This window comes from Pelobates fuscus, chromosome 5 (genome assembly GCF_036172605.1).
Source record: "Pelobates fuscus isolate aPelFus1 chromosome 5, aPelFus1.pri, whole genome shotgun sequence".
Lineage (NCBI taxonomy): Eukaryota > Metazoa > Chordata > Amphibia > Anura > Pelobatidae > Pelobates > Pelobates fuscus.
In genome coordinates, this window is record NC_086321.1 from 191,809,092 (window position 1) to 191,881,180 (window position 72,089).

Below are 72,089 nucleotides of genomic sequence, written 5' to 3' on the forward strand. Positions count from 1 at the left end.
TAAGAACATAAGCGCAATAGAAAATCTTTCTTGCATGAATTTATTAACCCTTGCAATGTTATATAATCACCATCTCCCATTTATCTTATTGCCTGCTTAGCTTTACATAACCTCACTTCGCCACTTTCCTAATCCAGGATGATCTCTGATCAGTAAGCAAGGCAAAACCTGATTACCCTCACATTTCTATTCTTCATGGTAGGGGCATATTTTGGCAGCAGTAACATTGGCATTGGATAGTTAAAATGGGTAACTAGGTGAGCCATGTAATTCTAGTTATGCTTATGTATCACTGTAATTCCTTAGAAGATATTTGCTTTGTCACTAATTGTGAAAATGATGCATACTATACTTTTCTTTAGAAAATACATTTGGCAAATAAATCCTCCCAATTTGAGATGGAGTGATAATGGATGCTTTAGTTGCACCATACATACATGTTATGGGGATGAAGCTGTACAATGACTTGTGCCAGTTGTGTGTGTATGGCAATGCAGTAGTTAATGTTTCCTCTAATGGAGACAAACAGATCTGTCATTTACCCTGCTTGTCAAATAGCACTGTAGATATAATAATCAAATAAACTACACACAGACACAGATAATACATTTTAAAAGAAATTAGAAGCGTTGCTATCCCATTTCATGCCCCGAACCTGGCAACAGGTGTAGTGAGATGCACACTAACAAGGGAGCATTTCAAGCGATAAGATAGTAATGTTACCTAGAATGTTGGTTAGTTTCGTACATGGTTCTAACCAATTCTTACTCTTTCTGATGACAGCATATTAACAATAGCACAAGCAGGTGTCTATCTTCCTGATTACCCAGTGCCGGAGTGGTTCCCCATACCCAGGAGCCCTGAACAACTACCTCGTTTGCTCCATCAAATAAGTGGTCTCTGCAATTAATTTAATTCTGTAGTACTAAATCTGGAAGAAAAAAAAAATTAAAACGACTTTACTCAGTGCCCTGTGTGAATAGAGTCCCCCCACCTTGCTGAGTAAGCCACCAATTCACCATTTATGCACACAGTGACAAACCTCTTTCATTGAGGCGCTCTCTAACGGGATTTTATTAAGTTGTCAGCCACCATTTATTACATTTATTATCTTTATCCAGGGCGTTTTAACCTATCCAAAGGTACATGCATTGAATATTAAATCAGCACATGGTATAGCTGTATAGCCCTCACTGGGATAGGACTCCCTCTAGAAAGGGGGGTAATGATTGCACAATATTAGACAACAAATGCATCCACAATGAAAAGTGCGATTTACAGTATAAGATAAACTCACCCAGTCCTGGGCTCCAAGGGTTAATTGGAGGGGCGTCCAGGGATCCCCCCAGCTGCCACCTCCCTGCACCCTCTGTGTCATCCACTGTGTGAGCCTTGGTGGGCAGTGTGTCCTGCTGTGTGTGGAGGTTCCCTCTCACCGTGTCTGGCACCTGCTCAGGGTCCCTCTCTCTCTCTGACAGATGCTGAGTCCCATCTGGCTCAGACCCTCCCCGTCCTTTTAAATCTCCCCCACTAGACACACACCATGGGCTGGGGACTGGGCAGACCCTCCCTCTCATGACGTTATACATGTAAATGAGCCTGTGATGTCACTGGGATTCCCTTCTTGTACATCACGTGGTTGGCATGGAGTCTGTGCAGCCCCCCATTCCCACTCATTGCCTGATACGCAGGTGGTATTATCTGGCAGCTTTCCCAATTCCTGGAGACCAGACTTTACCTCATAACACTAAAATATCGGCTGGAGCCCATCACAGCAGGCACTGCTAAAGCCATGTCATGCACTGTGCAGCCTGGCACAGTCAGAAACACAAAGGGCAGCAATCACCATGGAAACTAATGGAATAAGCTGATTGTGGCAATTTTAGAACTTTCCCCCATAGTTACTCTGTATGCATGAACAGCAAATCTCTATCTCCCTCACTAATATTTCTGTTCCAGCCTGCCATACATCCCAACATTTCAAATGGACAAAGAGGGGCACTTTGGTTTTATAGGGGGCAGGGGTGGGGCTGTTCTGAGAAATTCTATGATTAACTAATAAAAATGTGTACAATAAAATGTAATTCACAACTAGAACCAGGGCTGCCATCAGAAATTTTGGGGCCCCTGACAAAGCACAAGGTCTGGGCCCCCCCTCCCCCGCCCCCTCCCTCCCGGGCCCGCCCACGCCCTACCTAGTCTGCTGACAATGATGCGGGACTGAATGTGGTGTGTATAGTGGAAGTGAATTAGAATGTGTGTAATGGATGTAGTGTTTGTGTGTATTAGATACTGTTTGTGCAGTGAATGCAGAGTGTGTGTTTGTGTAGCGGATGCAGTGTGTATAGTGAACGCAGAGTGTGTTTGAGTAGTGGATGTAGTGTGTGTACAGTGATGTAGTGTGTGTTTGTGTAGTGGATGTAGTGTTTGTATGTACTAGATGAAATGTGTTTAGTGGATGCAGTGTATGTAGTGTGTGTATTAGACGCAGTGTCTGTGTATAGTGAATGCAGAGTGTTTCAATTTGTGGTGGATGTAGTGTGTGTACTGTGAATACAGGATGTTTGTGTAGTGGATGCTGTGTGTACAGTTAATGCAGAGTGTGTGTCAGTATAGTGAATCCAGAGTGTGTGCATAGTTTAGTGAATGCAGAGTGTGTGTTAGTGTGTAATGAATGCAGAGTGTGTGTTAGTGTGTAGTGAATGCAGTGTGTCAGTGTAATGAATGTAGTGTGTGTGTTAGTGCAGTGAATGCAGAGTGTGTGTAAATGTGTAGTGAATGCAGAGTGTGTTAATGTGTAGTGAATGCAGAGTGTGTTAATGTGTAGTGAATGCAGAGTGTGTGTTAATGTGTAGGGAATGCAGAGTGTGTGTTAATGTGTAGGGAATGCAGAGTGTGTGTTAATGTGTAGGGAATGCAGAGTGTGTGTTAATGTGTAGGGAATGCAGAGTGTGTGTTAATGTGTAGTGAATGCAGAGGGTGTGTTAGTGTGTAGCGGATGCAGAGTGTGTGTTAGTGTAGTGAATGCAGAGTGTTAATGTGTAGTGAATGCAGAGAGTGTTTGAGTAGTGGATGTAGTGTGTGTACAGTGATGTAGTGTGTGTTTGTGTAGTGAATGTAGTGTTTGTATGTACTAGATGAAATGTGTTTAGTGGATGCAGTGTCTGTAGTGGATGTAGTGTGTGTATTAGACGCAGTGTCTGTGTATAGTGAATGCAGAGTGTTTCAATTTGTGGTGGATGTAGTGTGTGTACTGTGAATACAGGATGTTTGTGTAGTGGATGCTGTGTGTACAGTTAATGCAGAGTGTGTGTCAGTGTAGTGAATGCAGAGTGTGTGCATAGTTTAGTGAATGCAGAGTGTGTGTTAGTGTGTAATAAATGCAGAGTGTGTGTTAGGGTGTAGTGAATGCAGAGTGTGTCATTGTAATGAATGTAGTGTGTGTGTAAATTTGTAGTGAATGCAGTGTGTGTTAATGTGTAGTGAATGCAGAGAGTGTGTTAATGTGTAGTGAATGCAGAGAGTGTGTTAATGCGTAGTGAATGCAGAGAGTGTGTTAGTGTAGTGAATGCAGAAAGTGTGTTAGTGTAGTGAATGCAGAGTGTGTTAATGTGTAGTGAATACAGAGAGTGTGTTAGTGTGTAGCGGATGCAGAGTGTTAATGTGTAGTGAATGCAGAGAGTGTGTTAGTGTGTAGCGGATGCAGAGTGTGTGTTAGTGTAGTGAATGCAGAGTGTGTTAATGTGTAGCGAATGCAGAGAGTGTGTTAGTGTAGTGAATGCAGAAAGTGTGTTAGTGTAGTGAATGCAGAGAGTGTGTTAATGTGTAGTGAATGCAGAGAGTGTGTTAGTGTGTAGCGGATGCAGAGTTTGTGTTAGTGTAGTGAATGCAGAGAGTGTGTTAGTGTGTAGCGGATGCAGAGTGTGTGTGTTAGTGTAGCGGATGCAGAGTGTGTGTGTTAGTGTAGTGAATGCAGAGTGTTAATGTGTAGTGAATGCAGAGAGTGTGTTAGTGTGTAGCGGATGCAGAGTGTGTGTTAGTGTAGTGAATACAGAGTGTGTTAATGTGTAGCGAATGCAGAGTGTGTGTCAGTATAGTGGATGCAGTGAATGTGTTAGTGTGTAGTGTATGCAGAGTGCATGTTGTATTAGTGAATGCAGTGTGTGTATTGTATTAGTGTATGCAGTGTGTTTGTTGTGTTAGTGTATGCAGTATGTATGTTGTGTTAGTGTATGCAGTATGTATGTTGTGTTAGTGTATGCAGTGTGTGTGTTAGTGTATGCAGTGTGTGTTGTATTAGTGTATGCAGTGTGTGTTGTGTCAGTGTATGCAGAGTGTGTTGTGTCAGTGTATGCAGAGTGTGTTGTGTTGGTGTATGCAGAGTGTGTTGGTGTATGCATAGTGTGTTGTGTTGGTGTATGCATAGTGTGTTGTGTTGGTGTATGCATAGTGTGTTGTGTCAGTGTATGCAGAGTGTGTGTTGTGTTAGTGCATGCAGTGTGTGTTGTGTTAGTGCATGCAGTGTGTGTTGTGTTAGTCTATGCAGAATGTGTTGTGTCAGTGTATGCAGAGTGTGTGTGTTGTGTTAGTGTATGTAGTGTGTGTTGTGTTATTGTATATAGTGTGTGTGTGTGTGTTGTGTCAGTGTATGCAGTGTGTGTGCTGTGTCAGTGTATGTAGTGTGTGTGTGTGTGTGTGTGTGTTGTGTCAGTGTATGCAGTGTGTGTGTGTGTTGTGTCAGTGTATGCAATGTGTGTGTGTGTGTGTGTGTGTGTTGTGTCAGTGTATGCAATGTGTGTGTGTTGTGTCAGTGTATGTAGTGTATGTGTGCTGTGTCAGTGTATGTAGTGTGTGTGTGTGTGTTGTGTCAGTGTATGCAGTGTGTGTGCTGTGTCAGTGTATGTAGTGTGTGTGTGTGTGTGTTGTCAGTGTATGTAGTGTGTGTGTGTGTGTTGTGTCAGTGTATGCAGTGTGTGTGTGTGTTGTGTCAGTGTATGCAATGTGTGTGTGTGTGTGTTGTGTCAGTGTATGCAATGTGTGTGTGTTGTGTCAGTGTATGTAGTGTGTGTGTGCTGTGTCAGTGTATGTAGTGTGTGTGTGTGTGTGTTGTGTCAGTGTATGCAGTGTGTGTGCTGTGTCAGTGTATGTAGTGTGTGTGTATGTGTTGTCAGTGTATGCAGTGTGTGTGTGTGTGTTGTGTCAGTGTATGCAGTGTGTGTGTGTGTGTGTGTGTTGTGTCAGTGTATGCAGTGTGTGTGTGTGTGTGTGTGTTGTGTCAGTGTATGCAGTGTGTGTGTGTTGTGTCAGTGTATGCAGTGTGTGTGTGTTGTGTCAGTGTATGCAGTGTGTGTGTGTGTGTTGTGTCAGTGTATGCATGTGTGTGTTGTGTCAGTGTATGCAGTGTGTGTGTGTTGTGTCAGTGTATGCAATGTGTGTGTGTGTGTGTTGTGTCAGTGTATGCAATGTGTGTGTGTTGTGTCAGTGTATGTAGTGTGTGTGTGCTGTGTCAGTGTATGTAGTGTGTGTGTGTGTGTTGTGTCAGTGTATGCAGTGTGTGTGCTGTGTCAGTGTATGTAGTGTGTGTGTTGTCAGTGTATGTAGTGTGTGTGTGTGTGTTGTGTCAGTGTATGCAGTGTGTGTGTGTGTTGTGTCAGTGTATGCAATGTGTGTGTGTGTGTGTTGTGTCAGTGTATGCAATGTGTGTGTTGTGTCAGTGTATGTAGTGTGTGTGCTGTGTCAGTGTATGTAGTGTGTGTGTGTGTGTTGTGTCAGTGTATGCAGTGTGTGTGTTGTGTCAGTGTATGTAGTGTGTGTGTATGTGTTGTCAGTGTATGCAGTGTGTGTGTGTGTGTTGTGTCAGTGTATGCAGTGTGTGTGTGTGTGTGTGTGTTGTGTCAGTGTATGCAGTGTGTGTGTGTGTGTGTGTTGTGTCAGTGTATGCAGTGTGTGTGTGTTGTGTCAGTGTATGCAGTGTGTGTGTGTTGTGTCAGTGTATGCAGTGTGTGTGTGTGTGTGTGTTGTGTCAGTGTATGCATGTGTGTGTTGTGTCAGTGTATGCAGTGTGTGTGTGTTGTGTCAGTGTATGCAGTGTGTGTGTGTGTGTGTTGTGTCAGTGTATGCAGTGTGTGTGTGTTGTGTCAGTGTATGCAGTATGTGTGTGTGTTGTGTCAGTGTGTGTGTGTGTGTGTTGTGTCAGTGTATGCAGTGTGTGTGTGTGTTGTGTCAGTGTATGCAGTGTGTGTGTGTGTGTGTTGTGTCAGTGTATGCAGTGTGTGTGTGTGTGTGTGTGTGTTGTGTCAGTGTATGCAGTGTGTGTGTGTGTGTGTGTGTTGTGTCAGTGTATGCAGTGTGTGTGTGTGTTGTGTCAGTGTATGCAGTGTGTGTGTGTGTTGTGTCAGTGTATGCAGTGTGTGTGTGTTGTGTCAGTGTATGCAGTGTGTGTGTGTGTGTTGTATCAGTGTATGCAGTGTGTGTGTGTGTGTGTTGTGTCAGTGTATGCAGTGTGTGTGTGTGTGTGTGTTGTGTCAGTGTATGCAGTGTGTGTGTGTGTAAATGTGCTGGGGTGTGGGGGAGGGGGGGGGCATTTTAACATTAAAAAAAAAAAAAAAAAAATTAAATTGTTTCTCCCCCCTCCCTGCTTACCTGTGTCTAGGGAGGGGGGAGATTCCATCCCTGGTGGTCCGGTGGCATGGTGGGGCCCCCCGGCTTCCCAGTTACCGCAGAGGGGGCCCAGGCAGCACACAGCCTCTTCTCTTCTCTCCTCCAATAACTCTCGCGAGACCCGCGGAGCGTTGCCATGGCAACCGGGTCTCGCGAGAGTTATTAGCAGAAACGAGAAGAAGAGAAGCTGTGTGCTGCCTGGGCCCCCTCTGCGGTAACTGGGAAGCCGGGGGCCCGGGGCTGCACACATAGATAGCGATATTCGCTATCTATGTGTGCAGAGAGGGAAAGTGGGGCCCGGGACTGCCAGAGCAGTCCGGGCCCCCCAGGGCCGCCGGGCCCGTGACAACTGTCACGGTTGTCACCCCCTGATGGCGGCCCTGACTAGAACAATGTATCTTATTTACACAGACTGATTTCTAAACACATTTACTGTGAGTATTATTAATGTTGAGCTCTGTTATACACTCAGACACATCAACAATATGAAGCTTAGGATAGACAAGAGGGACAAAGGGATTTGGGCTCAAAATAGGAACTAACCGTCCTAAATAGAGACATATGAGAAGTATGGTAATTTAATTCATATTTTTTCGTCCCTTACCCGCCCTCCACCCCCACAAGTGAACTGTTACCTCAGTGCCCTCCCATCAATCCTGCTCCTCCTGACCTGTTCCTTCCTGCCAGCAGATGTCCCTTTGGTTTTGTTCAATTTTGTATGTATACACTACCAGTATGGGACCAACTTCGGCATCCCTGGCCTCACAGGTCAGCCAAAATAGTCCCCCCCCCCCACCGTCTCACAATGAGAACAAATGAAACATAGAGTATTCCTGGTTCAGTACATGCTCACAGGTGTTGCTAGGATGTCAGCGGGCGACACATACTACATAGTGGGGTGCTGAGAATAGATCATGTGGTGCAGTCCCCATGGACCCCTTTCACCCCATCTCCCCCATCTCTCCCAAATCCTGAGAGCTCCAGCCTTGGTTGCAAGCAACATCGACTGCGGCAGGATAAATGGTACACATCGTGGGGCCCTGGAGTGCAGACAACAACACCATCGTATTGAAAAGGGACCAGTGTGACAATGTCCCAGTGGCTCCCCACAACCCCCTCCCAATACACAGATGCCCCAAACTTGACGTCATGAGGGTCCGGCCTGGTAGGAGGAAATGACACCGCATGAGAGCCCAGGATAGGGACAATCTCCCATGCGTTGTAATCCCATGTGTCAGGAGTGGGCCTGGGTGCTAATCGGAGTTTAAAGCGGGATCAGTCGGGGGGGAGCACGGCAGAGTGCGCTGACTGGTGTAAGCTAAACTGGTGGGGCAGTCCCATGGGGTCCCCTGGTGCTCCTCCCCTTGTGTCCCCGGGTGTATGCTCGATATCTTGTCATGCAGCGAACTAGAGTCTCCGGTACCTCCGGTTGCTGGGCAGTTTAAGAGCCAGGAGGTTTGGGGTGCGGTGTGGCGAGCGGAACTCGAGCGAGCGGGCACGTAGTAGTTATCAGGAGGCCCCAGTTCTGTGAGTCGTTGAAGAGGGGGTCTCGCCGGGGAGCCCCATCACCGGCGGCAGCATGTCTGCGGTGGTTCCGGACGTGCATCTAAGGGTCCCAGCGGACCTGTGCCCATTAATTGTTGTACCTTGCCTGGAGGCAAAAGGGAAACCCCCACTTGAAGAGGATCTGCTTGTCCCGGAGAGCCTGGGTGATGGGTCGCCCCATAGGCGAGAGATCGTTATCACATCTAAATCTTGGAAGTGCCAGGATGGACGTGATCTCACCTTTCTCATTATCTTCTCCTTGAGCTGGTAGGAGTGGAGGCAACAAATCAAACCTCGTGGAGCTCCATCGAGTATACGTTGTCGAAGAGCTCTATGTGCCCTATCAAATTGAATTTGGTCTGGGCCTTCTTCTCCAAGTATCAGGCTGAAGAGTGTCGTGAGGAGGCCTTCTGCATCTTCCTCGCCCTGGGGTTCAGGTACACTGCGCACTCTAATGTTGGAGCGCCTGCTTCTATTGTCTAGGTCCTCGGTCTGTTGCCTGAGGGCCAGGAGCATAGCGCCCTGCCGGGCGAGTGCCGTATCAGTAGCTCTGGTTTGAGCGGTGGAGGCTTGGATTTGGGCCTTTAGTGCCTGAATGCAGGTTTCTTGGATCGCGCCGTCTGAGTGGAGTGCCGTCACTGTGGTAGCGACGGAGACGCGCAGCGTCATTGTTAGAACCTGGAGGTCTTGCTTTGTGACCATCGAGACTCCGGAGATCTGCGCTTATGTCCGCTAGTGTCGGGCCCCCCGTGTCTGAGGCCACAGAGGAGGCCGGGGAGCAAGGCGCTATCTTGGTGCCATGTGCAGCCACGCGATACCGGGGTCTGGATGAAGCTGTCCAACGGGCCAGTGCCACCACTCGTCTGGCCGCTCCTGGTGGTTTGGGGCATTTCAGTACAGCCCATTTGGTGAGGTTTGTGCTGAGTCGAAATGCTAATTGTTGCTATGTGGCTCGAAGCTCCTCAGTTAGGCAGCCATCACGGTCAAGGCTCAGACCACCGGTAATCCAATATTTGCAATCCAAGCTGCCACCCCTTTACATTTCACCAACATTCCTTTCAACCATTATTTCCTGCATTGCACTTTTTTCCATCACTATACTGATTTTAACTCTCCCCCTGCCAATTTTTTTTTTTTTTAATTCTTTATAACATAACATTCGTAGGTGCCACTTCCATGTGGTCAAATAATAACAGTTAAACATCTGGTATGGCATTCAGTATATTTGCACATGTTGTTGAGGTGGTGGTCTGTGTGGTTATAACGGGGTGACCTATGTGTTCGTATTATACCTCCATGTCGTGTGTGGTTCTATTGGGAGCTCGGGGTGAAGCTTTTCTGTGGTCGTTTGTTGTATTTGTTTGGGTTATGTCATGGAGGTGCTGCTCCATTATGTTGTCCTATGTTACAACTGTGTAAGCTGCCTGTCCGAGGAGCAAGTAATGGGTCGTGCTGCGTTGGCTATGGTAGTGTGGGGTTGTCGGTTGCCATGTGAGGCATGTCGAGTGCTACGGGAGTCTATAAGTCATGTGGTATCCTGTTTGTGCCCCTGTGGTTTCTACCCCTGTACCCTGGGGCGTTAGGGTGGGGGATGCGGTGATGCGTGTACATTTAGAGATTGCTTTTTATGCCTGATATGTATGTCGGGGTTCTAGGGCATTTAAGGTTATGCCGCCTCTCTCGTGCGTTTGTGTGAGTAGGGTGTACCAGCAGGTGTGATACTTCACTATACGTTTGACATATCAATAAATGAGAAAAAAAAGTAGAAAAATCATGCGTATCAACATTACTAAAAAGGCGACTTTGTAGGGCCCATTAGTCCCGGCAACAGCTGTATGTTCCTCTCTCTCTTTTCTTTTTTCTTTCTTTCCCCTTGGGGGGACATGTGGTTGTTAGTGTCCCTGCAGGTGGTGGGGTCCGTATTCCTTCTTGGTTCTGGTATGGTTGCTTCGGATTGGGAGCGAGGTGTTCCTAGTGCATGGGTTCCATTTGTGGGTAGGCCCAGCGTTGTTAGCAGTGCTGGTGCATCTGTCGGGGCTGTGGCTTTATAGGATTGTCCGTCCTTCGTGACCCACAGGGTGTTTGGGGTTGCCCATCTATAGATTAGGTTTTCCGCTTGTAATGTTCTTGTGAGAGGTTGCATGCTATTTCGCCACAGCAGGGTGGCCCTGCTTAAGTCCTGAAAAAAGGATATATGGCCGTTTTAATGCTGCTGTTAGTCCTAGTTTGTCGGCTACTGTTTGGCATCTGAGGATTATGTCTCTTGGTGCTGTGGCTGGGGCCCTGGGGGATTTGGCTATTCTATATACCCCATCAAACGTAAAGTACTTAGCTTGTTTCGCAGGCAGGAGAGATGCCACCAGCCGTCTCACGTAGTGCGGCAGTTCCTCCAGGGGGATGGTTTCTGGGACTCCCCTTATCTTTATATTTTTTCTCCTGCTTCTGTCATCTAGGGTGCTCTCTTGTCTGTTGGTATCAAGTTGGGCCTTTTGTAGCTGGTGTACTTTGTCGCTTAGTGCCTGGAATTCCTGTTTCAGGGCTAGTACATCCGCTTCTGTGGCTTGGGTGCGCACTGTGACAGCTTGTACCTCTGTGGTTAGTGTTGCTAGATCAGCTTCCCACATTTTCTTGAGGTTAGATTGGAGGCTTATAAGCATCTCCTGTATGTCCTGTTTTGTGGCAGGGGTCATGAGTCCTGGTATGCTGGCTGTTTCGTGGGTGGCCTGGTGTGGACTCTGGGGTAAGTACTCACTTTCAGACTGTTGGGGTGTCGGGTCTCTCGTGGGAGAGGGCTCCCATGAGTCTCGTGATGGCGCTGAGGCCGTCCACATCTGGCCTATGTTGCGCTGCGTTTTTGCGGCGGTCGCGGGTGGTTTTGGGGATTTTCTCCCCATTTCCTTGCTCGTCTCGTAGGGTGGCAGCGGGTCTATTAGGTCCGGGTTCCCCCAGAGATAGTGTTTCCCTGCGGTTGCGTGCGTCCGGCCGGCCGCGCGGTAGGCCCCAAAGCCCCGGTTGCGTTTTTTCTTGTCAAAAAGAAAGGCATCGGCTGCTTCCAGACGGTGCCCTGAATGCAGCACTGGTGTCTGGTAAGTCGTGGCTAGCGAGATGTCAGCGATATTTGGCTTTGTCGAATGGTGCACACAGGAGCTGTAGGAAATGGCGATCGCTCCTGTGTGCTGCTTGACTCCGCCCCCTCCCCCTGCCAATTTTAACACATTTTATTTGCACAAATCTCTTTTTTCATTTTCCAGTGCACATTTATCCACACCTGATATTGTCTCTGTGAGATCCTTTAATCTCTCTTTCACTAATATAATTTCTCCACACTATCTCCCCTTTAGTTCCTTAATTATTAATATTATTATTGGTATTTATATAGCGCCAGTTTATTCCGCAGCGCTTTACAATAAGAGGGGAATTTACCAAATGAGACAATAACAAAATGTAACAGAAACAATAGGTAGTTGAGGACCTTGCTCACATGAGCTTACAGTCTAGTGGAGGTGACATATATAAACACAATAGGAAGGTTTTTGAGAGAGACAGCAAATAGACATGGTGGGAAAGTAGCAGAACTGGAGGTGAGAGTGGAGAGAGCGGTAGAGCGGTGAATCAGTGAAGAAATGTAAGAGGGGCTAGAGTTGGTAAGAGCTTATTAGGTAAGGGTTAGTATTTTAAATTGACACCTGTAGGGTACAGGAAGCCACTGTAAGGATCGACAGAGGGGTGAGGTGTGAGAGGAGCGACAGGAGAGAAAGATCAGCCTGGCAGCAGCATTCATCACAGATTGTAGGGGGGCAGTAGGTTATCTCCCCTCTCCATCTTCCACCTCTGTTTCCAATTCTGTACCTCCCCGATAAGCCCTCTATCACTCCTCTCTTTCCTAACTCCTCTCTCCTCCCTCTATCCCACCTCTCCATCTTCCACCTCTGTTCCCAATTCGGTGTCTCCCCCAATAAGCCCTTCACTCTTCATTTTCCTATCTCCAGTCTCCTGCTTCTTTCTTCTCCACCTTCTGTTTCCCTTCTCCACCCTCTATCCCCCTTGTCCATTTCCGTTCTCCTCTCTCCATCATCTATCTCTCCTCCCAGTTCTGTGTCCCCATCATACACCTCTATCTTTCCTCTTCTGTCTCCTCTTTCCATCCTCAATCTTTCTTCTCCACCTTCTGTTTCCTTTCTTCACCCTCTCCATGCTCTATATTCTTTCTCCCCTCTCCATGTTATATCTCTCCAACTCCCTATACATGCTCCATTACCTTCTAACTCCCCCTAGCCATTTGCTGTCTCTCCAGAAGGGTCACCTCAGTAAAGCATAGTAAGTACATAGTAAGTACATATATTATTATTTTTATTTTATTGAGTGCTCTCGCCATTTTCTTGTTTAACTTGACACTGGTATCTATTTAGTGATTATTGTGGCTCCACTAAGGTGATTGTATCACCATCACTCTTTTAGGAATTTCTCACTATTATATTGTATTTTACATATACATACTGCCACCCAGCTACACATAACCACACTACACATACACTTCTGTATACACACTACTATGCACACCCGCATTGTTAAACACACACTGGAACCCACAACTAAACTACACTACACACACACGCATTGCTACCCACACATGTACATACTACTGCACATGCTCCTACCCACTGTTTCACACACTACTGTTACAAACACTCACCCCTACACACATACACAGACAAGCACACTCACACGGACATACTGCTACCCCCACTCTTGCTGCTACCCACACTATTGCACACATGTACACACTACTAGACATTCTCCTACACACACTGTTACAAACACATGCCTCTACAGACATATACATGCACACAGGATCACACACACGGACACACTGCTACAAACAGACATTAAAATACACACAGAGACGTGCATCCACTCACACAGACACATACAATGTATAGGTTTGTGTGCATATACAACATTTTCTTAAAATATTTCAAATAAGATATTTCTTTTAGTTTGGAAGGGGGCGACGGATGGAAAGAGCTTTGAAAATTCTCTAACTACAGGTGCTTGGGATGTAAATCCAGCCCTGCATCCGTTGGAATATGCATTTAGTGCCTGCTCTCTTTCCCAGTTTCTTTAGTCCAATGGGTTATTTTTTAACTTGTACTTTGGACCCAGGTTGTTAGAATTTCATGGTACGCTCATCAGTGTCTCAGTCATTTTCATGGTAACATCTGCGCACAAGGGGGGGATTTCCTTCTTTAGCTAACACATTTTCCTGCTCTTTCACACGTTTTCATTGTAACATCTTGCATTGCATCTCTCAGATTTATTCTGCTTTCCAGGGCTCGTGATCATTTATCCTGTATCTCATTAATTCCCCTTTCTTCCACCATACTGAGCACTTAAATAAGAAAGTGACATTTAAAATGATCTGCTTCACTCAGAGGGTATCATCCCCTACTAAGCCTACGGAATTCATTAGGTAAGATGATGAAGTATGAAGGTTGTTTTCTGAAGTAAAATGTAGAGTAAAATTATTAAAGCACTGGCACAGAAGTCACAACATATTAATTATCTGCTTAAAAATATACTACTAGCCATACAAGACACAAAACCATCAGAAGCCCAGCATTTCCCAATGTCTGTCTGTCTATCTCTGTCTGCTTGCCATAAAATATTGATTTTCCATTTGTCCTGTGGGCCAAGGCAACCTATAATCAAAAGATGGATGATCTTACAAGATTATTTTTCATTCTGTTGGATTAACCTGCAAAGCTCCGGGTAATCGGTCTCAAAAGGTAAGAAAATTCTCCTTCCAAAAATGATGTTTTTTGGATTATCACTGCTAGATCACTGACTGACAGATAATGTAGCACAGCAGACTATCTATCTTCCTTCACATAAACAACATCCCCATAGACTTCATGGGCAGTCCAGACAATTGCTGCTGTGGGAGCTGTAATGCTGAAGCCTGATTCACTTGACTCATGTTGCTGTGTACTATCAGCATGCAGTGACTCAGGCAGCTTATTGAATGCCACATGTAATTGCACAAATTTTCAGTATGCATAATACACAACGATTAGGCCAGATTTGCACAGCTACAGCCCATGACTATTGTCACCGAAGAGTAGCATGTGATTTCCTATTAATCTCCATGTTATAACATGTTTAATAGTATTATTATTGTAATTATATATTCATATTCATGCATATATATTATACTGTGTTTTACAATGGGAGGGATGTAAGTAATTGGAGCCAAGAGAACTTTAACTTGCATTAATAATAGGAAGGGAGGGCCCTGCTCAAATCTTATGATCTAAAAATGACAACAACAAAAAAGGTAATGGTAAAGTAATGTTATTTAAAATAACAATGAATTGTCTGTGTATTGAAAACACAGACTTGATCACCACCTATAATTTGACATCCGAGTTGTTATTGACATAAATACACCTTTCTGCTGTTTTTCAACAATACTAGTTTCAGATTTTGCTATAACATCCCTATACATTATGTTAAAGGAACACTGCAACGGAAACATTTTAATTCTTTGTTTTAAACTTACACACCAATGAAAACCTGCATGCATTTATTACTGCATTTCTTAATTGAGGGTATATTTAAAAAAAACAGCTTTAAAAAGCTATAGTTCTCTTGTCTGTAGTCGTTGCAAGCCCTCCCTTTCTTCTGTGGCTGTCCAATCACAGACTTTAAAAAGAGGACACACTCTTCCCACAAAATGCACTTCAGCAAGCTAAAGTCCTTTAGGAGTTTGGAGTCAAGGCTAATTGATCAGAATCAGTTTGAGTAAGATTAATCGAGACATTATTAGAGCCATTTTCCCGAACCCATTACACATCCAAAATGACTTGTTAAACTGCTGACAATGGTTTTCAACAATTATCTTCATATAGGTGAGTTTAGATAGGTTTAAAGAAACAAAACAAAACTAAAAATCCTGTCATTTATGGGAAAAAAAACAACAGGCGGTTTCAATAAATATGCACAATAATTAATTTACCTGACCTTTTTATTGTTTGTTGTCTTTAGCTGCTATTCAAAATTTGTGGATCCAGATAAGCAATTTTACTGCTAACCAGCTATCCTGCCTCATTTTACTTTCCCTAACATTTGCTCTATTTGACCTTTCTCCTTCTAAACAAGAAAAAACACATTGCAAGATCCTTACCATCTTAGCAGCAGTAGCACACAAAACAATGTTATATACCTTTATATGACCCACCCAGCCCCATGATGTTTTTTTTTATATTTATTTTTAAACATTCTGTGTTTATTGAGTTTTTTTTTTTTTATAGTTAACATTTTTCTTTATTTTTGAAGCGCATTGTCAGATACATTGTGAAGCTAATACATTTAATGGGTTACATGAGGTGATGCAGTGACATAGTGGTAAAGAGGATTTGTTGCGCTTTTTTTTTTTTTTTTTTTTTGTTAATGCATAAGTGACAAGAAATAAACAAGCTTATCATAGAAGTCTACATGACATCCAAACAAGGGTTAGTCAAAACAAGGTAGCGTAGACATAAGCTGGCATCACTTTTTATAAGTATATCAGACTAAGGTAACTAGTAATAAGTGAATAAAGTGGGTTATGCAAACTTAATATACAAGTGAAGTATGCCACCCTGGGTGGCTGTAGTGGCAGGTGCTATTGCTAAAGTATTGGGGACAAATAATGCAGGGGCAGCAGAAAGGTAACACTTTCAACAGGAATGTCCGCCATAGCGTGCAATTAGGTCAAGAAGGGAGGATGTCTCCTGGCTGTGTGCGGTGGGAGGGCGAGGAAGACGACCCTCTGGGCATTCAGCCTATGCCCGTCATGGGCAGGGTGCAGTACCAGGTAATAGGGTGAGTTGGTAGGCGTACTGATCCAGGCAAGATCGATGCTGCTCCGTTGGTATCACCTGCTCTCCTCTCCCTGTGGTACCCTTCTTGACATTCCACCTGCTGGCTCTATAGGCACCCCTCTCTGATGCAGGCCTGCACTTCCCGCCTCTCGTGCTCCGCCAACTCAGTCTTCTCCGCCATTTTCGCACTCTCTTTGTGCCACTCCAAGTTTGAGACTGTCGGGGAGCAGGTTTAGATGGGTGATCCTGCAAGGGTTGTTGGGCAGGTACAGATTGTCGGAGGGACAGCGTCCCCCAGAAGTCGGCAATGAGTTTGTCCAGGAAGGACAGCGTTCTGGACATCACACCTCCATAGTCAGGCTTGGGGCCTGCGGCATCCGCCATGTTGGGTATGCTAGGTGGTGTATCCTCGCTGTTTGAGGCAGGATCGCACAGCCCTGGTGATGTGAGTGAGCCTCCAGGGTGGGGACCGGGATCTCCCCCACCGGTCCAAAGGGGGGGGGGGGGTAGCAGGGCGCCATCAAGATTTGTACAAAGGTCCACCCGAGCCTGGCTGGGAGAGCGGCTGCCTCTCCCCTCCACAGTGCTTCTCAGGCCTCACTCCAGCCCATTGAGGGCTTAGACTAGACGGCTGCTACTGACCGTACAAAACCGGTCCCTCAACACCAGGCACTTATGCTTCGCCGCCTGACACAGAAAAAGCGCCGGCAACACAGGTAAGTAGCTTAGAATCGATGATTTGCCCGGAGCTCTCTGAAAAGGCGTCTGGCCGCCATCACAGTCATGCCCCGCCCCTGTGTATTGAGTTTTCATTTGGAGAAAGGCATATTTTACAGAGACATTGGGTGTGCATGGTTAGTCGGATGCAGATGTTAATACATTTCCACTGGTTCTGTCGTTGTCTGCTGTGACCTTTGTTGTCGAGTTTGTGCTGTCAGACCTGGTGGTGTGTCTCGGTAAGTTGTGTGCTGTGTTCAGTGGTTGTGTTTCTTGCTCTCCGCCTGTTTGTTTTTCCGTGTGCCTACATGGGTGTGCGGAGTTCTATTGGTCAATGTCTTTCTGTACGTCTGCTTCCTGTTTTGCCTTATTGTATATCAACTTATCAAAGAAGGTATAAAATCATACAAAGTAATGGAATTATACAAAGTAATAAAATTAATAAAATTATTAGTAAAAAAACTATACAATCGTAGAAATACAGGTAGAAATGGTTAAATTCCTTTGTCTCAGGGGTTAAGTTGTAGTTCTCGGTAGTGTTGTGGAGGTTCCAGTTTGTAGTTTTGGCTTTCGTGTGTGGGCAGTTTGGGTCTGCGCATTGCGGGCCACAGGGCGTGTTGGAGGGGGTCTTGTGTGTTGTGTCTGCTTGTGAGTCTTCCATCTATGCTCCTTCGTGGGCTGTCAGCTGTGGGCCGGGCCGGGGATCTCTTTTGACCACATGACTAGGGTCTCCTGTCCCTTAGGTTTGTGGGTGTAGAGCCCAATTTAGCGTCCTAGTGGTCCCGGGGTTGTTATACTTTGGGGTTTGTTTATTTATGCCAGGAAGGGTTCATTTAACCATGGATCCCATATATTATAGAAGTGTTGTGATGTTTTGTGCATTTCCACGGCCTCCCTGGTTTTGTGTATGACTATGTCTAGTGTGGGTATGTTTGGGGTGCCCCAGAGTTCCGTTATTGCCCGCCTGGTTGCTAGGGCCAGTCTGTTCATGAGTTTGTTTTGTGCTCTGGTCAGGGGTTCCCAGGGTTTGGAGAGGAGCCATATCCAGAGGTCTAGGGGAATGTCCATGTGGAGCAGGTCAGAGACCAGACGTGCGACCTCTGTCCACAGTGGTGTCAGCTAGGGGCATTGCCACCGAAAGGTGTATATATGTGTCTGTCAGGTCATTGGCAGCCCCAGGTCCCTCTCCCAAGCCGCCACATAGGCTAGTGCTCCCAGTGGTTGGTTAGTGATCAATAGTATGTAATTATTTGTGATCTTTCCCTTGTGCGTTGGGTTGTGTATGCAAGTTCTTTCGAAAGGTGTGAGTTTGGTGGTGGCTGCTTTTGTGTTTTCTGGGAGTTCTAGGAAGCTTCTCAGTTGTATGTATCTAAAGAAATCATGGGTGTTGTATGGTTGGTGTGGTTGCGGTAGCTTGTTGTACTGTATTAGTTTCCCTCCTGCAAAGTAATGGTAGAGCCTGTAGAGGTCATTGTATTCATAGTGTGCAAAGTCTTTGAGGTTCATGCCTGGCTGAAAGGCTTTGTTGCGCCGTATCGGGGCCAGTGGTGAAGGGTCGTTGATGATTGGGAATTTCTTAGTGAGTTTGTCCCATACGGTAATGGAGTTTGCTAGCGTTGGAGGTGTGGGTGGTGGTATGGGTCGAGATTTTCTTGGTACCCAGAGGTAGAGGAAGGGGAATTCGAAGCCAAAGAGGTCGTGTTCCAGCTTGACCCATCGCTTTATCCCTGGCAATGCGTGTAGGTTTTGTATGTGGGTGAGTTGGGTCAGGTGGTAGTAGTGTTGAAGGTGGGGCAGGCCCAGGCCTCCTGTTCTATTGGGGATGTACATCATTGTTCGTTTTATTCTGGGTCGTTTGTTTGCCCAGATGAATTTGTCTATTTGTGTTTGTACGAATTTAAAGTCTGAGTTGGGTAGTGGGATGGGGAGGGTTTGGAAAAGGTAGAGGTAGCGTGGCAGCAGATTCATCTTTATCGAGGTTAGGCGTCCCAGCCACGACAAAGACAAGTCCCTCCAGCAGAGTAGGTTGTTTGTTGCTTTTTGTATTAATGGTGTGTAGTTTAGGGCGTATGTGTGGTGTAGTTCCGCTGGTAGAGCGATTCCTAGGTATGAGATGTATGAGGTCAGGGCCGGCCTTAGGCATTTAGACGCCCTGTGCGAAAAATATTCACAGCGCCCCCCCCCCCCGGTCATCCATGTATGCTGTAATGTTTGTGTTGTCTGTGTATGTGATAGTAGGTGTGATATGTATGCTATGTGTGATATTTGTAATGGGTGTATTAACAGTGTGTGATATGCGTGTATTGGTTGTATGTGACACACACACACACACACACAGAGTCAGACGACCATACACACACACAGGAAGACATCCACACACACAGGCAGACAGTCATACACACACACACACAGTCACACACACACACACACAGTCATACACAAAGACACACACAGGCAGACAGTCAAACACACAGACACACAGAGGCAGACAGTCATACACACACACACACACAGACAGTAATACACACAGGCAGACAGTCATACACACAGACACACAGAGGCAGACAGTCATACACACACACAGACAGTAATACACACAGGCAGACAGTCATACACACACACACAAAGGCAGACAGTCACACACACACACACACACAGACATACACAAAGACACACACAGGCAGACAGTCAAACACACAGAGGCAGACAGTCATAGACACACACACACACAGACAGTAATACACACAGGCAGACAGTCATACACACAGACACACAGAGGCAGACAGTCATACACACACACACACACACAAAGACAGTAATACACACAGGCAGACAGTCATACACACAGACACACAGAGGCAGACAGTCATACACACACATAGACAGTAATACACACAGGCAGAGAGTCACACTCACCTGACAATCACTCATTGTGGAGGCAGTGCAGCTCCTGGTGACTGTTTGGTGGGGAAGCAGGGACTCCTTCCTGCTTCCCCTGCAGCAGTTTTCCGGCGCTTTTAGCTCCGCCCCCGCCGCACGGTAAGCTCCGCCCCCGCCGGAAATGTAAAAAAAAAAAAAAAAAATATTTTTTTTTTTTTTTTTTAATTCCGGCCGGCTGTGCGGCCGCACGGCGCCCCCTGCTCCATGGCGCCCTGTGCGGCCGCACAGCTCGCACACCCCTAAGGCCGGCCCTGTATGAGGTGTTGTATCGGAATGAGTATGTGTTTTGTATTATGTGTCTGTGGTATGCTTCTATATTTAGCATGAGTGCTTCGGTTTTATCTAGGTTCAGCCTGTACCCAGATACTTCGGAATATTCCTCTATGAGTTGGAGGAGTGGAGGTAGGGAGTGCAGCGGGTCTGTAAATGATAGTAAAAGGTCATCGGCATAAGCCGCTGCTTTGTATGTTTGTTTACGTACTTTGATGCCTGCAATCAATGGTGGGGTGCGAATGAGGTGCATTAAGGGTTCGAGGGAGACGGCGAATAGGATGGGGGACAGGGGGCAGCCCTGCCTCGTTCCGTTGTATATGGAGAAGGTGGGTGGGTTTGTATTGGGTATGAGGAGGTTGGCCGTGGCATTGGTGTAGATCGTTTTAAGTGCATCTTAATGTTTGTTTAATATTGCTCTTCACCACTCAGACACTTCTCTGGTAAGGATATGAAAAAGAAATCTAGAAAGAAAATGCCTCTTCACATTAAAATAACAACAGTATTGGTGACCTGCTCCTCCAATTGAGAAGGCCCAAAAAGGTGGCCGCTAGATACGCAGTATTGTCCTGTTCAGAGGTCACTTCATCCAGTGCTGTAGATGCTGTGGGTCTATAACAGGTTTGTGCTCTGAAAGGTAGTCTAAAGTACAAATAGTGATTGTATCACCATGGAAACCGGTGAAGCCAGCAGGCACATTCCATAATAAGTTTTGGGTCATGATAGCTGCAAAACATAAATCACTGATAACAGCTTACTTTTTTCCAAGAGCTTTGTAGGGCTTCCCTACAATGAAGGTATTCCATTGGCCAGTTAACTAAGCAATTTCGGGATTTTGGTGTTCCCTATAATTGGGTCAGCCTCACTCCCTTGTTCCTTAAAGTGAAGGCAAACAACATCGGCAACATCTGAGGCAAAGATGTCACTTTTTTTTAGAAGTTTTAGGACAAACTAGGCTCTCCAACTTGGATTCTAGCCCTTCTACTGCTCCAGTGCAGGGCATTAATAGTATTCGTTACACTAAGCTCCCACGGACCAGGTTGCACAATACCTCTCTGGCTTTCTAAGCTCTTAAGGATGTTTATTATTGATGATACTGCCTTTTATTTTTTGCTGTCAGTAATGACTTGTAATTTTTATTTTATATTTATGTTCATATTAGTTTTATGCTCAGATGCTTCTCAACTTCTCTGATTTTCTCTCTCCCCACCTGACAGTGCTCATCAGTCAATAAGCATTAATCTGGATGTTCTGGAACTAATCTACAAATATTTTCTGATTGTTTTAGTTATTACTTGGCTTTTTTAAACCTTTGTCCTGATGACTGCATTATACCTAACTACCGGTATATTGTACTATGGATAACACTACTAATGTTCTTTGCCTCTTATTAAAAATATTTTATATAAGACTTGATCTTCATTATTGGGGGGGGCGGGGCCTGACTGCTGAGCTGAGCGGACGCGAGATAGAGCAGCTCCTGTATCTACAGACAAAAACTAAGCCAAAACCAGCCCAGAAAGGCATCAAAACGACGCAAAAGTGCCACCAATAGTGAGGTGCCGCTGTGGGGCACATGCAGATACCAAACAGTCAGCCCTTCGGGCAAGACTTAGCAAACAATACCTGCGGCCTACAAGCATGGCGGGCGCGGGGGAGGCGGCCGCTTCCCTGCAGTCTGCCACGGCAGTAAGCATGACCAAGGGCCCACGTCCCCCCCCCATGGACCAGCGGGGGTCATCCCGGTCCCAAAAGGGTCCACCCAAGCAACGAAGCAGCATTCCCAGACGGGGCCCGTCAACCCCAAACTGGCGCCGACAGTAACCGGGCCACCTGACATAAAAGAAGGAACAGACACATTGGCAAGGCTAAACACCATATTCGAGGCCTTCTGGCGAAAAATAGAGGACCGACAAGCCTTGGCACAAGGCCCAGAGGTACACTCACCGCCAATGTTGCCTCCACGCTCACGCTACCAAGGCGCACACCACGAGAAGAAAAGAGCACAGAAATGGCGTCACCAGAAACGACCTCACCCGCCACCAAGCAGACTCCCGCAGGTGCACCCAGCGGCAAGCGACCCCTCAGGCACTATGACCCGGCCCATCCCCGGCCTCTAATCCACACAAGCTACAAGAAGCGCCCGTGCCACTATACACACCGGAGCAAGACAACGGGGAGGAAAAAACAGCGGGCCCCAAAAGCAAAGCATCACCACAGGCAAGCAGCGGAGAGATCAGGCCTGCGAACACAGCCTAACCAAAAGCCGAGACTGGGGTGGAAGACACACCAACAGCCCAACGAGTATGAGCCCCAGAGGGACTGCCCTTCAGTGGGAAGCAGCTACCAAGCCTCCAGAAACGGCATCGGTTGAAGAGAAGTGGACTGAGAGGGGGATAGGTCCGGGTACTGACTACCCAGAGCTCAACCATACCTATTTGAAAAACACCCTGAATTACGATTTTGTTTCATGTCTTGTAAACACGTTGTTTTATATTTCTGTTTTGCCGGAGCATTACTCAGCCTCAGTGATACCCTCTTTATTTTATTTTATCTTACTTTAAGGCACACCTCTAACTAGTCTCACTGCCAGTTAGCCTGATGAACAATTCACTAGGCCCAGACCGATCTCACCTCTATCTGGCTGAAAGCATATTCCACACACACAGATAGGGCAGCCAAACTGGAACACATCCTACTTAGCAGCTCCAAAACAAAGCAGAAATAGAATAAGGATAACCTTTTGTATTAACACACTTCACCTAATATGTAGATAACCTCACCTACCAGGAATGTTGATGTAATCGGATTCTAGATCGATCTGACTTGATCTTCATTATTGTGTGTGCACTTACTCATACGTACCTATACTCATGAGAAGGACCATCCTAATTAAATAATTAAAATTAGATGTTTTGTTTGTCTTTTTTCTTCTGTCCCTCAGTTGGCATGCCTGTTCCTTTTTATAGTAATTTTATAATAATGGGGCACTTTTTAAAAGATACTGCTGAGTTTTGGATGCACGTGAAGTTTGTTTTGGTGCAGTTAATAAAGATAATTGCCAATGTAAGGAAGATTCAACACTCAATTACAATAGTAATAATATCTTTGACCTTGTCTCCATGAAGCTCAGAAACATATAGATAGTTTTCAGTTCAGTTTTGATAGCGATTAACTATATGTGAAATGACAACCTGTCAATACAATAGTGGTTTCAAGCAAGAAGCACTGAAAGAAAACCTGAGTTCTCAATATCCTTGAGATATCCATGTGATTCAATAAAACATATCTGGTAATGCATCATCATCCTCAGTTTGGATGCCTGTCTGCTTCAATGTTTGGAAGAGGAAGGATATGATGTGGGCGTAATAAAACATAAATATAGTGGCAGGTACTAGAATTTAAATAACTTACATTTTCATGTATTAAAGATTACCTTAAATTGTTGACCCAACACACCCACCTTCAGATTATGCACATCTCCTGACCCTTGTAGACCAAGCCACGCTGAAAAAACCTATAGGTATAGAAACAACAAAGCACCAGGCCTGAATGATTTTTGTGTTATTGAAGAAAATATCCAAGCTAAACAGTTAGTTAGCTTTTCTATATAACACCACTCACACTGTATCTCACCAGGGAGGGAGGGAGAGAAGTCTTGTCTCTGCAGTCTGTACTGTGAGTATTACTTACATTACAGAAGACATTCCTCTATTTTAATTGGGTGAAAAAGGTATGTTTCTTTCAGAGACTGGGAATCAGGAAAATGTTGAAATTTGAGAGCAGGTGGCTAAGGAGGTTGGGTTACACTGCTGATAACTGCAACACATTTTACAGCACTGCAGGAAAACTACACAGAATTGAAAGAAAATAAACTAACCACAGGGATTTGAGCTGATTTACTTTATTTTAAGCGGAACTTGTTTAGCTGCCTGGAGTGCCCCTTTAAGCTTCAATACTTACTTTTGAGCATAGTATAACTTTCTTATTAAAAAGGGGGACGTTTTAAGATGCTTTTGATAATGTGAATCTTTTTTTTCTATGCTGCATCTGAATTATATTAATTCTTTTTTTTTTTTATTCCACTTCTTACACAAAACATTTCCTGTATTTGCAAGTGTGGGAACGCAGTACAGTAAAATTTGAAAAGATCATGAGATCTACAGGCTGACAGCACAGCTCTCCTTAGAGGCTATAAAGCCAAACATACACTGTATATTCTCATAGTGAAAAGAGAATTAGAAGTATTCCCAATATGACTATAGTGAAACATTACAAAATACTCAAACTCATTTCCTGCGTGAGAGAAGGTGTACATCAAAGATTTATTCATTGAACAATGAGATGTGGTTTGCTAATAAAAAAGTTTATAAAACAATAGACTAACTCAGTCGAGTTAGAGATGAACCAATTAATTTGATCATGTCTTGTTTTTTAGTGAATAACCTTCAAAGTCCTTATTTTGTTTATTTTTTACCCACATTTATAATAGGGACACCAATTGCATACAGGTTCCTCTAAACATCCTTATAATTCGGATGAACAAAACATAAGTATGTTTTAGTGTTAGCTGTTCTAATTACAAAAAAAACATCAGCATTGAGATTTCTTCGGTAGACTTGTCTGCGTCTTTATTTTTTTTTAAAACAGTTTTTTTGTAATAGTTAATTTGTTCTAATTTTGTTCTTATAATCTACAAAACAGCTATATAGACATAATAGCCTTTTATATAATAAACATCCTTCGGTTTTCAGATGTATGTGTCTTACTTTTGTATACCTTTCCTACAGAGCTAGGATTCTTGGTTACACTAGATCTGTTGATATGATCGATAATACTACACATATAACATGGGCGCAAATGGTTGATTAGCTTTACATTTTTATTATTGTATTTATTATGTGATGTATTGTCTTGATAGAATTTTCCTTATGCGCTGGATGTTGTATTTTGAACACGGTAAAGTTAATCTCAGTGTTTATTATACTTACATTTTGTAAACACGTATAAAGCCAGAACAACAATACAGAAAGTAGAACAGTGGTTAGGAGGCAATGATAATCTGAAAAAAGGATGAAAGCCCTGATAACAGGAAGCTGTAAAAGGACCATGTACGGTAATTGTCGTAGCATTAGAAATATACTGAAGTGCAGCATATGAACAGAAGGACAGGGACAGACCTGAGCTGCATTGCAAACATGGGAGAGATGTATAAAATATGAGAATTAAGAGAAGGTAGTGGGGTGGAATTCTAATGCACAATTTATCATCTGTTTTTGCAAATTAACTACCCTCATTCTCTGAAACACAGGTAGTCAAATACTGAATGGTTAACTGTTAGTACACTACAATTAACATAAATCTTTTATAGAAAAAAACAGTATGTTCCTGACAATAAGTGATGTAAAAGCCTTGGTGATTTAAAACAATTAAACAGCAACAGTCTGTATAGTAAGACCTGTTATTTATTTGAATCAGTCTTATGTGGTAGCCCCCACCAGACCAAAGGCCCGTGGACATAAAATATACAAATCTTCAGCACCATCATGTAGTACTTTGTGTGCCAATTTCTGTAAATACGGAATTAGAAGCAATTCCCACAAAGTTACAATGCTCTCTTCTCTACATTCACCTCAAGCCTTTTTCTCACACAAAATATTTGTACCAGTGTTTTTTTTTTTTTTTTTTTTTAATTGTTTTTTAATCCATAACCACAGAAAATAAATAATTTACATGGCAAGCACACAAGTCACACCATTAAGCCCACACAGATTCTTAACTCATTCATTGCCAGAGCTGCCAACAGTGCACCGATTCAAGCAAGGAATGTTTGGAGGCCTGCATGGCAGGAAGAGTGCTGAAGTATTGCAATTAGTATTCAAATAAAATCACAGTGTTCAAAATCTTCATTCTGAATTTAAGTTGCACTTTTCATGTGCTGTGCACTTAAATCTTTGTAAGAAATAACTAAAAGCATTTCCCTTGACCAATAGAAAAATAGATTTGTTTTAGCTTTCTAAAAATGTTATGTTTGAAAATATGTTTACTACATTCCATTCCTGGTATGGTAGAGTAGTAGGACAGGTAAATTGCCTTGCAACAAATCACCTCCAAGTGCCCCATAGGGACTGATGGAGTTGAGTGCTAAATAATATTAGTAAATCACTCTAAATGGTAGCCTAGATCTAGGCGCGTCAAATCTAACACATTGCTCCCCCACCAAAACGATCAGAAGAAAATTAAAAAACAAACAAAAACCTTGCAAAACCTGTGAGGCATTCGGAAGGATAATAAGGAGGTGAGCACAAACTTGGAGGTTTACTGGTGTAGGCAAAGTTTACCAGTCATTCACCTTGAGCAAATTTATAGTAGGGAGTTGTCAAAAGTTGTATTAGCACATTAGTAGCCCCACATCCCCAGTTTCATTATCCCATCCCTCTGAGAGGGGCAATAACAACATCTCATCCTCTTCCTCGCCTCTCACTAAAGAATGCTCCTCTGACTCCTGTCTGTCTCCTGTTCGCCTTCCAACTATGGGATCCTCTCCTACCAGTGGATGAAATATCCTTTCTCTAACCACCTGCATCATACCAGTCATCACACCTCGTCTATCCCCTGAAGACTGGACCTGTGGGGTGGGTTCAGAAGTCTCAACTTCAGGAACTGAGGCTTGTGAAGAATCCAGTGGTGTTTTAATTGGAAGAAGTGGAGCTGAGGGTGGTTCTCTGTTTTCTGTTGTCCCCTCTGGTGTTGAAGTCTGGTTCTGGGATGAATCAGTCTGTTGTCCATGTGAACGAGGCGGAAGAAGCCCCCAACGACGCAGGCGTCGGAGGAGTCGCCTGACTGGACGTGGTGGACGTCGTCGAGGTACCTCACCTCCAGGGGGGTTTGGTGGTGTGTTCTGAAGGAACTGCAATAGGCTACGAAGGTTTCCCATGAAGGACCCCTGGTCAAATAAAAAGACAAACTTGTAAACAAAATGAAAAAAAACACACTACATGTAAACTAATGGTCTACCAAAAAAAATTACTTTATTAATGCCCTCTTGATACTTATCAAAACCATTTCTGCACCCAATATCACATTAACAGATTTTTAAAAGTCCCGCACAGCTGCTGAACACACAATCTTCACAAATGGAAAAACGAACATATGCTGAACATAATGAATTCAATGCAAGCCTTGTTTCAGAAACCACCTTGGTAGAGTAAACCAACAACAAAAGCAAAAGGGAGAGATAGGTTGTTTTATATCCTGACTCTGTAATCTCAAACTTGTTTATACTAATTTAATGAGTTTGTAGCACAATCTGAGGTAGACTAGAATGCCAATCCATATACATGTACTACATACCCACTAAGTTTACTGCAGCTTGCTTATTTTACATTGCGTAATACTGTAAAAGGTGGATGGACAGTCAATAACTAAACTATTTTCAGCCCATTGATCTAAATAAATCAGATTTATAAAACAATGATAAATGGGACATTTATGGTGTTGAAATACTCACTTAAAACTATCCTTCAAAAGCATAGATATCCAAACAAGAGACTATTATGAGCACTGTCTGAAGCAATATTAATTTTAAGAAACATTGGATACTTTCCTGCTAATATTTAAGACTATGGAGTGAAGGCCTGGTGTCAAATCAAGCAATTATGTTGTTCATGTCTGCAGGGTTGATATAGTATAGCTAAAAGGCATGAGCGCTAAAAAGAAAATGGGCTCATAAGCAATTTATTCTGTCAACAATAGCTGCAATAGCCTGTTTGTGGCATTTAATGCTCAGATTTATAGAGAGTAAGAATATAGCATGACAATAAGCAAGAATACAATAACAGAAGAATTGTGTAGGTTTAAGTGGGATGTACTCTGGAATGAATTACTAGAAGCAAACAGAAAAAGGTGTGTTGCGTTCTTCCCGTCTGATGGATTGGTTTGCAACACAAGGCAGGGATATGATTAAAAGAAGGCTAGCTCCCAATACGTGAGCAGACTGAAAAGACTGGATATCTGTCTGAGGAGGCAGAAGTGGAGAATCAAAGAAAAAAGCAAAAAAACACACACACAAAAAAACAACAACACAGGCATGACGGGTAATATGATAAACAGGTTGGTGTGTAGGAAGGAAAGAAAACTGAAAATAGCCTTCGGGATAATATTGGTGAAGAAGTATTTTTTTTTCAATGTAAATTACATAAAATACCAGGCCCGGACTGGGCATCGGGCAAATGCCCAGTGGACCGCGATGGCCATGGACCGTGGCCAACCAGGGAGCTCACATAATCTCCCAGGCAGGCCCTTTCAGGGCTGAACGCGAGGCAGTGAATGTTTGACCGGCAGGGAGGTAGATGTCCCGGCTAGTAGGGATCGACCGATTTTTTAGAGCCGATACCGATAATCTGTGAACTTTCAGGCCGATTGCCGATATTCTGTACATTTACCATTTTGAAAAAATAAACTAATCCTAAAGGTAAATGCACAAAATATACATGCCACATGTAGTGGGAGCTGTATGTGTTTGTGTAGTGTGTATAGTCAATGCAGTGAGTGTTTATGTAGTGTGTATATAAAGTGAATGCAGAGTGTGTTTGTGTAGTGTGTATAGTGAATGCAGTGAGTATTTGTGTAGTGTGTATATATAGTGAATGCAGTGTGTGTGTGTTTGTGTAGTGTGTGTATACTGAATGCAGTGTGTGTTTGTGTAGTGTGTGTATACTGAATGCAGTGTGTGTGTGTTTGTGTAGTGTGTATAGTGAATGCAGAGTGTGTGTTTGTGTAGTGTGTATATAATGCAGTGTGTGTGTATGTAATGCAGTGTGTGTTTGTGTAGTGTGTGTATGTAAGGCAGTGTGTGTGTATGTAATGCAGTGTGTGTGTATGTAATGCAGTGTGTGTTTGTGTAGTGTGTGTGAATGTAATGCAGTGTGTGTGTGTGTGTGTGTGTGTGTGTGTGTGTGTAATGCAGTCTGTGTGTGTGTAGTGATGTAATTTGTGTAAAATGGGGGTGGGAGGGGCATTTTTTAATGTTAATTATTATTATTTTTAAATATTTCAATGGTGGTTTTTTTTGTTTCTTTTAGTCCCCCCCTCCCTGCTTCTTACCAGGGAGGGGGGATATAGTATTCCCTGGTGGTCCGGTGGTTTGTTAAGTACTGTGGGGTGGGGGGGGGAGGGGCGGGCAGCAAGCGCTGACTTACATTGCCAGCAGCTCCTCCAGCTCCCCAGTCTAAATCTCGCGGCCCCTATTGCCGCGCGGAGCGTTGCCATGGTAACCCGTGGCAACGCTCTGCGGCCGCGGGTCTCGCAAGATTTAGACTGGGGAGCTGGAGGAGCTGCTGGCAAGGTAAGTCAGCGCTTGCTGCCCGCCCCCCCCCCCCCCCCAGGACCGCCGGGCTTGTAATGAGCCTGGCGGTCCTAGGAGGTATCGGCAATATCGGTATCTCTATTGGCCGATACCGATATTGCCGAAAATACAGAATATCGGCAGATTATATCGGTAAAATCGATAATCGGTCGATCCCTACCGGCGAGCCCTCTGTTCTGCCGGGGAGCATTAAGGGAACTGCTCCCAGAAGTGATCAGAGCATTGCTGCGGGTTACCACGACAACACTCGAATATTTTTGTTACAGCTGCACGAGGACCACCAGGGATCATTGTTCCCTCCTCCCTGGCCCTAAGGTAAGCCTAAGGGAGGGAGGGATGGGCTTAGCAAATAAATGCACAGTCCCATACACCCCTATACAGCACCATAGCCCACTGCACAGCCATATCCACCCTACACAGCCCCTAACCTTCCTGCACAGCCTCATACCGTCTTTACAGCCCCATAACCCGCTGCACAGCCCCATAACCACCTTCACAGCCCCATAACTACCTTCACAGCCCCATACTCCCTGGGCAGCCACATACCCCACCTATACAGCCACATACCCCTGGCATAGCCCAATTCCCTTCCTGCACAGCCCCATACTTTACTGCAGAGGCCCATAACCCCCTGTGTAGGCTCATATTCCCCTGTGCAGCCCTTACTACAGCCCTTGCCTCCCTGTCTGTGCAGCCTCTTACTCCTACTGTACATCCCCTTGCCCCTATGCAACCCCTTAACCCCTGACTGTGCAGCACCATAACCCCCCAAAAGGCAGCCCCTTAACCCATTGTGCAGCCCCCAACATTTCCACTGTGCTGCCCTTACCCCCTACAGTGCTGACCTTACCGCTCTATTGTGCTGACCCTTAGCCCCCCGCCAGCAGTGCAGCCCCTTTCCCAAACAGTGCAGAAACTTACCAACCACAGTGCAGCCCCTATCCAGCACAGACATAGTACAGCCCCTATCCGTGCACATGGTACAGCTCCTATTCCCCCACATTACAGCCACCACCCCCCAGGTACAATGCAGCCCCTTTCCCTCCCACATTACAGCCCTTATCCATGCCACATTACAGCCCCTATCCTCCCCACAATACAGACGCTATTCTTCTCACACAGTGCAGACCCTTTTGTCCCCACACACCATATAACTTGTATCCTTCCTCCCATACACTAGAGTCCCAAAACACACACACACACACTACATTCCCTATCCCCTCTATTGGGCTGCTCTGCCTTAAAATGATCGGGCCAAATTTTTGTCCCAGTCTGGCCCTGAGTAGTACAATTTTAGTTGGTAAGGTGATAGCTAGCGAACTATTTTTCACAGTGACAGACTATCTTCCCCTGCAGTTTAGGGAACCAGTTATATTGCTAGAGCAAGTTCCATGAAATACAATTGCACATATTTACCGAGGCTTTAAATCAGTCATTTTTATTTCTTGCATAAAAAAAGCTTTGCTCTTTACTTGAAATAACATGGAGCCCTGGATTTGAATATAATTTAAATGCCTGTTTAGGAGATAGGGAAGACTCTCATTTTGGTTAGCTGATAATCTTACCTACACCTACTGGGGATACATGGCAAGGCAATAAATGAAGAAATAAGAGGCCATAAGAATGGTCAGATTTCTCAAAACCTAGTTGATTAATAAGAAAGAGAAAAATATCTCCTTTGGGTACTGGTGACTAAGAAAGACGAATATAAAGACGAATATAAATCCAAAGTTAAGACAAATAAGAGCCTGAGAAACAAGTGAAAAACAAGACATTTAATCTGCATTGACTTCGTTACATTTCTCCTGTTGTTTATTTAATAAGGGACACAATAGAATTCTTAATTTTTCAGTATTTCTGATTATGTCACTAATATTATCTGAGTCAAATCTTCATTTTAAATCTTTTGATAATTTGTTAATTGGCTAATAAAAACAATTAACACAAGTTAACTGGATATAGGAACACTTTGAGTTGTTATAGTGCCAGGAGGCCCCCCGCACGTATTCTTACTTTCAGAAAACAAACTTGGTCAGCTTCCTAAACCTGGGATTTCAGAACTGGATGCCATCTGGAGAGACCTTAGGATTGGGGCTGGAGGCAACTTTGTGGTTAAACCGTCTAAGAACACTTTAACCCCTGAAGGTAAGAATGCGTCCGGTTGCCTCCTGGCACTATAACAGCTTAATTTATATGAATTTGTTATGGTGCCTAAATGGTCCCTTTAAGATACCGTATGTGGGTGGTTATATTTTATAGGTTGAGTGGTATACTGAGTGGGTGCAGAATACATTTATTAAATGCAAACACCTGGAGGGAAAATGTGTATATAATTTTAAGACAGTAATGGCTAACTTTGTTAAATAGACTAAAAGACTAAATTTGGATTTGACTTATCAAATTCTTTCCTATTTTGGAATTATTAGCTAAGTGCATCAGCCGATGCTCTCAGGCAATAAATTCCATCCAAAGACAGGTTTAATTGAAGTAACCAAGGTGGAACAACGGATTGCCGTTTCAGTAATATCTGATGGGGAGACTGGACTTAAGCATATGTTAACCCCTTAAGGACTGAGCCAAATGTACAAGTTGTGAACAGAACAAAACGTAAACAAAACCTGGCATTTGCGCTATATGTCTGTCCAACCGTAATTCACCTCTTTCATATTAAATGCACCCCCCCCTTATTATATATCATTTTATTCAGGGGAAACAGGGCTTTCATTTAATATCAAATATTTAGCTATGAAACATAATTTAATATGAAAAAAATGGGAGAAAATAAGATTTTTTTTTATTTTCTTAGTTCTACATGACATTTTAACTGTCAATGTCATAATACTGTTTGCTTTTACTGCAATAAAATACACATATTTGTATTCAGCAAAGTCTCACGTATAAAACAGTACCCCCTATGTACAGGTTTTATGGTGTTTTGGGAAGTTACAGGGTCAAATATAGCGCGTTACATTTGAAATTGAAATTCGCCAGATTGGTTACGTTGCCTTTGAGACTGTATAGTAGCCCAGGAAATAAATTTACACCCATAATGGCATTCCATTTGCAATAGTAGACAATCCAAGGTATTGCAAATGGGGTATGTCCAGTCTTTTTTTTTTTTTTAATTCTTTATTTTTGCGGGCACATGTTCAAACAGTTGCTTTAGTGGCAGTATACAGTCGTACAATTCAAAATGCGTAAAGGAAATACAAATATTTTGCCCATTTTTTTTTGGGCGGTATACAAGAATATACAATGAGTTTAACTAGTATATATAACATTGACATTTTAACTCTGTAAGGGTAAGTCGAGTGTATGAGGTGTTAGAGGTGTCTAGAGGACTTGTCTATCCAAGCATGCTGAGTGAGGTGCTCTGTATCCCCGAGCTGGGGGGGGGGGGGGGGAGAAGAAGAGGGGGAAGTGGTAGATGTCACCCTGTGATTTGGTCCGCTAGTGAGTGGTGTGGTTAGTGTCATGTCCCCTTACTGACATCCAGAGGGGTAGTGAGATGTGCGGGCCATAGGGGTAATATTAGCAGAAACTAACGTAAGAGAAAGATAGTTAAATGAGAAAATAAAAATTAAACTATTTATATTCAGTGGAATAAAACAATTAAACTAAATCAATTAAACTATACACAGTCCCGGTCCATGTTGTTACATGGAGTCTTGAGGTGTGAGTCCCGATACATGGGCAAAGGCCTCAGGTTGCGCCAGCTGCTTGCGTGCCTATTATGGTCTTCCGAGGGACGAAAGAGGTGGCCGTTGCAGGGTTCCACGCGTGTGTGGCAGATTTAGCTGGGTGAGGTGTTTGTGACTGCAGGGTGGTCTGTTGGAGGCCCAGGGTCCCCAGTAGTGCAGCGGCTTCCTGTAGAGTGTGGACGTAGTGCGGGTTGTCCCCGTGGAGGATCAGCAGGGTCTGCGAAGGGCGCCACCGGTACCGGATATTATGGTCCCGTAGGAGGGTGGTAAAAGGCTGCAGGGATTTTCGCCATTTTAGTGTGTTGCCAGAGACATCGGCAAAGAAAGATATGTCCAGGTTCTCGAATTTGTAAATGGGAGTCCCTCGTACAGCGGCCTGGACTGTTGTTTTCTCTTTAATGGTTTGAAATTGGACCACCAGGTCCCTGGGTGCTGCGGTCGGTGCCTTCCGTGGCTTGGGTATGCGGAACACTCCGGTGAAGGCTATGTTTTTGGCCTGTCGTGACGTGAGTAGGGATGCCGTTAGTCTCCGCAGGAAATGCGGGATTTCGGCCTCTGGTATGTCCTCGGGTATTCCTCGTATCTTGTATGTCCAGTCTTTTTTAGTAGCCATTTGGTCACAAACACTGGTCAAAGTTAGCGTTAGTATTTGTTTGTGTGTGAAAAATGCAAAAAACGCCAATTTTGCCCAGTGTTTGTGACTAAGTGGCTACTAAAAAAGACTGGACATACCCCATTTGCAATACCTTGGGTTGTCTACTATTGCAAATGGTGTGCCATCATAGGGGTAATCTTCATTCTTGGGCTACCATAGGGTCACAAAGGCAACGTAAGCAATCTGGCGAATTTTAATGTGAAAAAAATGAAACACAAGCATTATATTTGACGCTGTAACTTTTGAAAACACTGTAACTTTTGAAAACACCATAAAACCTGGACATGAGGGGTACTGTTGTAAAAAGTATTGCAGAAATAATATTGTCCGTGTAAGTGCTTTTTGTGCGTGAAAAATGCAAAAAACTTCACTTTTACTGGCGATATCATCGTTGTAATACATTTTACTGTTTTGAAACACTAATATTTGTGTTCAGTGAAGTATCCTGAGTAAAACAGTAACCCCCATGTACAGGTTTTATGGTGTCTTGGAAAGTTATAGGGTTAAATATAGTGCTAGCAAATTAAATTCCCTATACTTTCGGCATGGGTTGTCAGGCAGGTCCCGCTAATCGTAATTAATTAGGATACCTAATTATGTAAAAATATTACATAAATATATTTGTAGAATTAATATATGTATATATATACATATGTGTATATATACGTATATATATATAATTTTTTTAATATTTTTATTTATATATAGGTATATATATAGAGATATATACGTATATATTTATGTATATAGATATATATATTATTTCGTTCTACGTGTATTTTAATATAAATATATATATATTAATATCACAATACAGTTAGAACGAAATAAAACACATCTATATATTTTTTAATAATTTATTTTTAATTATTTTTTTAGTTTAATTTTTTTACGTATTTACATATTTATTTATTTTATATTATATATAAATATATATATAACAATAATTATATATATATATTTAATCAGTATCAGTCTACGTGTAATTTGATATTAATATATATATATATATATAATTATATATATATATTAATATTAAAATACACCTAGACAGTGTATGTGTGTGTATGTATATGTGTATATATATATACTTAGATCATATATATATAAAATATATATATGATCTAAGTATATAATTATTTTTTTTTACGCCCTTTTTAACATTTTTTTATTTGATTTCTAGCCAGCAGGGGGACTAACTGTCATAACAGGCAGTCCCCCTGCTGGCAATGCTGCAGCCAGCTATCCCAGCCATGTGATTGTGAGGTCCTCGCAAGGACCTCACTCTCACATGGCCCGGGGGGGCTGAAGAGGACGGAGGTGCCGCGGGGGGCTCCCTGGGTGCCCCCCCAACCGCGATCGCCGGCGACCGGGTAAGTAAAAAAAAAACGGAGGGCGTACAATTACGCCCGGCGGCGTTTAGAGCCGCTTAAAAAAGGACGTAATTGTACGCCCTCCGGTCTTAAGGGGTTAAACCTTCTGAAAGCAGTTTCATTGTTATTTACTAAAGTGAGAATTGCCAGGAATTTCAAAATTTAGTTCAAAATAGCCGAATTAGAAAAAAATCTCCAAGTCAGTTGGCTATTTTGACTTTAAATTTGAAATTCACTAAGAATTACTGCCAATTCTGACTTAAAGGGGTACTATACCAACAAAGCAACTTTAGCTTAATATAGCAATTTGGTGATCATGCCACTGCAGTCTAACTGTTTAATTATCTGCCAGAATGAGTTATATCACTTTGTTTATGCAGCCTATGCCATACCTCCCCTGGCTGTGACTTACACAGTCTCCTTACATTTTCCTGTAAAGATATATCAAATGATAAACTTCCTTTATTGCACAGTATGTTTCATTTATAATTTCTAATTTCCTGCTCTGTTAAGAGCCTGTGTGAAATATAGTTCAAAGCAGGCAAAAGAAACCTTCTAGGGAGAGAGGGTCAAGATAATAAGGGGGAGGAGGCGGAGGGGGGATATTTGTTTCATATTATTTCATTTAAATCGTTTGTTTAATATAAATTGATACTTTCCCTATTTTTGTATGATTTTTTCCCATTATAGATATTAATTGGATTCACTATATTCGTGATTAAGTATTTTAAATATTTATGAAATTATTTTAAAAGTTATGTTTTATTAAGGTTACTATCTGTACATGAGGGCTTATCTCCTACATGGTCAGTTCTTGTGTTCTTTTTGTTAATAGTTCAGAGCACGAGATAAAAATGTTTAAACGCACTGTGCTGTCACATCTATCTATGCACTAAAACCGCTTAATTAGGCTAAAGTTGTTTTGGTGCTTAGACCAGCATTTCCTAATTGGTGTTCCACGGAACCCTAAGGTTCCGCAGGAACAAAATTGGGGTTCCTCCATGAATTGCCACATTCAAGATGGCCATCGCTCCCTGCTGTTTCCGGGAGGTCGGAAACAGCAGAGATTGCGCAACCGCGATCTTATTAAGAGATATCAACACTGCTGTTATGCATGCCTGCTGTCAGCCCACCCTCCATCAGCCGCCCTCCGTCAGCTATTTCATATCCACTCAGTGATAGAGAGTGGAAGCATTCACGCAGACGCTCAGCTCGCAATATTGGCAAAAGGAGAAAGAATTTATTTTTAAATTTTTGATTTTTATGTTAAAATAGTATACTTTGCAGTCTGGTAGTGAAATCTGTACTAAAGTGTTTATTACACTCCAAGACTGACTCTAAATCCTGCTTTTGGTTAAGTTCTGATTACTTTATAAAACATCCTTTTCAGTCAGGTAGTAAGATCTGTTTTTAAGTGTGCAAATCTTTTTGCTCCAAGACTGACTAAAAATCCTGCTTACGGGGGGCGGGGCCTGACTGTCATGGAGGGAAGACGTGCCTGCTTGAGGCTCCCTCCTGATCTAAGCTACAACTAAATGGTCACTCCTGACCCACGAAAAACGACACAAAATGACCCCAAGCAATGCACTGACCCTTAGTCCATACGGTAAACCGGTAATGCGGCCCGGGAATGGACGACAGAATGGAGGCATGCGGCCGGGTGAGCATGGGACGGGAGCGGCGGCCGAGCTCTCAGCCTGGAGCGAACCGCGAGCCGACTGCTACAAACGGGTACCCCGTAACTCCCCCCCCCACCCCGGACCGGTGGGGGTGATCCTGGTCCACCACTGGGAGTACTACCAGCTATGGCAGAAACAAACATGGAACAAATCGGGGGTCAGGGAGACCCACCCAAGATGGCGGCGACCACGCGGTTTACGAGCAGACATGGGGTACAACAAGCCCCTGTGTCCAGCCTGGAACTGATATTCACAAACTTCTGGCTTAAGCTTGAGCACAGATTGAGACAGGGGGCTCTGCTAACGCCCACCTCCAGACACCCGCCAAGCCGCCCACCGCCCGACCCGCAGCGTCAAACGGCACCCCAGGGGAGGCCCAAACCAGCGAGAAAACAACGGAGAGACAAACAAACAGCTTACCCACACAGGGCGGCGAAACTGCGAACACAAACAAGACGCAGAATGGCCACACCTCAGGCTCCCTCTACCGTAAGGGCAACTCTACCCCAGCCTACTGACTCACCCAAGCGACATCCATCACGTCCACTGACCCACCGCATTGAACTGCGACAGCATGGGCAACCGTGGCAGGGACCAGCACAGCCCCAACGAGGCATCGGCTGAAGAACCTAAAGAGCACTACATACCTGGGTCCATGACCGAAAGGCTGGCCGCAGCATGCTACAGATGCCTCATATGGTTCCTATCTGCAAATGCTATAGTTTTTATTGTTTTTCCTGTGGTTTTTCATTTGATGTTTCCCTTATACTTTTATGAACCTGCTACAACCAACGATATGAATCTAGCCACCTAACATAGCAAACCCTGCAGTGTTAAGCATTACCTATATTCACTTGTTTCATGCATTTTCATGTTCACTCTGATGTTTAAGCTCTCATAAATTAGAGATTTAAAGCAAGGTTAACAGATGTCGCTGCCTCTGAGAATAATTAACCCTAAGCATGACAATGTTGGCAATATCAGAACCTCTAGTTAAAACGTATCTTATATTCTGACATAACCTTTTTAGACCTAGCCTGTTATTATTATTTAAAAATGTGCTGTCAATCTCATGCCATATCAAACCCAATGTTCCTAATCAACTTGCCAATGCTGTTGTGGCATCGCAAGAAAAATTTTATCCGTATTTACATGCACAAGAAAAAGAAAGAATTTAAAAAAAAAAAAAAAATCCTGCTTACATTAAGTTTGTTGTAAGAGCTTTATAAGAAACAGCATCCATTGAAGCCAGGTAGTGAAAGCTGAATTTTTTTAAGGTTAGAAAAGTGTTTTGTTTATTTTACCAACCAACAACCATGAATTTGGACATCTGGTTAAAACAAGGATCTATCAAGAGAAAAATGACTACTTCTAACTGTTTGTCACTTATAGAAACTGAGAAAAAAGATACAACAAGAAATCAAGAAAACAGATCCCAAATAGTTGAATCTACAGAGACAAGTGACAAGTCAAAGTTAAAAAGAAAAGCACACAATGCTGCCCAATCTTCTTCTCAAACAAAGAAAAAAATATGTAATGACAGCTACTTATCATTTGGATTCACACGTGCCAAAAATAAACATATTCCTCAAGCACAATGCTTACTTTGCAAGAAAATATTGCCAAACAGTTGGTTAGCAACTGCTAAATTATGTCGTCATTTTGAGCAGAACCACGCAGAGTACAAAGATAAAGACATTGCCTTTTTTAAGCGAAAGCTTCGGGAGTGTCATAAGAGTAAACAGTTTATGAGCAAAATATTTAAAAATGATAATAAAATCTACAAGCCCCTCAGAGAAGCCGCAAGTCTTCACGGCTGCTAGCATGAGGGAACAATGCAGGGCTTTACCTATTAAAAAACCGGGTAGCAAGGCTTATGTGCAAATATAACTGTTATGTGATGAATATCCTAAATGTATTTCATACATGTTATATCCTTTTGTTCTTATTTTGCACATAATGTACTATGTGTATAACTCTTATGTACCCACAAAAAAAAAAAAAATGATAATAAAAAAGCCACTTATTAAAAGGTTTGTGCTACGGTGCAAAAAATGTTTCCCGGGGTTCCACGATGTTAGTATACTGTGTCAAAGGGTTCCACAGGAAAAATTAATTGGGAACCCCTGGCTTAGACTATCACTTTAAGTGAATAAACCTGTATGACTACTTACCATGGGATGACATCACAAAACTCCTTACACCAAAACCACTACAGTGCATTGTAGTTGTTATGATGCTCCTTTTACCATCCCTCTCTAGGAACATATTCACTAATTTGCAAATTAGGCTCACATAATAAACTATGAATTTTAAGTCTCCAGTGTTACACCTCTATCTATGTAAAACTTGGCCATCTTTTGACAATTTGAGAAAGGACCATAATATTTGTAAAAGTTTAATTTTAAACTGTAAAATAAACACATTTAGACTACCACAATATCATATTAATCAGCTTTCAATGACAACTTTGTAACATTTACAGCAATTCTACTGAAAGTTTAATTTTTCCGTTATGAATGGGTGGAAGGAAACTTACAACTTGTAAGTTGCATGAAGGAAATCCTGTAGGTTAGCAGAAATTATAAACGCACTGCTTTCAGCCAGAAAAAATGGACTTGAAAAAAACATTTTTTTACAGATAAGTCTAATGTATCTTCTATGCAGTGTTTCTGATTTAGAAAACGATGCCAGATCAGTAATCTTGTAGCACTACTTTGTCACCAGGTTAAAAAAATTAACCAGTCATGTTAAAGAAAAATGTCTACATACTGTGAATGCAATCTGATATTGATACATATAACCCCACAAAGGTGGACCTCATGCACATATCTCAGAAAAAACAAAAGGAACCGCATTCAAATCACATGAGCTAAATATGGGTGCTTAACTAGACCCAAGGACAGCACCGGCTCAGAACAAACCCCAAACCAGTAGAAGTAAGAAGGTCCAGGCGCTCTTTTGGCACATTTGTTGGAACAAGGTGAACACATATCTGGCACAGACACCCATCTGGATTAGCATGCTACATCATAAAACAAGGTGGAGCCACATATTCTGGCACTACTTGCAGAAAAACTTTGATAGTGCCCTGAAAATAATGGACATGAATCACAAATAAATTGTAGGATTCACTGTAGGATTCTATAGTGCCAGGAAATCGGCTTTGTTTTCCTGGCACTATACAATCCCTTTAAGTGCACCTACACTTAAATATAATTTTCTTTAGTTGAAATATTTCACATCAAATATTTAAAATATTTCACATCAAATATTTATATATGAAACATTATTTAATGTGAATAAAAGCTAAAAAAAGTTTTGAGAAATTAAGACATTTTTATATTTTTTCCAAGTTCTGCATAACATTTTAGCTGTTAATTGTCATAATACAATGTTAGCTTTTACTGCAATAAAACACAAATATTTGTGTTCAGTGATGTCTCACTAGTACACCAGTACTCCCCATATACAGTTTTTATGAGGTTTTGGAAAGTTACAGGGTTAAATAAAGCACTTTACCCTTTTCAGGTTTTACATATTGAAATATGCCAGATTGGTTATGTTGCCTTTGAGACTGTAGGGCAGCTCGAAATTATAATTATCCCCGTCATGGCATACCATATGCAAAAGTTAACAACCCCAGGGTATTTAAAATGAGGTATGTTTAGTCCTTTGTATTAGTCACTTAGTCACAAACTCCGGCCAAAGTTAGTGTTCATGTTTTTGTTTGCATTGTTCACACAACTTAAAGGACCACTATAGGCACCCAGACCGCTTCAGCTCAGTGAAGTGGTCTGGCTGCCAGGTCCCCCTAGTTTTAACCCTACAGCTGTAAACATAGCAGTTTCAGTGAAACTGCTATGTTTACATTGAGGGTTAATCCAGCCTCTAGTGGCTGTCTCCGTGACATCCACTAGAGGCTGCTTCCGCGATTCTCAGTGTGAAAATCACACTGAGATGACGCTGGATGTCCATAGGAAAGCACTGAGTAATGCTTTCCTATGGGCGGTATGAATGCGTGCACGTGTCTCTTGCCGCGCATGCACATTCAGAGCTGACGTCGGCAGGGGGAGGAGAGGTCACCAGCGCTGAGGGTCACCGGCGCTCCATTGAGGTAAGTGGCTGAAGGGGATTTCAGTCCAGCGGGATGGGGACCCTGAGGGAGGGGGGGGGGGGGACCTAATAACCCTATAGTGCCAGGAAAACAAGTTTGTTTTCCTGGCACTATAGTGCTCCTTTAATGTAAGCAGGATTTTTAGTCAGTCTTGTAGCAAAAAGATTTGCACACTTTAACAGATCTCACTACCTGACTGAAAATAATGTTTTATAAAGCACTTGGAATTTAACCATGCAGGAGTCAGTCTTGGAGTGTAATAAACACTTTATTTAGTACAGATTTCACTACCAGATTGCAAAGCATGCTGTTTTAACAGCTCTTAGAATTATTATTTTTTTTTGTTATGTCACTGATTTCTACAGATAGTAAGCAGAATAAAGTAGACGTAAATAAGTTTAACCAACAAAAAATATGAGAAGCCCAACCCAGTAACTTGTTTTCAGCTGCAAACGTTTAGCACAATCTCTACAAAAGAAATTAAAATAAATAAACCTATCTCCATATGCCACAGTGGGCACTACTCTAAAGGGCAGTTATCTATAAAGGCAGTAAAAGAAATCCTTTCACTTTCCATGCCATACGATTTTACGTGTTATATATGTGTTTTACGTGTTTACAGAAAAAAAGTGCAGTATTTCTGACATCTACTACTGATTTCCTCTGTCACTCATATTCTTACTGTTATGTTTAAACCAGCTTCTATGAATAACACTGCACTGACAAAAATAAAGAATGTAAAAATAAATCCTTTCTCCTGTGGCCAATATTGTGAGCTGAGCATCTGCCTGAATGCTTCCACTCTCTATCACTGAGTGGATATGAAATGGCTCACGTGGCTGATGGAGGGCGGGCTGGCGGAGGGCATGCATAACAGCAGTCTTGCAATCTCTTAATAGGATCGCGGTCTCGCGATCTCTGCTGTTTCCAACCTTTCCGGCGGCGGCCATGTTGAATGTGGCAATTCACGGCGGAACCCTAATTTTGTTCTCGCTGCTCTAAAGCACTCGTATATGTGTTCAGCGATGTCTCATGAGTACAAAAGTACCACACCTGTACAGGTTTTATTATGTTTTGGAAAGTTACAGGATCAAATATAGGGCTTTCCCATTTCAGTTTGTACACATTTAAATTTGCAAGATTGGCCCATTAGCCCATTTTTTGTCATACAATTGATGTCTTTGTACATTGATGCACAATTTGAGCATGTGCTCCTCAAGCCCTCTACTGTCTTCCTTTAACATGCTGTTTTATTATTTGGCATGTGTCCTGCTATTTATTTATGACAACTTTTAAACTGGGAATATAGAAGTAGATAAAACATAATATCACCCATTCTGTCACAAGTTACATTTTTAATCATTTTCCCCCTTAATCTCTTTGTTTTATATTGCCATGTTCCCTAAAAATAAAGCTTTAAAAACCATTACTGCATATAAATGTTTGCGTAATTTACATTTTCCTTTAAAACACATTCTGAAAGCTTGTATACCACCACTCGAAATAACAACTACTACTTATGCTCAGCCTTTCTACTGAAATCACAAGAGAGCCAAATGATGGGCTCATACAACGTTGTCTCTCTATTGTCTTCACACCAAACATCTGTTATTTACATGTCTGTAAGGCTAATTACACAATATCGTAAATTAGTTTATTTTACTTAAACTCTTGGCCCACCAGATCAAGGGGTGAGAGAATCTGTTTCTCAAAACACAGATAACCTAACCTTGACATAGATTGCTGGCCAGCAGAGAATCCCAACACCAATAAATACTGTTTATATTAAGGATATGCATCTATCTCTAGAGAGAGTTTTATTCTTTTGTGTTCTTTTTATTTAAATGTGTTTTGTAAACATGAACTAACTAATATCCAGTGGGGGATGTCGATTCAAGTGTTCACAACAAGTCTTTCTCATGTAAATACTGTACTGAACATGAAAAAAGGGGAGGGGGTGTTATTACTCTTCAAATTCACCACTGGATGCTAAACTAATTCATTTTTATGTTTCTATTAATTCTAATTCTATTAGTTTTGGATTGTAGTAATTCTTTTAGTGGCCAGAACTCCCTTTTGAAAAGAAACAAAGACGACTGGATGAATAATTCCAGACATGAACATGAGATACAATAGATACTTATTTCAATGGTATAATCATACGTGTAGAAAAGACAGAGGAGCCCAAATACTCACATCAGTGGTGCTCTCAGTGGGGAAGTCATCTACAGGTGGTATAGTTCCTTGGGCTATTAACTGCCCATAAGAAGGTGGGGCCTGCTGCTGAATGAGTTCCGCGTCACTTCTGGATAGTGGTGCAAAGATGCTACAATGAGAGAAAGAGTAACATTTGCATTAACTAGACTGTCCATTTTCATAATAAATTCCTTTAAATTCTCACACTGATACCCACCTATATTCACGTGCCCGTGTTGTATATAGCCTGCATGTACATCCAAGAGCTACCACCAGGAGTGTGGCACAAATCAAGCTTCCAATGACAGCTGCTGCTATGACCTTCCGAGGCAAGGTGTACCCACAGTTTTTCTCATCTGTGCCATCTCTGCAGTCTGCTTGTCCATCACATACCCATGCTTCATATATACAGTGCTCCAGGTCACAGTGGAAGCCTCCAGGCTGACACCCACGGCAACCCTTCTCATCAGTCCCATCCTGACATGAGGTTTGGTAATTACATCTTTCATTAAGGGGGTAACAGGCCTGACTTAGGGCACATGGGAAGTGTCCATATGCACAGCCAGTACAATTTATCTCGTCACGACCATTGGCACAATCCCAGACTCCATCACAACGTTGTGCATCTGTGAAGCAGCCACCACCTTCCTCCACTGTATCATCCCATAGAAGTCCTGGACTGGAGCCACATGGGTGGTCCCAAGGAAGACAATAAGCCCGCACGCGGTAAGTGGCATTGAAGCCTCTGGGACGAATTGGTGAGAGCCGAACACTATGAAGGTTAGAGGCAGCAAAGCGAGAACGAGTAGAGCCAGTCCTGTCAGGCAAATGTGGGCCATAGGCTTGTTCTAGGAGCTCATAAGACACAGGATAATCAGAGCCAGGAAACCTAACCTCAGTGCGCTGGGTAACAGTGGTGTAAAATCTAGAGATGGCAGGGTTGCTGGAGCTGTAGTAATAAAAAACAATAACCCTTCCACTCACAGACTCCACAGTGACTGTTTTGCCATTGCTCTGCCTGTCCAGAGCACGGAGAAGATGGGGAGAATCACTCAATATTTCTTCATAAACTACGAGTTCATCTGTCCCAGAAAGTTGGAGTGAGGAAAACTGGAGTGAAAGGCCACGACCATCTCCTGTATCAATTGTCCAGCGACAGTAGATGGGTAGCTGAGTGGGTGAAGATCCAGGATACCCAGGGGGAGCAAATACACCATAGAAGTCCCTTAGATTGACATTGCATTGTGGATGGCATCTAAGCTCATCAAACTGATCCTTACAGTCAATGGTGCCATCACAGCGAGAGGATAGGGGGAGACACCCTGACCCACAAAGAAAATACCCAGGAAGGCACGATGGTTCTGAGAAAACAAAATCAACAAAATATAATCTGCATGAAAAAAATAAAATATATATATTAAAAAAAACTTACAAATTAAATCTGTCCCGATCAGTAATTCACTTTTTTACTCTCCCCTTCTAGCATAATCTTCTTCACTGTTTGCTTGTTTTCTTTTTTTCTCTCTCCCCCCTATTTAACTATAAATAGGACATCACTGGACTAATACGGGTACACACACACACACACTCACTCTCTCTCTCTCTCTCTCTCTCTCTCTCTCTCTCTCTCTCTCTCTCTCTCTCTCTCTCTCTCTCTCTCTCTATATATATATATACACACACATCCCCCCCCAAAAATGTAGGTTATCTATAATTTGGACAACAATGCATATCTATTTCACAAAGGAGTAAATAATGTTAAATATATATATATATATATATATACACCAAAGTGACATAAAATGTGTTATTTTGAGAACAAAAACTCACCATAGCTGGAAGTCCCCTTTGTGAATATCAGCTTGACTGCAAGGAAAGAGAAGCAGGAGAGTGTATGTTAGCAGTGGGTATAGGTTACTTTATAATGATAATAATAATAATAATAATAATAATAATAATAATAAATAGTTATGTCCCACATGTGTGGAGTAGCAGGTTGTTAAGGGGGATCACATATCTTGTTAACCTGTCATGGGTTGTTAGACTATGCTATAAATAAATACAACAAAGTGAGACACTGCACAAGTATGACTCACACACTTTTACACAGAGAGGGCCAAAATAGGGTGTCTAATGTACAAAACACAAACACACAAACACATAGAGGCTTGGATAATTGTGTAAGGCAGTCTTACCACACAGGAGAAGTGTCAGTAGGAGATACATGGTTGTTTAGTGCTGGGACCTCCTCAGGCTGACATGTCTGCGGAACTCTCCCTCTGGTTACCCTTTATAACTTTATATGTTTCGTACTCTCTCCAGATCTCTTCCTGCCTTTTATTTTTCTCTCTGCACTTCCTTCTTCTAGGCACAAATCTCTTCCGTCTCCCCGACGCCCCCTGCTGGTGGTTTCGGCTCCCTGCACCCTTGTCATCCTTGTCTGATTCTTCCGGAAACATGTAATTCCTGTCATTGTCACTAATCTTGCTTTTAGCAAGTGCCTGCCTGCTCACCCTGCATGTCTTTAAATGCTCCTCGCACCCACACACAGGCTAATGATACTACATTATCTGCCAAAAAGGCGACATTTTAAAGAGAAAAGCTTTGAAAGTGAGAGCATCCTTGGAATGTTGACAACTGCTGTAAAGAACTCAAGATATAATATCCCACCATAGTGCTTCTCTGACAGGAGCCTTTCCAATTATATCTACAACTATAAAATGCTGTTTGTTACAGTATCAGCATCTTATGGCTTTCATCGGTACCTGGAATAAATGACAATGATTTTGGAAATTGCGGTTTTGTTTTTTCTGTTTGTATTTTTTTTTACAAAATCATTATTGCAATATTATCATTATTTTTTTTTTTCGAGTGCCCTAATGCTAAATCATATCGATGACTTGCAGCATTTTGCCATTACATCCATTTAACATACCATGTGTTCGTACTCTTTTATGTTATAAATACACAGCCCCTCTCAAAAGTTCTTATTATTTCTGCGATTCTCACTAACCCACACTCACTGGTTATGTTATGCTTATGTTCAATTGTTTTCCTTCAATTAACTGCCTTCAACATTTAAATAAGGTGGCACACCTAGCCATTTTTGAAAGTTTATGGAGTGAGTGTACCTGTCATACACATACATACAAACACACACACACAGACACATACATACAAATACACACACATACATACATACATACAGACACACATACAAACACACACAGACAGACAGACACATACATACATACACACACACATACAAACACACATTATTACTAATATTTTCGGTATTTATATAGCGCCAACTAATTCCGCAGCGCTTTACAATATTATGAAAGGGGAGGAAATTTACAATGCATGAGACAATTACACAGTTACACAGGAACAATAGGTAGATGAGGATCCTGCTCAAACAAGTTTACACATATGCACACACACACACACACACAGACACATACAGACACACAGACAGACATACACACATACATACATACATACAAACACACACATAAATACAGACACATATAAACACACAAACTCACACAGACACATACATACAGACAGACACACACATACATACAGACAGACAGATATAGAGAAGCATTCATACACACACATACAAACAAACACACACACACACATACAAAATGATTTTGTCACCCTCCTGTTTCCTACCTTTTAGATGTAGGAGGATGACTTTCCCTGGGGTCCAGTGGCTCAGCCTGATGGGAGTCAGAGTTCCCACTCTGACTCCCTCCACTCCTTCCTCCACCTGCTCGGCTCCCGGTGTAAGCTAGGAAGAGCGACCAGGGCAGTCACTTCCTCCCAGCTCTGATGTCATCGGGTGGCCCTAAAAGCATGGGCCACCCGATGGACCCCTTCAAGGCGGCCCGGGGGTTGGTGCAGTTGCATGTATCCGCCGGGTGGCCGGGCACCCTGGCGTGACGGGCCCAGTCGCAGCGGCGACCTCGTTAGTTTCGCCACTGCGATCCTATATTTCTGATGGCAACACTGTGAATGATGTTGTAAGTTAGCTTCTTATTTGTCTTATTTATTATTTCAGAAATGTGTAGAAATATGGCTTGCATAAGAATACTGTATTACTCAAGTAATATTTATATTGCACAGTTCATAATGCATACATTTTAAATGAATACAAAAGTTAGATGAATAAAAAGCTATCTTCTATCATTGAATAAGAAGCTGACCGAATAAGAAGCTAACTCCAACATCATACCCTTTGAACAGATAGGTGGAAAATACACAAAAGTCCCCAGAACCATCTATTGACACAGGGAACTCATGTTTACGGCACACATTTGAGGAGGATGTTAATGACAGGAAAAGGAAGATTGAACAGACATGTAGGTGTGAAGAAGAAGTGTCAGAGTCACCACTTTCCCACCTTAGAAAACAGAAAAAAACATCTGGATATGTTATGTTGAAATTAACTAAAATCTCTCTAGACTGCTTGATTTTCTACTTTAGAAGTCTAGAACTAGCTCCTTAATATACAAATAATATTTTATGATACACATTATATTGCACACGTTGCTTACTAGAACTCTATTTAAATTCAAGTGAAGGGATAGAACACAACCAACAGAACCATTTGTTTACTGCGGATAAATGGTGTACCGTCCTTCTTGTTTGGTTCTCCAAGAGTTAAGATTTTGAGACATTTCAGAAAAGATAAAATATCTTTAAAAAAAAAATCAAAACCAATTGTGTTCAGCACTAAATGATCGATGAGTCATATGTCTAGTCACACCTTTCAGGACTGAGAAAACAGGAATTTAATGGGTACAGCCCTGGTCGAGTAAATGTTAGTCACTGGTTTATAAGCACTAACCTGACCTATACAATGCAAGCCAGTATGTGCCAGCCACACACGTGTGTTAATCAGTGCAAAAGCTGGTTTAAACATTTTCCCTGTTGAGCTCCTATACCCAAGCAACAAATTAAAGCACCTTGAAAAAGTGACTTATCTGTTCCTTTCATGTCACTCCAATAGCTTTCAATCTCCTTCCAAATGTCAATCCTATATGCCCATGCAGCTGCACCACACTATTGGAGAATCTTGCTTGTACTGGTAGTGGGTATATCACAAGTTTCCATCAGGCTAGACCTGTGCCTTCATGCCTTCCCAGCAGCATTTGCCCAATACTGACATGCATCCCTTTTTAAAGGAGATTACTCTTCTTGCATTCACAGCATTGCTTGATAAACGGAGTCCTTGTTACTGTCAACTGAAACACTTTATTGCACCTTCCGTAACACCACAACCACTCTGTTTTCTTTAAACGTATCGCCTAGTTTGTGCACTTGGAACAACCCATATTTTATCTTCCTGTATACATATCTTCTCTCCTCCTCACCAGATTTTACCCATTATGTACTATCCAAAGACTGGGAAATGAATTGAACCGCACATTGGATAGAGAACCTAAATTCTCCATAAGCATCCGATACTAAGTATAATTAACTTTTATCACACTGATACAGCAAACCCAAAAAAAGTAAAGTATAGATTTCCTATATAGAATAAATAAGTGTCTACTAACTAAGTGAGTCATAGAATCCATTCCATTGGGGAGTCAATGGCGTTACTCTATACCAGGAGTAGACAATATTTTACACTCTCTCAAATTGCTCTGACATTCATAATGCTAGCAAAGCATCAGGGGAGATATAGTTCACAATGTCTGGAGTGCCAAACTCCTGCTCTACAGATTTGTGGAAATATCCCTAATTTATAACCTTGGAACAGTGAGGCTGTTTTATCTCAAACCTTGTGTTGCTAAGAGCTATCTTAAGTTGGTAACCCTCAAGGTTCAGTTCTAGTTCACCATTTGTTTTAACTTTATGCTACTTATCAACTTAGCAATGTAGCTACTTTCTTCACTAATTCTGTGCTTTATGTTTAGTATAACCTATATGCTGACATCAAAATTATATACTTTGATTATTATGCCATGGCATTTGTGGGCACTGTCACGTCTCATTTTGAGAACTTCCTTTGTGATGTGTGGGCTCCAGGAAGATGGCATCATTGTAACGTGCAGGTAATAGGGCTTTGTGGAGGTGTGCACACCTACATGTCTGTTCAATCTTCCTGTTCATGTCAGTGACATCATCCTCAGATGTGTGTCATATGTGTGTTTCCAGTATTAATAGAAGTTCTGGGATGTTCATGTATATTTTGCCACATTATTCATTATTCATCGCTCATGTTCATTGGATTTCTGACTTTATCTTAATCTTCTGATTCTGCTTCTGTCTTATTGTTTTTTTACTGGCTTCACCCTCTGTTTTCATCCTCTGTGTATTCTATTTTCTGATTTCTGCTTTTGTCTCATATGACCTTGACCTTTGGATTTAGGACCTTGACCTTTGGATTTCTGAACTAGGTACCTATTATGGATTATGCCTCTTGCTCATGTCATTGACTGGTACTATTAACAACCTCTCTGCATGTTTCTCTTACAATGTCTACCTGTGTACTAGTCTCTGGGCCAGCACTTTCAGAAATCCACTATAGCTGCCTTTTGGGCACTGGTGTCTAGTAAGGGTGTTCACATCCTTGAAAACGAGTTCCAGCTTTAGATTTTGGATCATGTCAGGAACTGCTTTTTCTCTAATCTAATTACAGGTCTCAAAACTTATTTAAACGAATCTTTTCTAAAAATTTTACTTATTTTTCTGCTTTTAAAAAATAACCTTAAATCATCAGACTTGCTTCAGGTCAGTGTTGCTGCGTTTATTCCTTACTCCTCATGCTGAGTGCCTCGGTGTAATTTTTGACTCTGACCATTCTTTTACTCACCACATCCAGTCAATCTTTAAAGCCTGCCTGTAAGCTGAAAACATAGTTCTGGGGTTAATTATGTTTGGGTTTTTTTATGTGTGTTTTTTTGGAAAATTTAAGAAAATGTTCAGGTTATTTACTAAAGTGAGATTTCAAAGTGAATTTTAGAGTATTGGAGAATTTTACCAGTTCAGTTACGCAATCAGTGGCTTTCTGTTTGTGAGTGCAATATTATCCTCTATTTTTCAGATATTTTCTGTGATTTTATGCTATGTTCTATTTTGTATGTTTTTAAGTGACTAAAGGTTGAATAACTTAACATACTTGGATCATTATATACCTGTTGGTATTCCAGATCCGTAATAGTGTGTGCATACTATCATCGTCTTTGGGGTTTTCACACATTATTATTATTATTATTATTATTATTATTATTATTATTGCCATTTATATAGCGCCAACAGATTCCGTAGAGCTTTACAATATTATGAGAGGGGGAATTTAACTACAAATAGGACCATTACAAAAAACTTACAGGAATTATAGGTTGAAGAGGACTCTGCTCAAACGCGCTTACAGTCTATAGGAGGTGGGGTGTAAAACACAAAAGGACAGGAAATAGCAATTAAATAAGGTGGGAGTGAAGCAGAGCTAGTGGAGAGAGTAAAGTAAAGGAGAGAGACAGGTATGTAAGGTAGAGGTTACTCTGGGAGGCCATAAGCGTTCCTAAAGATATGGGTTTTAAGGCACTTCTTAAATGATTGAAAACTAGGGGAGAGTCTGATGGCAGTAGGCAGGCTATTCCATAGGAAAGCGAGCTGCCAGAGAGAAGTCCTACAAGTGTGAGTTGGCCATACGGGTGCAAGCAGCGTACAGGGGAAGGTCCCGAGCAGAGCAGAGAGACCAAGAAGGGGCATACCTATGGATCTGTGAGGAGATATGAGGGGCTAGAATTGTTCAGTGCTTTATATGTGTGGGTTAGCACTTTGAATTGACTCCTATAGGATACAGGAAGCCAATGTAAGGATTGACAGAGAGGTGAGAGGACCGACTAGAGAGGAAAATCAGTCTGGCGGCAGCAATCATTACAGATTGTAGAGGGGCAATACGGCTTTTGGGTAGACCAATTAGGAAAGGGTTACAATAATCCATGCAGGAAATTACTAGAGCATGGACAAGCTCCTTGGTAGCATCTTGCTTAAGAAAGGGGCGGATGTGGGCTATGTTTTTAAGATGGAATCTACAGGATTTGGCAACATACTGGATGTGAGGCTCAAAGGTGAGGCCATAATCAAGTATGACGCCAAGAAAGCGCGCTTACAAGGATGGACGTATGTGGATACCACTAACTTTAAGGGAGAGCGAAAGAGGAGGATCAGTATCAGGAGGAGGAAAGACAAGGAGCTCTGTTTTAGAGAGATTGAGTTTCAGAAAGCAGGAAGACATTCAGTCAGAGATGGAAGAAAGGCAAGCAGTGACATTTTGCAGGACGGCAGGGGAGAGGTCCGAGGAGGAGAGATATATCTGGGTGTCATCAGCGTACAGGTGGTAATGGAATCCAAATGAGGTAATGAGTTTGCCACGAGAGGCAGTATAAAGAGAAAATAGAAGGGACCAAGGACAGAGCCTTGGGGGACTCCAATCAAGACAGTTTGAGGGGAGGAGGTTTTATTAGAAAAGGAGACGCTGAATGAGCGTTGGGAGAGATAAGAGGAAAACCACGAGAGGACAGAGTCACAGAGACCGAGTGATTGAAGAGTTTGAAGAAGGAGAGCATGATCAATGGTGTCAAAGGCAGCAGAGAGGTCAAGAAGAATTAGTATGGTGTAGTGGAATTTGGATTTAGCTTCAATGAGGTCGTTAGTAACTTTCATAAGAGCAATCTCAGTAGAATGGAGAGGGTGGAAGCCAGATTGAAGAGGGTCAAGGAGAGAGTTGGAATTGAGGAAGTGAGACATACGGGTAAAGACAAGTCTTTCCTGAAGCTTTGAGGAAAAAGGGAACAGGGATATGGGACAATAGTTAGAGGGAGAGTACAGGTCAAGAGATGTTTTTTTCAGGATAGGTACTACAATGGCATGTTTAAGGTCAGCAGGGATAACGCCAGAAAAGAGAGAGCAGTTGAAGATGTGTGTTAAGGAAGGCACAAGACAGAGGGAGAGAGATCTGATAAGGTGAGATGGGACAGGATCGAGCGGGCAAGTGGTGGAGCGAGAGGAAAGGAGAAGCGCAGCCACCTCTTGTTCATAGCCAGGGAGAAGGTCTGGGGGGGAGGAAAGGCATGATCTACATGTGGTTGAGAATGAACAGCAAGGTGGGGAGAATTCTTTCCTTAGCTGTTCAATCTTGTCGGTAAAGTAGCATGCAAATCTATCAGCTGTAAGGTTAGTTTGTGAGCTGGCCACAGCAGGGCGAAGGAGAGTTAAAGGTGTCAAAGAGACACCTTAGATTGTGGGAGCATGAACTAATGAGAGAGTTAAGTATGACTGTTTGGCGATGGCAAGGGCTGCGCTGTATGAACACAATATGAATCTATAATGGAGATAGTCTGCCTGGGTGCGAGACTTACTCAAGGAGCGTTCAGCACAACAGGAGCATCTTTGCAGGTAGCGTGTTGATTTAGTATGCCACAGTTGGAAGCGTGTTCTCTTCTAAGTGCATTTTTGGAGTGGGGCTGCAGCGTTCAAGGCAGAGGTGAAGGTAGTGTTATATGTGGGGATGGCCTGTGAGGGACAGGCGAGGGAAGGCATGGATAGCACTTGTAAATCAATATCAGCTGACAGGTGCTTGAAGTCAATAGAATTAAGGTTCCTCCTGAGTATAGGGGGGTTGGGCTGAGGTTGTTGGGTGAGGGGGTACTTGAGAGCAAACGATAAAAGGTGGTGATCAGACAGAGGAAATAGAGTGTTGCAGATATTAGATACTGTACATGGTTAAGAGAAAATGAGGTCGAGGGTATTGCCAGCTACATGGGTGGGAGAATTAGCCCACTGTGATAGCCCGAGGAAGGAAGTATTTGAAAGTAGTTCAGAGGCTGCTGAGGTCAATGGTGGGTTAATGGGAATATTGAAGTCCCTGAGAATTAGGGATGGAATATTAGAAGAGAGGAAGTAGGGTAGCCAGGCAGCAAAGTGGTCAAGGAAGAGGAGAGGGGAACCAGGTGGGCGATAAATAACGACAATGTTAGCAGAGAAGGGTTTGAAAAGGTGAATCGATTGAATTTTAAATCATGGGAAAGAGAGGGAAGGGGGGTGGGTAGAAGCAGTGAGGTGAGAGGAGAAACCCTACACTACCTTTACATTCAGAGTGTCTTGGGCTGTGGGTAAGTTGAAGACCACCAAAGGATAAAGATGCAGGAGTAGCAGTATAAGAGGGGGAGAGCCATGTTTCTGTTAAGGCTAGTAAATCTATACACATATTTGAGTCCAAGTACACCACACAATTTTTCTGTTTTATTTCTAACACTTATTTTGACCTTACATTTGAAATTCAATTTGAATTCCCACTTTAGAAAATAACACTGTTAATGTCAGACATTTAGAACGGCAGTGTGGTGATACTGCATGGAACGGTTATTTTTGCTCATTTTCTCCCTTATGGAAACAGACATAATAATATAGAAAATGAAATGGAAAGTGCATGTTATTTCAGCCCACACAGCTATCTGTGTACTGTATAGAAGTATGCTAATAGTGTAACTTTACCTGAGAAATGCGGAGCCTGTTCTTCTGCTGTAGTGTTTGAGGGTAAGTTGCTTTTCTGTGTACTTATTCCATACTATGTATTTTTGAGTTAAATTCTTAGTTAAAAGTGTAAAGTAAATTCTTACTTAGTGCAAGATTTTCTTTTTATGGAGATTTTAATATATGAATCAAAGCAAAACACAGACATCATCCATCAAAAAATAAAAACAATGTAGTGTGACATCTCCACCAGTTCTGGGTTTACATTCCAGGCAACATAACAATCAAATACTACATATGCCTGTCAAATGTTTTTTTAGAATCTTGTAGACCTGCATGCTCTCGCTTTTAATCTCCACCTCTCTGTAGAGATGCATTTTGAAATTACAGTTGGTCAAACTATTATGTCAAATAGTGTGCACACGCGCGCATGCACACACACTAATACAGTTTTACATTTTACAGTGCTACTTAAAATCACTTATCTTAGAAACAAATAAGGGGATTCAGTTCCACCATATAGCCCATATTGTGTTAAGCACACGTCATAATACCTCAGTATCGGTGGTCCTACACTTTAATATGTGAGATTAACATGCTAACTGCAATGCATACTAACATTTAATCTAAGTTTGGCACTTTGATTAAGACTCTCTCTGCATCTCAAACAAAACAGACATCAACACATCCCTCACCTGTAGAGAGACTTTCAATGCTAATTACTGAGGATACTGTTGGAACACTAGGCCTAATATAATATCTCTTTACTCTGAGCCATATATATATAATGACGGTGACCCTTCTTCCTATGTTACTATATGGATGGCCACGTGCCTTAACAATTCTCCTGTGCACATTAGAGAGGTGGGCCGCTTACTTCTTAGGGGACCCTCATTGACACAACTGTGTAATCATTTCAGACTATTGGAAGCTTTGTGTTTCATTATAGCCAAGAGTATCTTGGTGCTTTCACTCCCTTCTAAAACTTGCAGGCTTCCTAATAAACAGCAAGGCCTACTAACGTCATTTCCATGGGCATTTCTGGCCCTCACAGATATGTTCAATATGGGAGGTAGACCAGGTTGACTGTATTAATGAACATGACTGGATAGTCATATTTGAATTGCTATTTTTTGCCCCTCTATTTCTCAGTTTTTTTATTTTTAAAAAGTTACCTTAGTTTTTGTCGTATATAATTTAAAAAGGTGCTACTTTTTCTCATTGGAGCATGATCTTTGGCAATTTTTGGCAATGGGCAGAGCTCCATTTCACTTGTTAAGCTAGTTTACTCGCAATCCATCAGTCAAAAGAATCCCACAGAAAGTCACACTTCAGACATGGACAGAGGAAAACACAATGGAGGTATCCAAATATTGAGATCTGGTGCATGGAAACAAGGATCATAAATATAAATAGGCAAGTGGTAAATATTTGAGTATAATCATTAAATCATTAAGGTGCAAGGGGCATAAGAAAAGGCAACTTGACACAACCATTTAAGGAGAACTGATATAAAGTTGTCTTCTGGGGGTATCTGCAGCCACCATGCTAGCTCAAATTACTCTAGGAATGGCATCTTTGTGTTTCAGTGGCTGTGGTAAGGCAGGCACGTTTGTGCTCTGGTTGGATTTGCCCTCTCTCTTAGAGGAACACTATAGCGTTAGGCATACAAACCTGTGGTACCAATAATGGAACCTAATGCGCATGCATTAAAACTTATGAGGAATTCGAAGACGTTAGCATGAGGACGCCCAATGTAATTTCACGGTATAAAACTCTGTTAGGGACCAAAAAGCACCCCCGAGCCTCTCCCCTGCCGGCCAATGCAGGACTACCGCTATCCAAGCAGTAGCCCTGCAATGTGCCTTCACGGAGCGGAGGGGAGATCAGAGACAGAGGACCCGGGAGCTCAGCCTGCAGCTCTTCCGGGTCCTTTTCTTGCGAGCATGGAGCGTTGCCGCAGTTACACGGAGCTGCGGGCTAGAGTTCACTCTCACCACTGCGACCACCAGGGATTCCACACCGGACCACCAGGAATTGAGAAATGTCCCCTTCCTCCCAGTGAAGATAAGAAGGGAGGGGTGGGGACACAAAGTATATTTTGATTTGTATTAAATAAATAAAAATTTTTTTTTTTTTAAATCCTCCCTACCCTCTTCACCACACATTTACACACTACCCCCCATACACACATTGCCACATACGCTGCTCCACACACACACACACACACACACACACACCCACATTGCCCCACAAATACATACATTGCCCCCAACACACATACGCTGCCCCCCCCCATAAAGGGGCGGATCCAGAGCCTGATCTCAGGATGGGCACTTGTAGATTATTTAAAGAAATAATCCAGGCACAATAACCACTACAGCTCTGTGTAGTGGTTATTGTGCCAGGAGTGCCGGGACCCCCTCCCAGAGTAAATAGTCAAACAGTTTAAGAACAGTTTGACAACTTACCTGGGGTCTGCTGGGATATGTGGCTGTAGTAGGGCATAGGAGCAGTGGTGTGTGTGAGTGGTGCAATGTGTGAGGGGTGAGGTGTGTGAAAGTTGAAGTGTGTGTGAGGGGGGCAGTGTATGTGTGTGTTGGGCAATGTGCATGAGACAATGTGTGTATGGGGGCAGCGTATGTGTGTGTGGGGAAATGTGTGTATGGGGGGCAGTGTATGTCGGTGGCAATGTGGGTATGGGGGGGGCAGGGATGCAATTTCTACACAAGCCGCCCTAAAATTATTTTTAAAATGTCCGCAGGCGGCTCTCTAATTAAGCGGTTTAGGCTGCCTTAGGGCAGACTGTGTCGGGTCCTCTGTCAGTAACCGAGGTCCCAACACCAGGAGGGGGCCCGGCAGTTTGTTCATTATGTCGCCGGGTGCGAGGCCCCTCCAGGGTGCCCGAGAGCGCCCGTGGCCGCTCGTCTGCAGCTCCGCATAGCTACAGACCATATGTGTCACATCCTGTTCCTGGCTGCGGATCATTTCTGGCAATGACTTCTGGTATCAAGTACTCTTTTTACAATTCTTGTTTAGTTTTTCTTGTTTTCTATTCTATGTCTGGTTTTCTTTATGCTGGGTTTTTTGGGTTCATTCCTGTATTCCATTCCTGAAATTCCCAGTCTCTTGGATTCCTTTATATGTTTGTTTTATGTTGCCACACCCTTTCCTTTTCCATTAATCCGTTTTGTTTCGGTTGGTTCCTGCAGGCAGTTGCTCAAAGTCCTCTGCCCCTTTCTTGCAGGTAAGTGCTGTGTGTGTTTTATTATTGTTTATTTAGTCATGCATATCTAGGCAGATAGGACCCATCTTAATTGGAGTACTTTGGCGAAGTGGTGGGCTGCATACATCTTGGCCATTTATGTATGTGTAAATCTCCAATGTTTTACATATATAGTACTTAGTTATGTCTCCTCTTGTTTTACCTTGTATCTCTTGTGTAGATTTATTTTGTGTTGTATTCCCAGTTCATGTACAGTCATGTCCTGCCCTGTTCTTGTTTTTCTCATGTCTTGTGTACATGTTCTGGGTTCTGCTTTCTGTCCTGCTCCGGTTCTGGGTTCTCCTAGTTTTGTCTTGTTTTCTTGTTTGGTGTCTATTCTAGTCTTACCTTGTTTCTAGTACTGGTTACATATCTGCTGCAGAGCCTCCCTATTCAGATCCTGGGAGGTCTGCTTATTGTCATCTGGCACCTGGGATCCGCAAAAGCTGCCTTGGTATGTGGCCGCAAAAACGCTGATGCTCAACACCAGGGGGCGTGCGGTTACCCTGCACCAGGCCCTCATAACCCACAGTGACTCCTACTAGTGACTCCTACTATCAAGATCAGGCATACTGGGTCCCAGTCACCGGACCGCCACAAGACAAGGGGTTACAGTGTGGTGAGGGGGGCAGGAAGAGGAGGGGTTATAGTGTGGGGAGGGAAGCAGGGCTGTGTCCTACCTTTATTAAATTCCCTGGTGGTCTGGTGGGTTACCTCTCTGGTCTACAGCTCCGCCGGGTGCAGAGCTGCAGACCGTGTGATAGAAGTCACATGAGCACCCAGAGTGTTGCCATGGGTGCTCGCAAGACTGCCATCAAGCGGTCTGCAGCTTTGCACCAGGTGGAGCTGCAGACCGGAGGTGCTGGGCAGACTGATTGGAGGGAGCCCGGCGGCATACAGGGCAAGCCGCCGGGCCCCCTCCAGGTGTCGGTCACGGGCCTGCCTCTTAGGCCCCAGGGGGCCCTGGAGGTGTGGGTCAGAGGTAGAGCCCAAAAATTATAGGCTCACTTTATGTGCAGTTATGCCTTTCAAGGTAGCGTGACATCTTTCTTCAGTCCTGGTTTTCCAATCTCTGAGAGAAAATAGGGACAGATGATAATGCAGTATGTCTATGTATGAACCAAAAAGCCAGAGAAATATATTGGTTTTGCTCACCTGGAAAGGAGCCTAGTGAATCCTTTGCTCAGAGGTTAAGTGCCTAGTTTCAAAATTTAGAGTGGCCCTTCTCCTTGTGTATCCTTGGATACTTCGTAGAAAGTGCTGGCAACAGTGCGTTAGAGAAACTATTTATTTGTAACAGAACATATGTATAAAACAATGATATATACAGCCTAGAGCCCAGCCTTTAAAATAGCCAAAACATGTTTCACGGCAACAAACCGCTTCCTCGGTCAGCATCCTCGATCCATAGGAATCATCCTCCATATTTATATGATTGCGTGAAAATTGACACAATCACGTGACCAGTCCTTGTCCATCATGCCCTGGTCAGTCCTTGTCTAGCCCCTCTTGATCATCCTAATGTGTACATATAGCTGCTTGTCATAACCATAGGTGACATCACAGTGTTCATGATTTGTCACTCTCAGTCCGTCGGCTGAAAGCCCTGTGTTCCACTACCCTGTATAGCTGAAAAGAAGCCCAAACCGCCATATTGCAGTTGGGCACAGACATACATAACGTGAAGAGAAAAGGGAAAAGATATTTAAACATTTTTAAAAATATTTTAAATCTACTAAGCTCCCTAAGTCTCCTAGCCCCTCCTTCCACATATAGGGTTGTATTATAATAAACCACAGTAAGTTGCGACTGTTAGAGTTGATTCTGAACACACACTAACGCGGTTTGAGTGTTATATATGGAAAATATTTTGTACATCTTGGAACATGCGAATGTGATACTTTTGCAATGTTAATCAGAGTTTACTGATGGAGTATTTTGATTGTTATTCTTTCGATATGTCATATGATGTACAAATACTTTGATTTGAAATATGTCCTCTTTTGTTTTTTGGATTTTTTTCTGTCTTATAAAACAGAGGAAATCTCTTTTCAATAAAAATGTAAATATGAAGAAAAAAAATTGCATGAAAGAATCCACAATAGGAATTAAACAGCTGATGTAGAAGCTAAAAAATAAAAAAAAAAAAGAGAAAAAAATAAATAAAAAAGGGAAAAGAGAGGAAATCGTATTTGTAACTTGTAAATGGTACAATTTGATGTTTAAATTCTAATTGTGATTGCCTTACTGGCAGAATCAAGAGAAAATTATTATCTACAATATAGATGAAAATTTATCCATACTTACCGTAATTTTCCTTTCCTGGTCATAGGCCATGGCAGCACAACAATGGGTAGCTCCTCCCTATCCCTAATTAGACAGGAACAGATTTAAATCAGGGGTATAAATACCCCCTCCCACCAATGAACCCTTAGTCTTTGTTAACAGCAATATCCCAGGGCGGGATCTAAGTGCTGCCATGGCCTATGACCAGGAAAGGAAAATTACGGTAAGTATGGATAAATTTTCATCTTTCCTGGCCATATCCATGGCAGCACAACAATGGGTAATACCCAAGCAATAACCCAGGGAGGGAAAAAAGAAAGAAAAACACAGACTCAAACATTCTTTTAAATGCTGGTGTATTAGAAAACATACGTGCAATAGAAAATAATCAAGTAGATAAGATTGATTTGCCAAAGGAGTCTGAGTGGCTGGCTTTAACGTCAATCTGGTAATGCTTAATAAACGTGTTCGGAGAAGACCAAGTGGCTGCTTTGCAAATCAGTTCAGGTGACAAATTAGCTGCTGCTGCCCAAGATGAGGAAAGGGACCTCGTGGAGTGGGCCTTGAGCCCATCAGGAATTTTCATCTTTGATGCCTGGTAAGCCTGAATGATGGCGGCAACAATCCATCTACTAATGGCCATCTTAGAAGCCTGAAGCCCACTTCTGGGACCGTTGGGGAAGACGAATAGTCTTTGAGAGATCCACCAGGCTGAAGATCTTTGTAGATAGATAGACAGACATCGAACAAGATCTAACGGAGAAGGTAGAGGTTCAGCATCCTCAGTAGAAGACTCCGAATGAAGAGCCGGGAGTACTATTTCTTCGTTAATGTGAAAAGCTGACACCACTTTAGGACGAAATTCGGGAACAGTCCGTAAGATAACTCTGTCCTTATGAAAAACTGTAAAGGGCTCTTTAGTTGATAAGGCATGGAGCTCAGACACTCGTCTACCAGAGGCTAAGGCCACCAATAGAACCGTCTTAATGGTGAGTAACTGAGGAGAGATGGATTTGAGAGGCTCAAATGGAGAATTGCTCAGAGCTTTCAGCACCAAGGGAAGATCCCATGGTGGGGTGAAGGGCTTGATAGGAGGCTTGATTTTTAAAACTGCAGCCATAAATCTGATCACGTCTGTGTTCAAGGCCCATCTTTGATCCGTAAGGGCCGAAAGAGCTGAAATATGTACCTTCAGGGTATTGTAGCTTAAACCCTTATCAAGACCGGATTGTAGAAATTCAAGAATCTCCTTGGTGGAGATAGACTGGATATTCCTGTGGTTGGATGCAGCCCAGGAGGAAAAAACGTCCCAGATTCTGTAGTAAGTGGAAGATGTAGAGCGCTTCCTTGCTTGTAGTAGAGTATCAATGACAGCACGAGAAAATCCCTTGCAGATCAATCTTTCCCTTTCAATTTCCATGCCATCAGCTTGAGGGAGGCAGGGTCTGGGTGGAGGACAGGACCCTGATGTAGAAGGAAAGGAATATTCGGAAGCTGCCAGGGGTCTGTACTGCAAAGGCTCAACAACAGAGGAAACCACGGTCTGCGAGGCCAAAAGGGGGCTATGAGGATGATGGATACCTTCTCCTGCCTCAATCGTCTCAGAAGGGGAAAGATGAGGGGTGTAGGAGGGAATGCGTAACCTAGGTGAAATTCCCACTCGATTGAAAGAGCATCCCTTCCTGAAGCTTGGGGATCGAAATTCTTTGAAAAGAAGTGCTCCACCTTCCTGTTCTTGTGTGTTGCCATTAGGTCGACTTGTGGCATGCCCCATACTTGAGAGATGTCTTCGAACACCCTGTTTGACAGACTCCATTCCCCCGGATCTAATTCCACTCTGCTCAGGTAATCTGCTAAGGAATTCTGGACTCCCGGAAGATGAATCGCTGATAGGCCTGCTAGATGCTTCTGGGAGAAGGACATTAGTGGCCTCATAATGGACATCAGTTTTCAACTCCTTGTTCCCCCTTGATGGTTTAAGTAGGCAACTACAGTGGAATTGTCTGATCTGATCTTGATCCACTTGAAGCGAATGAGGGGCAGGAGAACCTCTAGAGCTTTTAGAACTGCCAAAAGTTCGAATTGGTTGGAGGGAGTCTCTGTTGCTGGAAAGGTCCATTTCCCTTGGACAAACTGATGTTGGAGGTGAGCCCCCCATCCCCACTGGCTTGCGTCTGTGGTAATAACAGTCTATGTAACGTTCCCCAATGGAAACCCTTGGAACAGGGATTTCTTCTGTAACCACCAAATCAGAGATTGATGGATGTGAGGGGGAATCTTGATAGGCTGAAGTGGATTTCTCGTTCTGAATTGTAGGATGAAATTCTTCTGGAAAATCCTCATTCTCCATTGGGCCCATCTTGTCAGTCCGATGGTGGAGGACATTGTTCCCAACAGGCTCATGCATCTTTCTGCTGAGGTCACATTGGATGCCAACATGTCTTTGACCTTGTTCATCAACTTCGTACCTCTTTCTGGAGACAGTCGCACTGTGCCCGACAGTGTGTCGAATATGGCCCCCAAATATTTCATCTCCTGAGCTGGCTGTAATTGGCTCTTCTTCTCGTTTATCTTCCAACCATGATGGCGTAGGAAACGTAGACAAACCTGCCCATGGGTCTGAAGGGTAAATGAGTCTTCTGCCAGGATGAGGATGTCGTCTAAGTAATGGTAAATGGCTATGCCCATTTTCCTGAGCTCCGCAATTAAAACAACCAAGACCTTGGAGAATGTTCTTGGAGCCGTGCTGAGACCGAACAGCAGGGCTCGGAATTGAAAATGCCCTTGTTCCACCGCGAACCGAAGGAATTTGTGATGTTCTGGAGCAATGGGGATGTGGAAATAAGCGTCTGCCAAGTCTATAGAAATCATCCATTGGTGTGGAAAAACGACCTTTATGATGGATTGAATAGACTGCATCTTGAACTTTCGGATGAGGAGATGCTGATTTAGTCTGCTTAAGTCTAAGATAGGTCTCCAACCGCCTGAAGCTTTCCTGGTGAGAAACAGGTGAGAGTAAAACCCTTGACCTTGCTGTTGCTGGGGAACTGGAATGATGACATGTCCTTCTTGGAGTGTCGATATGAAATCTTTTAAGGCCCGTCTTTTTTCTGCGTCTCCTGGCCACTTGGTCGTTTGAAAGGAGCAAGCTGGAGGGGGTCTGAAGAATTCCAAACGATATCCTCTTCTTATGATATCCAACACCCATTTGTCTGTTGTGGATAGTTCCCATGCGTCTTGGAAGAGTAACAGACGTGCCCCCACACCTATAGACCGGGGGGGGACCAGTCATAAAGATCTGGGGTTCTTGTTGAACGAGGCACCTCTAGACTTACCGCCTCTGGTAGAAGACTGTCCACCTCTCCAAGGCTGGGGTCTACCATGCTCCCTTCCTGGCTTGTAAGATCTGGCATCTCGAAAGGAGAAATAGTCTGGGTATCGTTTGGATCGAAAGGAACCTCTGGGTTTACGATCCTGCGGAAGAAAAGCTCTTTTGCCTTCGGCAGTTCTCTTAATACAGTCATCCAAGTTTTTACCAAACAACATGTCACCGTGGAAAGGTAAGGCACATAAACTAGATTTCAAAGAGGTATCTTCTATCCAGGACCTTAACCATAAAGCCCTTCTGGCTGAAACGGAGAGGGCCATATTTCTGGCAAAGGCCTTAACCAGATCCACCGAAGCGTCAGAAGTAAAGTCTACTTTAGCTTTATATCGTTTAGACTGTCCAGAAGACTGGATCTGCTCCTGCCTCTTTGAATGTCTGCTTCTAGATTCTCCATCCAGATCTTTAAAGCTCTGGAAACTGAAGTGAAAGCGACTGCTGGATGGAGGCCTGTGCCAGCAGCAACGTAAGCCTTGGTGAGGTTCAGATCCATTTTTCTGTCCATAGGGTCTCTAAAGGAGCCAGCGTCATCAACCAGTAGAGTAGTGTGTTTGGCCAGTCTTACTACGGCTGCATCTACCTTAGGAGCCGAATCCCAACAGCTGGAGTCTTTCCTCTAAAATGGATAAAAACGAGCAACTCTGCCTTGAGATGTCAGTTTTCGACGGGTATTAGACCATTCGTCTTGAATCAGCTCCTTGATAGTCTCATGAGCTGGAAATGTGGCTCTCTTTTTCTTCAGATCAGCGAAAAATCTACTGGAAGTAGAAGGTTGCTCTGAGGATATTTCCTTGAGACACAAGGATTTGCGAACTCTGGAGATTAAATGGTCAACTTGAGCAGGCTCCATGACTTCTGGGGCATACGATTCTTCCTCTGAAGAAGACGGCCCGTCCCTGTAGGGGTCCATGGACTCATCTGAGGATTCCTCTTGAGAAAACCCGAAGGATTCAGCGAATCTGGGCCTCTTGTGGGACTTCCCAGCTTCTCTCATGCCCTGGGAGACCGCCTGCTTGATAAACTCCATCACATCTGGAGTAGGGGCAGTAGTAGAAGCACCAGCGGCTGTAGACAGGCATTCTGCGCAGAGACGTTTACCTTCTAGTGGTTTACTGCTGCAGGCTTCGCATCTCTTCTTCATAGGCGACTTGCCTTTGGAAGTTCTGGATGCTTTAATTCCCGTAGAGCTGTCATAATAGGGAAATACAATTAAACCAGGCACTCTTTTGTTTGGTATAGATAAAGAGAGAAAAAAAAAAACTAAAATATTGATGGCTTACCTATAACCTTTAGATTGTGACCTTTGTTTGTGGACGGATGCCTCAGAGTCCGATGAGAAAGACTTGTCCATCTTCCCTGATATAACATAGGAAAGAATTGATATATTTATACCCAAAAAAGTATAAAAATTCAATATGTGAAAAAAAAGGTGATGTGTCTTTAAAAAATAAAACCATACCTGAGTTACAGAAAACTGGAGGCTTGAAAATAAACGAACAAAACTGGAACAAAAGATGCTGCAAGAGCTCCCAGGTGTCCAGGCAACCTGAAACAGATAAAGAAATTCAATTTTGGCGCCTTTTTAAAGGCTGCGAATGACGTCACCGATGACGTCACCGTGAACCCGGAAGAACGCTCCGCGCATGCGCGCAAATACACCGCGCATGCGCGTAAGACCATATGACGCGCCCCTGATCCGCGCATGTGCGGAAACATCTACAGACGCAGTCACCGGTCCGCGCATGCGCGGGAGAAGCATAACGCGGCCATCAGACCGCGCATGCGCCCGCGCAGGCGCAGAGCACCAAGAGGACGCCGCCAGGATGGCGGCAAGCCGGTAAAAATGTAAAACTTTTTAAAGGGAAAGAAAGAGAGAAAAAAACCAAAACAAAATCCTTATTTGAAGGAGAATGAATGGCACATACACAAAAGGTGGAAGGGGGGAAGCCTGACAGCCCGTAGCAATTTAATACATAAAAAAATGTATTTAAACTTACTATGCCTGTCAGGTAGAGGTGAGAAGAATCTTCTGAAGATGAGGTTCTTCTGCCACTTCCTGCTACCGCTTGGTTACTGCAGGGAATGTTCCTTATTGGCAATTTTTTCCTTGCTACCCCTAGGGTCACTGCAAGTGGCTCCTGGTCACTAAAGGAGCATCTCCAGGGGGTTATCCTTTGCGCAGGGCCACGTACTGGAGACTTCCCAAGGAAGAGAGGCTGAAACTCCCTTGAGGCCGAAGGTAAAGACCCTCAGGTAAGCCAAAAAGAAAAAAGTAAGTTCACAGTCTACACTGACTGGAGTCCTATAGGGATAGGACAGGAAAAAAAGACTGAGGGTTCATTGGTGGGAGGGGGCATTTATACCCCTGATTTAAATCTGTTCCTGTCTAATTAGGGATAGGGAGGAGCTACCCATTGTTGTGCTGCCATGGATATGGCCAGGAAAAATATATTTGTTTGAAATAACTTACTAACACTAAATTGTTGAGGTTATATAAAAATGGGGGAATTTAAAAATTATATCAGAAATATATTAAAACAACTCATCAAGTTCCCTAAAAACTCTGTTTGGGACAGTGGAAACAGAATTAAAATGATTAAAAAAACAAAAAACAAAAAAAGTGACATAGTTCAAATTTTATATTTAGACCATGGCTTAGTAAACTAATATAAATATCCATTTTATTTCTCCTTGGCCCAATTGTTTAATTAAATTCCCACCTCTCCAATCTCCATTTATTTATTTAACAGTGAACTTAAAGGACCACTCTAGTGCCAGGAAAGCATACTCGTTTTCCTGGCACTAGAGTGCCCTGAGGGTGCCCCCACCCTCAGGGACCCCCTCCCGCCCGGCTCTGGAAAGGGGAAAGGGGTTAAATCTTACCTTTTTCCAGCGCTGGGCGGAGAGCTCTCCTCCTGCTCTCCTCCTCCGATCCGCCTCTTCTCCTCCCAGTCGGCTGAATGCGCACGCGCGGCAAGAGCTGTGCGCGCATTCAGCCGGTCACATAGGAAAGCATTCATAATGCTTTCCTATGGACGCTTGCGTGCTCTCACTGTGATTTTCACAGTGAGAATCACGCAAGCGCCTCTAGCGGGGGGGGGAAGGCTTAACCCATTCATAAACATAGCAGTTTCTCTGAAACTGCTATGTTTATGAAAAAATGGGTTAACCCTAGAAGGACCTGGCACCCAGACCACCTCATTAAGCTGAAGTGGTCTGGGTGCCTAGAGTGGTCCTTTAATTCCCTGTGGATCACTACCATGTACTGCTTTGAAATGGTTAGACACACTAGATGTAGTTACTGCACAGAATAGCACACTTTATGGACTATCCAGGGTTTTCTGTAGCAATTAAACAAAGCCCTAGAGCTTGCAGGATGAATGATGAATGTCAAAAACAGATACAAATGATGTACTACTCAGTGTATATAACACATGAAGCATCTTTATGTAACATCATAATCAAATGTTATGGAAATCTTTTGTTTGCAAAATAACATTGGAATTTCTCTTATTGGGTCCCTGCCAATTTAAAGCATATTGCTCACAAAACAGGATAAATGTGAATACAGAAATTAGTCAAAATTTTTAAACGAGGGGGCGGGGCCTGGCAGCCATGCTGACCGGTCGCATGCTGCAGAGGCTCCTGCTGAGCTTGGCTTTATCAGCAAAACTTATAGACTTACTACGACTAATTAAGCTGTAAAAGATACCCAAGGGTACAAGAAGCTGTTGGTGACACTGCGGACTCCGAGATCGGGAGTTTTAGGGGCCCTACGGGTGGTACAAAACTTTGGAGGCCTACATTGGAGAGGAGCGGGGCAGACGGCCACTGCCCTGCTCGTACGCCTGACAATCACCCAGCGGCGGTGTAATGCCCCTCACAGGCCCCGTTCCCTCCCCCCATGGGCCGGCGGGGGTTATCCCGGCCCCCACTGGCAGACGCTGATACCGCGAAGGCTTCGATGCTGGGCCGCGCAGCTTACAGACCTCAGCGCCCGACCATCAAGATGGCGGCCGACCGCGCTACCAGCGCTCACGTGGCAAACTGAAATACACAGCCCCGATTCTCAAACCCTGGACTATCGCTGTAACTCACCCTGCTAAGCAGCAGACCTGCCTCAGCGGACCGGCCCTTGTTCACAGCATCTCAGCCCGGTCCATACAACCGCCCACCGGTACCTAGAGCACCCTGACGACCATCCCCATACCACTGCCTGTTTACACTTCACCCGGGAATCCCGATATTGATCATCACTGGCAGTGGAACCGGAGGCACAGGTGACGTGCGCTCATAGACCACGGGACTGGCAGCCGCCTAACCTTTCACAGAGCATGACACGGGGAAAGACGGGAACGAGGCAGCAAGATCCGGCGGGACTGCCAACATGCTATCCGCGGCACAGCCGGGAGGTCTGCGCGGCCTGCCTTGAGAGACTCCAGTGGCACATCCCAGCTACAGTTCATTTAAATGCGATGCTTCCTTTACTTAATCTGCATTGTTTTTATTTTCTTTGCTTTCCTTCTCTCTTTTGTTTAGTGCATACTCAACATCCCCCACTGTGGTGATAGGCAGCAAATAACGGCACATATTAACAGGTGGGATCTAGCACCATAGGAGAGGCTTACTCCCCACACAAGGGCAGCAATGGTGACACTGCACCCCCAAGCATAACCTGCTTAATGTGTCTGATAATTAATTATGATCTCTACCAGCGCAATACTAATTGAATTATGGCATCGGGGGCTATGCCTCATAAGTCTAACCACTCCATCATATCAGGGCTTGTGTCCTGGACAAAGCCCAACTTAAGCAACCCAAGCTGAGAAACCCTGCTAGTCGAAATCTCTGTGTATGCCTATACTTACCCTTCTGCTCCTAAGGAACGCTACATGTCTTAATGTTCTAAGCCTGTAACTAACCAGCTTGTATTTAGCTTCTATAAATCCCCAAAAAATTGTGCGACACTCAGAATGCCATGTAACTGTTAACTAATAATTGTTTACAAATTGCATGTGATTACTATTGTGGCATTGCAAACATGCATATGTTCTTTCGTGCACAACAAAAATAAAGAATATAAATTTTTAAACGAATACTCAAAACCCATTAGCAGACTGTCCCCTCTTTCACACTTTATAAAGTGCCAGTGTGGGTTGGGATTCTAAGACATTTTAGATGATCTACTAAGAACAATCTATACCACTAAAATGTAATTTAGAACAAAAACAATACTTGTCATTTACACAGAATGATTTATAAACACGTTTATTGCCGTTCAAATGCCCCAGCACAAAGCCAAAAGTAATACTTCCCACACAGAAGATTCTATGGTGTCTAGGATTGCTGTAAATGTGAACTGTCTCTCAAGGCCTCTCTATGAGAATCTCCTAATGTGCAGAGCAGAGCTGCAGCTAACATACTTCCCAACATTGGGAGTTATGGAATTAGGATGGGTGTGCAGACCTTTCGAGGGGCTATCACTAGTGATGTCCCGAACGGTTCGCAAGCGAATAGTTCCCGGCGAACATAGCGTGTTTGCGTTCGCCACGGATGGCGAACATATGCGATGTTCGGTCCGCCCCCTATTCGTCAACATTGAGTAAACTTTGACCCTGTACTTCACAGTCAGCATACACATTACAGCCAATCAGCAGCAGACCCTCCCTCACAGACCCTTCCACCTCCTAGACAGCATACAATTTAGATTAATTCTGAAGCTGCATTCTTTTTTTTTTTTTTTTTTTGTGTGTGTGTGTTTGTGTTTATTATACATTATCCTCCATAGCCAGTAACCTGTGTTTATTATACATTATCCCCCCATAGCCAGTAACCTGTGTTTATTATACATTATCCCCCCATAGCCAGTAACCTGTGTTTATTAAACATTATCCTCCCACAGCAAGTAACCTGTGTTTATTATACATTATCCCTCCATAGCTAGTAACCTGTGTTTATTATACATTATCCCCCCATAGCCAGTAACCTGTGTTTATTATACATTATCCCTCCCATAGCCAGTAACCTGTGTTTATTATACATTATCCCTCCCATAGCCAGTAATCTGTGTTTATTATACATTATCCCCCCATAGCCAGTAACCTGTGTTTATTATACATTATCCTCCCATAGCCAGTAACCTGTGTTTATTATACATTATCCTCCCCATAGCCAGTAACCTGTGTTTATTATACATGATCCCCCATAGTCATTTATCGTTGGACCTAGGCAGCATGATGTCTTAGGCCGGCCCAGAGAGTGAGTGAATAATATAATATATATGTTCAGAAACATATTAGTAATATATGTAAATCGGGTTCATGCAAAGAGGGTGAAAAGGTATTAAAGAAAAACACACTTATTGCATCAAATTTACAAAGCCAAACATTTAAAAGCTTTCCTCATTTCTTTCTCTGGATGAGGAATATATCGGTTATAGACTGAGGATTTCCATCTGCCCAATCTTTTAATAATATGCACTGAAGTGTCAGTGGTGAAGGAGACCGAAGCTGCCCCTATTCTAAATGAAAGACCCGAGACATGGATACAACCCAATCTTAGGAGTAGTGTTCTGATGTAGAAGATGAATTTAGCCGTAGTCGGAGGGATTCAGTGAGAGTAGTGGTGAAATGTGTGTGGCATGACTGAGTGTGGGTAAGTAAGAGTCAAGTATTTTAACTGGGCACTAGTTCTAGGTGGGATAAAGTGGTATATTGGATGGATGAGTAGTTTGGTTCGTTTTAGAGGGTTGTAGAGAAAGTATATAGTGATCATGATTTTTATCCAATATTTTTAAGGTGGTCCCAGTGCCACCACTCATATCTGGTGTCACAATAGCTTGCATTTAAAAAAAAAAAGAACTTTTTTGACTGTAATATAATAGCAGTCAGTTTCCTTCACACGTGTGCGTTTCAGGGCCTACCAGGGCACAGTGTCACACCAGTGAAACTCATATCTGGTGTAACAGCAGTGTACATTAAAAAAAAAACAAAACTAGAAATTTGACTGTGAAATAATAGCAGTCAGTTTCCTTCACACGTGTGCTTTCAGGGCCTGCCAGGGCACAGTGTCACACCAGTGCAACTCATATCTGGTGTAACAGTAGTGTACATTTAAAAAAAAAATACAGGGGGCTTGTTGTCACCTTTCGGGGACCCTTGGTGTTGTACGTGGCTGGGTGGAGAAAGAGACCTTCAATGACATCAGTGAGGACAAGGAACGGACATGGCTAGCTTGGTATCCAACCTTGTGCAAATGGGGAGTTTGCGGTTGTGCAAATGGACTGTTTGCAGTTGTTTGCGGTGCGTTAAACGGGGAGTTTGGTCTGTCACTGTGAAGCGGGCGTAACCCTTACACTACCTGATCGATACAACATCATACCTGATGTTTTAAAGCACGTTATTCCAAACAATTTAGGAATGTTAGGTGATTTATGCCCTTTATGGATTAAAACCAGACTCTGCATCAACTATGTAATTTTCCATGGGAGTTTTGCCATGGATCCCCCTCCGGCATACCACAGTCCAGGTGTTAGTCCCCTTGAAACAACTTTTCCATCACTATTGTGGCCAGAAAGAGTCCCTGTGGGTTTTTAAATTCGCCTGTCTATTGAAGTCTATGGCGGTTCGCCAGGTTCGCCCGTTCGTGAACATTTGCGGAAGGTCTGGTTCGCCGTTCGCGAACGGAAAATTTCATGTTCGCGATATCACTAGCTATCACCAATAACACAACTGGTAACACCCACCACCACTTCTTGCTGTACCAAAGAAAGCAGAAGCCACACTTAGTAATTTAGGCCTGACCTAACAATCTTGCACAATCCTCAGACTGAGTACTTACAGGTAGACCATCAATTTCATTCAGTGTAAAGGCACAGTATAGAGCAGGGTGTGTCCTTTAGTAGCAGAAGTAATTAGCCCAGGCAGGTGTGGTAGAGGGGAGGAAAGTTCTAGTGGTTAGGAAGGCCACTAGTGGCAGATCATAGTTACTGCTGTAACAAAATTGAATAAAAATGCATGAAGTTCTGAAATTAGGTTTTGGATCCTGACATAGACAACTGGATAGGGCATTAAGTAGTTATAAGTTAATTGGGAAAATTGGACGATTTCATGCCTCTCAACATTTGAAATGGACAAAGAGTTATGCTTTAATATTAGGGGTGAAAAGTAAAAAAAAAGTAAAGTAAAAATTTAGAACAGGAGTAATATTGCTGCGGAGCTCTGTTATATTAATTCACAAATAATATGCTTCTACAAAATAATGACATTAAGGTAAAAAAGAGGGGCAGAAGGATGTGGGCTCAAAATAGAGACTCCTCGTCCTAAATATGGACACTTTGGAGGCATGCAATTAATAAAAGGACAATTAGAGTATTGAAGTCTTTTTTTTTTCTTGAAGAGGTGAAGTTGATTCTGATGGTGTCTTTTTTTGTCCTTTCCATGTTTTTATTTTCATATTGGCAAGACAACATGCGATAATAGTACACTGTGCTACTGCACTGTGGTGCATGCAAAGAGAATAGGAAGTATAATATATATATATATACCCGGTATGTATATATATATATATATATATATGATATATACATCATCAGCTGTCGCAGCACCCAAATAATGTACATAACTCAAGTGTGTGCATTTTGTTGGCAATAGGCATTTACATTGTGTATAATGCATAGTTGGATAGCGCAACTAATGCATCACCTACGGTTGTCCACCAATTAATTTTACCGTTTAACACGGAAACATAAAAAGAGAACTAACACAAGGGCAAGGCATGCATGTAAGTGGTACATCGTGATAGGTTAGCAGTGCACTCTCAAGCTGGGGTGCTGCTCTTGCTGTCCCATGAGGGGGGTCTGTGGCAGAGGTCCCCCTCCGACCCCAGGGGCAATGTCGTGTGCTCGAGATTTATCAGGGGGAATAAGGGGGGGGGGGGGGTAAGGGAGGAACCTAATGCCCAAGATCTCCTGGGGCACTGATCCAAACGTTTTTTACCCTCTGGGAGAATCTGGTTTTACCAAAGGGGGGGGGGGGGGGAGGCCTTCATGGCGGTAGCTCCACATGCCCACCCAGCCCTCCACTCAGTCGCTTTGTAACCAGGGCTCCCAAACATTTTAAGTGACTGTCAGGTAATAGCAGTCAGTTTTGTCCATGAGGCAAGTATGTTTTGTTTTTTTGTATAATTAAGGATATGGAGTGAGCGTCTTGTTTGAGCCAATTCTGTGCTAGGGCAAGTCTGGCAGCTAACGTCAGTTTATGCAGTAGTCGTTGCTCTGGTCTCGCCCAGTCATCTCTAGGTCTGGATAGTAAAAAGACCCAAGGGTCTATCTCAATGTTGCGTTGAAAAATCTGTGCTATGAAGCCTCCCACCTTTTGCCAGAAGGACTATTGCGACTGGGCAATCCCACGACATGTGGATGTATGTCCGTTTGTTCCTGCAATCCCTCCAGCAAAGGTCATTTGGTGTTTTGCTCATACGGTGTAGCTGTATTGTTGTCGTGTAGTGTACTATCGGAACATCGTCTTATATGTTTGTTCCTGAAGTGATGTGCAAATCAAGACCGCTTTATTAG

The 72,089-nt window shown here is 43.0% G+C and overlaps 2 protein-coding genes across 2 annotated transcripts in view; both read right to left on the reverse strand.

The window, feature by feature from the left end:
- REM2 (RRAD and GEM like GTPase 2) overlaps positions 1 to 1,482 on the reverse strand; it is a 4,659-nt gene extending 3,177 nt beyond the window's left edge. Inside the window, exon 1 of the mRNA XM_063457142.1 lies at positions 1,298 to 1,482. The gene's annotated coding sequence lies outside the window, so the exon portion shown is untranslated. The remainder of the gene's footprint in view (positions 1 to 1,297) is intronic.
- A 23,959-nt stretch (positions 1,483 to 25,441) lies between these two features.
- On the reverse strand, positions 25,442 to 45,436 carry LRP10 (LDL receptor related protein 10). The gene is made up of 5 exons (XM_063454865.1): positions 45,278 to 45,436; positions 44,913 to 44,948; positions 43,300 to 44,443; positions 43,083 to 43,212; positions 25,442 to 26,940 (listed from the first exon to the last, which is right to left on the reverse strand). The coding sequence occupies exons 1-5, from the start codon at positions 45,306 to 45,308 to the stop codon at positions 26,386 to 26,388; spliced, it is 1,896 nt and encodes a 631-aa protein (XP_063310935.1). The 5' UTR covers positions 45,309 to 45,436; the 3' UTR covers positions 25,442 to 26,385.
- Positions 45,437 to 72,089: the final 26,653 nt, after the last annotated feature.

What these genes read in the sequence shown, in the direction of transcription:
- LRP10 (XM_063454865.1), bottom strand. Translation starts at nt 45,308, where the DNA reads ATGTATCTCCTACTGACACTTCTCCTGTGTG. An exon ending in ACACGGGCACGTGAATATAG is followed by an intron (nt 43,213 to 43,299) that starts GTGGGTATCAGT and finishes CTCTCATTGTAG; the next exon opens with CATCTTTGCACCACTATCCA. An exon ending in CCACTGAGAGCACCACTGAT is followed by an intron (nt 26,941 to 43,082) that starts GTGAGTATTTGG and finishes TTATTTGACCAG; the next exon opens with GGGTCCTTCATGGGAAACCT.